The sequence below is a fragment of the Centroberyx gerrardi genome, chromosome 13, assembly GCF_048128805.1.
Source record: "Centroberyx gerrardi isolate f3 chromosome 13, fCenGer3.hap1.cur.20231027, whole genome shotgun sequence".
NCBI lineage: Eukaryota > Metazoa > Chordata > Actinopteri > Beryciformes > Berycidae > Centroberyx > Centroberyx gerrardi.
In genome coordinates this window covers 3,748,434-3,820,522 of record NC_136009.1, presented here as the reverse complement: position 1 = coordinate 3,820,522, position 72,089 = coordinate 3,748,434, and the positions used below count along the sequence as shown (strand labels likewise).

At 39.5% G+C, this 72,089-nt stretch overlaps 2 protein-coding genes across 2 annotated transcripts; both read left to right on the top strand.

Annotated features, from left to right (window-relative positions):
* Nucleotides 1-2,036: 2,036 nt before the first annotated feature.
* LOC139918205 (proenkephalin-A-like) lies at nt 2,037-7,017 on the top strand. Its single transcript, XM_071907507.2, has 2 exons — nt 2,037-2,180; nt 6,409-7,017. The coding sequence occupies exons 1-2, from the start codon at nt 2,037-2,039 to the stop codon at nt 7,015-7,017; spliced, it is 753 nt and encodes a 250-aa protein (XP_071763608.1).
* A 22,466-nt stretch (nt 7,018-29,483) lies between these two features.
* On the top strand, nt 29,484-65,494 carry LOC139918204 (epidermal retinol dehydrogenase 2-like). Its single transcript, XM_071907506.2, has 6 exons — nt 29,484-29,804; nt 37,395-37,526; nt 39,237-39,336; nt 40,948-41,092; nt 46,986-47,111; nt 64,307-65,494. Exons 1-6 carry the CDS (start codon nt 29,484-29,486, stop codon nt 64,401-64,403), a joined length of 921 nt encoding a protein of 306 aa, XP_071763607.1. The 3' UTR covers nt 64,404-65,494.
* The last annotated feature ends 6,595 nt before the right edge of the window (nt 65,495-72,089 follow it).

The window sequence follows — 72,089 nt, the reverse complement described above, 5'->3', positions numbered from 1 at the left end:
ACATAAATGCTAATATGAAATATAATTCCCATACAGAACCTGCATGGTAGACTGCCATTCAATATCTATAGTAAAGACTTTCTGGGAAGCCATGAAACAGATGACTGGAGAGAGAGCATTATTAACACACACACACTTTCATTACAATACACAATTTTAATCTCTCAATATCTTGAAACCCTACATATTTGACTTTTTCTTCCTTTCTTTGAATGTTACTGGATATATTGCATATAAAATATAAATGTATGGAAATATATACTTCATATTGGACCCCTAGTTTACTGATACTCAGCTGAATATGCAGCAACCCAGATCCTTTCCTTTCCTTTCATTCATCCTTTCCTTTCCTCTCCTTTTCTTCGCTCCCTTCCTTTACTCTCCGTTCCTTCTTTCCTTTCCTTTCCTCTCCCCCCTTTCCCCTCCCAGATCTCTCCCTCTCTCTCTCTCACTCACACACACACACACACACACACGTATACACACAGCGCAGGGAATGTAATGTTAAATTGATATTTATCTTGATGCTTTGGAAACATTGTTAGAGAACTTTCAAGCCAGTAAAACACATTGAAATTGAAATTGTGTCTAGGAGTGTCTGTGTGAGAGAAAGATATAGAGAGTGAGGGTGTGCGCGTATGAGTGTGTGTGTGCGTGAGAGGGAGAGAGAGAGGGAGAGAACAAATAGCATGTGTGTGTGTGTGTGTGCGTGCGTGCGTGCGTGCGTGTGTCACGTCACTTCATCAGCTTATTGGGCCCCCTTCACCCCTTCACCCCACCCCCCTCCGCCGTTATCCCCGGTGACGTCAGCCACGCACACACTATAAACCACACGCCGAGTCCCGTTTGCAGCACTATCGACCAGTTTCACCGGACGACTCCGAACAGCCCGCCGGTGTTGCACGTTTCCGTTTACCCGGTGAACCGCTCGGTCCGTTATTTTATTTTTCTTTCCACCAAACCGGAGCGACCTCGGATTAGGAGGGTCTTGAGACACACACAGAGAGAGAGAGAGAGAGCGCAGTGTGTTTGTGTGTGTGCGTGCGTGCGTGCTGATTGGCTGAACCGTGACCAGTTCGTCCCGCCGTGTGCCAAATTGGGACCCCGCGTGCAGAGATATATTAAGTGCGACAGACTCGCGCTCCCTCAACAGTTTCCTCCTCCGCCAGTACCCCCGAGGGCACGCGCGGACGCGGAAAACACCATAGGCCTATATCAGAAAGAATAATTAACAAAAAAATACAGAGGTAAGAGAATTACTTTTTTTCTTTTTTCTTTTTTTTTTTACAAAGTAATAATAATTAATGAATTAATTGCTTTACTTCATTCACATTTTCCATATAATAATCACAAATCTACAGAACTTTCTTTCCCATAATCTGTAGCTTTCTCGTTTTTTTTTCCTTAACACATTTTAAATCTTTTGAATTCACTTGTAATGAGTTTTTCTTTCTTTCTTTGTTTTATCTATATGAAAAATGTTAAAAATTAACATGTTACATCTTATTTCTAGCCGTTTTCTTCCCTCCTATTTCAACCTGAGAGTTTGGAATTGAATTTCAATTTGAATTTTGAATGCTGGATAATATTTGTGAAGTTGAAATATTTGTGAGCTGAAAAGGAGAGTTGGCTGTCCTTCCTTGCTCAATACTACTACTACTACAAATAATACTAACTGGAATATTATTATTATTATTATCATTATTATTATTGTTATTATTATCATTATCATTATTATGCAGTATGTATGGCATGTTTACATATTTATTGTAGAATTTATAAATTTTACACTTGTTGTCAATGGAAAGCCCCTATAACCTGAATTGATTCTAATGCCATTTGGATTGAAATTACATACAAATATGCATTAATATGTATTACTAATTGAATTATCATTATAATTATTATTATTAAACCAAGCATGACATCCACCCATTCAGTTGTAAGGTTTTAATGTTATGCTAAACAGCATAAAGTGCACATTAAACATTGCGAAGTTCTACCATTATTTCTTTTTCTTTATCTGCTTTCAGTCGATGGCTGCCACCGCGCACGCAAGCTGCGTGTGGATGTTGGTGCTGGGCGCGTGCGTTTCGCTCGCGGTGGGAACGGATTGCGGGAAGGAATGCGCGCTCTGCGTCTACCGTCTACTGGGACAGCAGTCTGGTTTCTCCTCCCTGGTAATGCCACTGTTATTTTCTATATGAAGTAGGCTACATGTAGATATTAACTCATAAATAATACTGACTAGGCTATTGGACAGCAGTCTGGTTTCTCCTCTATTATTAGTCTGTTATGATAACTTGTTATTAAGTGTAATACAGAAGAGACTAACTCATAGTAACTAGTAGTAAGTAATGCTACTGGGACAGCAGTCTGGTTTCTCCTCCCTATGAAGTCTATATAACTTAGTAACTAAAATATGTATAGAGGCATGTAGAAACTAACTAGGAATTGGGTTTGTCTTAAATTTTAGGGATTTTTTTCTGGGGGTTTTCCTTTCCTTTCCTCTCCTTACCTTTCCCTCTCTCCTTTCCTTTCCTCTGCTTTCCTTCGCTCCTTTCCTTTCCTTTCGTCTGCTTTCCTTTGCTCCCTTCCTTTACTCTTCCTTTACTCTCCTTTCCTCCTTTCCTTTCCTTTCCTTTCCTCTCTCCCTTTTCCCCTCCTCTCCTTTCATTCATCCTTTCCTTTCCTCTCCTCTCCTCCCTTCCTTTACTCTCCGTTCCTTCTTTCCTTTCCTCTTCTCTTCCCCCTTTCCCCTCCTCTCCTTTCCTTTCATTCATCCTTTCCTTTCCTCCCCTTACCTTTCCCTCTCTCCTTTGCTTTCCTCTGCTTTCCTTCACTCCCTTCCTTTACTCTCCTTTCCTTGCTTCTTTCTTTTCCATTAATTCCCTTTGTTTTCTCTCATTTTCTTCTCTTCTTTCCTTTCCTTCCTTCTTTCTGTTCCATTCATTTCCTTTTCTTTCCTTCGGTACATTCCTTTCCTCCTCTTTTCTTTCCCTTTCCTTTCATTTTTCCTTTACTCCTCCCCTCCTCTCCTTACCCTTCCCTCTCTCCTTTCCTTTCCTCTGCTTTCCTTCGCTCCCTTCCTTTACTCTCCTTTCCTTCTTTCCTTTCCTTGCCTTTGTTTTCTCTCATTTAATTTCCTTCCTTATGTTCCATTCATTTCCTTTTCTTTCCTTCTGTACGTTACTTTCCTTTCGTCCTCTTTTCTTTTCCTTTCCTTTCTTTTTTCCTTTACTCCCACTCCTTTCTCCTTTCCTTTTATTCTTTCCATTCTTTTCCTCTTCTCTCCCCCTTTCCTCTCCTTCCCTTCCTTTCCTCCTCTTTTCTATTCCTTTCCTTATTGTTTCCTTCACTGCCCTCTCCTTTCCTTCTATTCTTTCCATTCCTTTCAATTCCTTCTCCCTCTCCTTTCCCCCTCTCCTCTCTTCTCTCCTTCTGTGCATTCCTTTCCTCCACTCCTCCTCTCCTCACCTCTCCTTCTCTACTTTCTCTTGCTTTGCTTTCCTCTCCTTTGCTCTCTTCTCATTTGTATCACACCATCCTTAGGTTTTAGATGACAGTAATAATGCTAATATCACTCTGTAAACATCAAAGGGAAAAAGCAAAAACACAAATTTATGATTCAGACGTTGCTGCATCAAACTTGTTTGTAAGCGAGGAACCTGCTGTTTTGAGTTTATATTTCGGATACTTTACATTGTAGCTCATCATTGATTTTTTATTGTTTTTTTGCATGATGTTATGTAATCTTAAGTTATAAAGATTTCTCCCTCTCTCTCAGTCGCTCCCTTTCTCTCTCATTCTTTCTCCTCCATTCACTCACGCACAGCCACCTCCCACGCTCCCTCCATGCACGCACACACACACACACACACACACACACACTTGAGAAAATCATTTTCCCATATTCTGTACGCTTATTTAATGAGCAGTAACTGATTAAAAGGACGGAAATGTTCTATTATTGTGAAAATTGAATGTTGACTATACTCATATTCAGACAGAACTATACTCATAGTCTTATAGAAATAGAGGTAATAGAGAGTAGATCCAACCTAGAAACAAAGGGAAGGAAGGAGGGTTTTAATGAAAAGACAAGTGGATTTTAATGGTGATGATAAAATTCCATGACTTTTCCATGACTTTCCATAAGTCAAGTCTTCCGTGACTAAAGGGGCAATGCGTCTAGTTTCCATTTGTAAAATTCACTGCTATTCCTCAACTTTCCCCAGAGAATGTATCAAATTCCCTGAATTTTTTACACTTATCACAATTTTATGATATTTTATGACCAGTGGGAAGGCTGTTATTGTCAGGAATGAGCGAAAAGTGATGACATTGTCGGGAAAAAGAGACACAAATGGTCAATTTTAAGGGGAATCTCCTTCTTCCCTGTCGCATCCTTATACCCTGTACTTGTATCTGTACACAATCTGGAATTGTATACTTGCCCATCCATGGCCACCAGAGGACGTTGCTGTTAACACACACACACACACACACACACACCCCAGGCACCAATATGTCCTTGATTCAATTTTCCTGCTCATTAATTCTATCATCATAAGCCTGCGGCGCTGAAAGCTCAGCAAGAACCCCCTCCCCTGTGTTATCAAATAGGAATTTCCAATGGCCCCCGAATAAGTGAAATCCAATGACAGATATGAGGTTGGGAGCAGATTTTATTGGCCCCCCGGGGCAAATAGATGCCTCTAGTCAAGTCATACCCCCAGCCAGTGGGGTTAGATAGACTCACATGGCTTAAAGATGGCTTGGATGAGTGGAACAGATAGCTTTTACAGGGCTGAGCGGGCTTGTTCCATTAGGTGTACTGTGGTAAGAAACAGTGGGACAGATGTTCTAAAGGGGGACTTGGTGTTTTTCACGGGCGCAGAGGGAATAAATGAGGGATGCAGTTGATGTTTGAAATGGGCTTTTCTGTTCTCCCCAAACCATCTGTTGACTGTTGTAATCTCTCCTCTTTTACTACATTTTGTCTTGTGTAGTCTTTGTAATCCTCACTGTCAGTTCTATGGAAGCCTGTTAAAAAAAACAGAAATTTTCAAATATCTCCTAACTATGAGATAAGTCATAATATTGAGAAACAAATCTCACTTGATGAGAAAAAAAAAAATGTGCCAGGTGGCAGAAATGGGCTTCCATACAGTTCTCTGAACCTTAAGCTATGGTGAGGTTCCTGCATCCATTATCATTTACCACCAACACTTCTAAGACCTCTTATATCCACTGAAGTACTGACTGATAGATAAATTATTTGGCATAGGTCACCAATTCCTCTTGTGAGATTACACAATCTGCCTGTCCTATGGCCAAAAGAGAAGATAGACATGGCAGATTGAGTTTCTGGTAATAGAATTGGTCCTTAAAATCTCTCTCTCTCTCTCTCTCTCTCTCTCTCTCTCTCTCTCTCTCTCTCTCTCTCTCTCTCATCTCAATTTAAGTTACGATTCAAAGACCTTTATTGGTTCAATATAAATGAACATGGCTAGCACAGACAAGCAAGACAATAATAACAATAACTATAACAACAGATGACCCATGGAATAAGTCCCATCGGCAAAAGATGTGTTTGACAGTGAAAAAACACTTAGAATTTGATTTCTCCTTATTTAGAACGATATGGGAGGATCAGACCTTGGACATAAAAGGCAAAAAATTAAAAAAACGTGTCCCCAGCACACAAATATGTATAGCCTTAATGTTTGTTAAAATATCCATATGAGTTTTATGTTAGTATGATACAAACCACGATGATTTATTTGATTTGTTTTGGGGTGCACCCACTCTGGTTCTTAAGGAATTTGTTGGAAAATAACCTTTTTTTCTCAACCCATCATACCTCAAAATACATGTAAACAAACCTTCTACAGCCTCAAAATCCATGTAATCCTCATGCTTAGCTGTCACATACCAGCCACTTATCCAAAAGCACTTATCCAAAAGCTCAGATAATTTGTAGAGTGAAGTTTGAAAGAAATCCTTTATCCAGCGAATCACTATGTACACAAAGCCAGAAGTGGGGCGTAGGGTGAGACACGTATATCAGACAGGCCTTTTATTGAAAATTAGATATTGGCCAGACATTAGTGTTGTTATTATTCTTATTATGATTATCCTGGGTTTCAGTGGAGAATTTTAGTGTCCCATGGTCAAAATGCTGTTTCAGAGGCTTTTCCACTCTGACAAGAATACAATTCTGGGGAAACATTGAATACTTGGAATTCTTTGGGAATTTTTTGGTGTGAAAGTAGTCACATTTAAAGATAGCAAATATTGAGACAAAATATCAGCTATTGGCAGCTTCAATCAGAAAATATTGGTATCGATATTGGCATGATGATGTTGGCAGTAATAATGTCATAATCATTTTTATTTTTCCAGACATGCTCGCTGGAGTGCGAGGGCGGGTTGGACAGCCGGAAACTCCGCCTCTGCCGGGACGTCCTACTGGACGAGGAAAACCACATCGCCCTTGACAACGACCTCGGACAACAGCAGGAACAGGAAGTGGCAGGGGGCGTGGCCGCCGCCGCCGATGAAGCGACCTCACCGGAGCACCAGCTGGCTAAGAAGTACGGCGGCTTCATGAAGCGCTACGGCGGCTTCATGTCCCGCCGCTCTTCTTCCTCCTCCTCCCCGCAGGGGGCGCTAGAGGATTCTGGGAACCAGGAAGAGGAGGAAAACGTTCGCCTGGAGATCTTAAAGATCCTCAACGCCGAGGCCGAGCACGGGGGCGAGGGCGGCGGTCCGGTAGGCGAGGCGGCGAAGCGGTATGGAGGCTTCATGCGTCGGGCCGGAGGGGAGGCGCAGGCTGACCTGCTGGAGGCGGTGCTGGGCCGGGGGCTGAAGAAGCGCTACGGGGGGTTCATGAGGCGCGTGGGCCGGCCCGAGTGGCTGGTGGACGACGGCAAGAGCGGTGGGGGGGTCCTGAAACGAGCCTGGGAGGACGGCAGCGAGCTACAGAAGAGGTATGGGGGGTTCATGGACTAGGTTACCGCCGTTGCGACCCTTTACCCCTCCCTTCCCTCCGCCCACCTCCCCGCTCCCCAGCCAATCACCTCGTAGTCTGGACTCGTCGGTGTTTTCAACAACGCCCCGCCTCCCCCCTCCGCCAATCACATTCTGTCATCTGGCTTTGTATAACGTGCTGCTGGCTACTTCATTGGTTCAATTGGTCCTGTAATGATATAAAAGATAAAAATATGTCATTCAGATCTTGAGGAATAATCGTTTTTGTTTTGGGTTTTTTTGGCTGAAATTTTTGGTCTGTTTCCTTGGTTTTCATGATGGTATTATTTATTAAAAGAATCTGTTGATCGAGGTATGTCGGGGAGAGTGTATGATTTTACTGAAACAATGCTACACCTCTGGGTGTGTGTGTGTATTTATCAAGCATCTCAGAATCACTCCAAGGCATCACGCTGAAAGTTTGACCAGGACTAAAAAAGGGCATCTGCAAGACATATCCAAATAAATTTAAGACAATTTTAATGCCAGTTAGAATGAAATACAAGAGCAATTTTGATCACCTATAAGAATATGGGTCTGCATGACTGGGCTAATAAAAAATCACAAATTTTTTAAGACAAAATTGCCAAAAATGTAATTTCATTTGTAAAATGCTATATTCAACTGCATTTAAGACCTTTCAAGTTTGAAACCTTTGAACCTAGAGTTTAGATAATATAATTGAAGACATTTTAAGACTTTTTCAGGACCTGCAGACTCTGTAAAAATAGCCACAAATTGAAATTATGATGACGTCATGTAGTTCTTGATAACTTGCTAAGGATTCAACACATTGAAGGAGCTATCTAGATAATTTGATGCAGAAAAAATCAAAATACAGAAAACAGCACCACTAATAAGTATATATAACAAACTAAGAATCTATAGGCAAAAGAATGTATTTCCAAAACTGATAAATATGTCGCAAAATGACAAACCTATTAATCGACCTATAGGCCTACATAAATCATAGTTCATCTGTTTTTTGTAAATGGCAATTGAGGTCGGTTGAGGTTGCTCTTTGTGTAGTCTGTAGGCCTATCTATTTTTCCCCTATACATTTAGTCCCTATACATTGAGTGTGACTATGACTAGGCTATAATAATTTAGGCCCACACTTTGGCAGCACTTTTGGTCTCAGTTTGACTAGCAAAATAGTCAAAATAGTCAACATTAGCCAACTGCTCACGATTCATCAAACTTTCCCCATCAGTTTGAGAGTAGGAAATTGGGCTCAGCTGCACCTCATGACAACCTACTCAGACTTATCCAATCACCATCAAGCATATTTGTAGCCCTACAGAGATGTGACGACAATTAGGCCTACACTGGGTTGAAAAAAAGTCACATGGAAACCAAAGTGGAGGTTGTACAAAATAAAGATATACTCAAAAGATTTTTTAGCCCAACCCTTACCAGCTAAATCGTACCCCTGAAGACAGTGAGAAGCGCTGGTATGCAGTCGGGACTGATTGGCGTACAGAGATAGCGGCCTTCAGTAAAGAAACAGAACAGGTAAGCACATTTAGGCAATACATTTTCTAAACATTGGTTTGAAATTACTGTGTGTAATGGATTTTTCTTTATGCAAGCGGTGGCTCTCCACCCAAACCACTTAGTGTGCTGGCTGAGTGCATTCATGAATTATTGGGGTGTACCAATGCCACCATTTCAGGTGTATGGACCACGATGCAGCACTTTTGCAAATGATGGAGAAAAATAAAGGTGCAAACTGGAACTGAAAATGGTTCTTCAGAGTGATGCCATAGAACCTTTTAGACCAAGCTTCTTTAAAGAACAATCAAAGAACCACCAAAAAATGGTTCTTTGAAGCACCATTTCTGTTTTTTTTAAGAACTTTAACAAAACATAGTTCTTGTTTTTCAAAATAGTTCTTGGTGCACCCAACTGGTTCAATAAAGAACCCCTTTCAAATGGTTCTTCAGCTAAAAATGGTTCTTCAAGTAATAAATGTTTTTTTGAGTACTTAACATTGCAATATTGTGTACAGTGGAGAAATACATGAAAATAGCAGTTAATTCTCATTTCATTTATTCAGAAATTGAAGCATATCAATCCAAAAACAGCATATTTAAAATACTATATACTGTTAAAAAATACAGATGAAACTGAATTCAGCTACAAAAAGTACAGCCCCAAAAGTCAGTTTAAAGAACATTCACCAGATTAAGCCAAATACTGCTGTTGTCATGTGAAAACCCTTTAACTCCAATTTTGGCATCTTACATGTTTTATCTTCAATTGAAGGATTACGTGGTCTTCTGTGGGTTGTGAAAATTCTACCACTCTTGGTCTCATGAAACCCTTTAAAGTCCAATTAGATAAGGGATTAAAACAAAACATAACATCTTAAGATATTACCAGACAACAACACAACATGCTTTTTATAGGCTGCTATAAAATGGCCTACTTCATCATGGGTGGGAAAACAGGCTAACAGGCTTCCCAGGTCCACCAAAGCTTCAGAGGCAACCCTTTTGAAGTCCTGTTGGAGGGCCCATCCACTTGCTCCACGAGTCTGGATTTGATGAGCCAAGACTGATGGTCAACTGATCTTGAAGAGAGAAAATGAGATTGCAGATGAAGGTTAAACGATTACATGAAGATTATTGCACCCTAAAAATAAAGAAATTCCATTAATGAAGTGGCATCAGTCTATTTGTAAAGCTGCCAATATCTCATAGATGGAAGTAACCTCCACAGTGGTAAGCCTCAGATCTACAGCAATTCCAAAGGAGTGACATGGCTTCACAGTGGACAGTTCAATCCAAATTGGTACTGAAGATCTATAGGGTTGAGCTATACCTAAAAGGAAGGTTGGGCGCAAAAGAAACCCCCACAAGAGCGTCATCCTCATCTTCATCAGGGTCTGATTCTTCCTTACTGGGAGGCAGAGGGATTTGTCGTAGCTTGCATATGTTGTGCAATATTGCATGTGCAGCCATGATAATGCAGGCTCTCTATAGGCTAGCATACCTCTCCATGTAGAAAATTGAATCTTCTTTTCCACTGTCCAGTTCCCCTTTTAACGACGGTTCTTTTTGTGTGCTAGATAGGACCAAAACCAATAAATAAAAGAATCTACAGTATTTGTATTAGATTTTACCTGTAGTAGCTGAGCTGAGCACCAGAAACAGGCCTTGTCCTTGGTTGTGTACAAGTGCTAGCAAAATAGTAGCTAAGGGAAGCCATTTCCAAACAAATGCATTGTAGTGTTTTAAAGAAAGGGACTGAATGTGCAATACATGTCCCTGATATTTGTCCCTGATTTAGTCCAAATCCTCTTGGAATTTATCCATTTCTGTTAGTAGACAGGATAGTTACCAGCTACCAGCTAATGAGCTAGCCAGTTAGCTGTTGTTGCTGGGGGGCTCCAACAGTGTGACACACAAGAAAATCAGAGGACAGGGAGTTGCTAATACTTCCTGTCTCCCAGACTAAGGTTATTGCTATGGGTTAAGGTTAGGGTTAGGGGTTAGGGAATGAATGCAGTCATTGGAAGGGCCGCACAAAATGAGGACATGGAAAAATACATATGGGCAAACACATGCATTTACAGTACAATGCATGTGTTTGCCCATATGTATTTTTCCATGTCCTCATTTTGGCACTTACTCCAGTAAATCCTTTAGGGTGTCTTGAAGGCAATCCTCATAAGTATTTTGGTGGCATCTGAATCTTTTTTTTTTTTTTAAAGCAGATGAATCAAACCCAGCTAAACCCTCCTCTGAACAGAGCAGCTGATTGACCCGTCAAATGCAAACAGGCCCATTACTTCAGCCATAGAATTGCAGTAATCCACAACAGCGTCTATTGAATCCCAAATCACCCCCATCTCTCAACCAAAGGAGGCACTTATGTATCTCTAAAATAATTGGATACATAAAATCCATGCTGTGAGCAATAACAGTGAATGCCCATTCACGCTGAAAAGGTGAAGCAAGTTAAAGTCAAATGGGAAGTGCCTTGTAAATCAATGCAACCAATTATATCTCAGTATTTTCCCCAGGCTATTTTTCTGGGTTAGGCAGAGAGGCCTCTCAAACAGCATTTTAACCATCTGATGCTAAAACTCTCCATTCACTGTAATACTGATGAAATTCTTTTAGCAACTCTTCGTAGGGTTGCCCATCTCAACTGATAAATTGCATCAATTAATCAATCAATCAGTTCCATTTGCATTTACCTGAATACATTTCCAGTCATCACAGTGTCGATCTAAAAAAAAAAAAAAAAAAAGGAAAAAAAGGGGGGCCTTCTTCAAAAGTTCTTTGGTCAGTTTAGTGATAATATATGAAACTCTACCATATACATGAAACTGCATTATATATGAAACTGCACCATATAGTTTCTGTATAGAATTATTTGAGCATGATTCTATAGAGACCTTTTCTAAAATAGTTCTTTACAGCACCAAAATGGATCTGCCTTAAAGGATAAGTTCAGTGATTTTGGACCTATATATCATTTGTCTCTTACATACCTGTAGTACTTGGACCTGCAGACAATATTGACTCCAGAGTCAGCTGGTTGAAATGGCAAGCTCCATTGCTTGGCCTCTTGCTCCCAACAATGAGTCCAAACCAAGTGGCCAAAACCACAGGTGAATTTTGAAGCCAATAAGGAAGTGGTGGCAGGCGGCAATTCCTCTAACGTCCACTTGGGGCTGGCTCCAAAATGACTCCAAACCACTCAACTCCATGCAAGACAATGGGACCACAACCTCAGAACTTCTCACTCCAAATATAAAGTAAGTAAAAAATTTCGAAATAATTGTGTCATTAACGGGATATAATGGATATAAAACAGGGTTGTGATTGACAGGTCGTCTGACCAGTGATCGACAGCTTGCAGATTATGGGACAATAGTGGCTGAAAAAATGTCAACATGGTGGCAATCTTAACCCAATCTCCAGGCCCTTCAGTAACCTATGGGTGACGACACACTCACTACGTCATCTTCTTTTACTGTCTATGGTCCAAACGGGGTTTGTCAAAATATCTCCAAAAAAGCCAGTCTGTGAAAACGATATGGAGACCAACCAACATATTTATCTCCAAAGCCTGGAAAGCAGCAGCATTTCCACTCAGTGGATCATCTTCTACCAAACTCTACTGGTTACAATCTGACCTGACCGTCCAAAACTAGATCACTCTGCCAGTGACAACCTTTCACCACACAGTAGTCTGTGCTTTTTCTCCAGGTTGAATATAAATCAAAGGAAATTCTTAGATACAGACTCAATATATGGAGTGCTTATGGCTGCTCTGGCCAACAGCAGAAGACTGTGGTTGTATTTAACAGCTGCTAGGTATGAATGTTGGCTATATGACTGTATGAATGTGAAGCAGGGCAGTGCTAAACAAGAGCTTGTATGCTTGGAAAACCCCTGGATAAATAAAGGTTAAAAACACAGACCAAGATACAGTTGAATTCATGTAGATATGTTCGAGACCTGTAACAAAGATGCCATTTTTTCACTTACTGATTGTTTGGGTTAATACAGCTGAGTATTGGCAGAATAGCTGTGAAAATAGATGTAAACACCATATGGCCAAGGGGTAACAAATATACTGAGAATGGCCCAAGAATTGAGCCTTGAGCTAGACCACACATAATCAATGAAGCAGGAGAAACCTAATCACCAATAAAGACTAAAAATGTTCTTATTGGACAGAGGAGATGAGAACCAGTCCAGTTCAATTCCAGAGATACCAACCCAGTTTCTAAATCAACCAAGCAGAAGAGCTTGATCAATAATGTCAATGGTCAAGCAACAACACTGAGCACTTGCCTGAATCTACATTCATCAGGAGATCTTTTGTAAGGAGAGTTACGGCCGTGCTCCATTACAGCCATTGGGCATCAGCCATCAAAGTAATGATTCTTTTAAAAGCACTGAAAGATGCTCCACTGCTCGTGTTGCGTTGTGTCCAATGGCTGCATCCAAGCTATAAAATTGACATGGTTTAATTCTCGATGGCTGACGCACACGTTCTCCCTCATTGAAATAAAGAAATAAAGTTAATATTGGTTGTTTTCTGGTGTATCCATTCACATATATATCATTTGAAAAAAACATTTTGTGGACTTTTTTTTTACTTGGACTTCTATAATCTGACATTTTGATCAAAATGAATAGCCTGTCATTACATGTGGTGGGTTAGACATTTATTATATAAATTCTCTATGGCGTTCATCTTAATATAAATCAATGAAATAAAGACAAATAAAGTTGATACTGGATGTTTTCTGGTGTGTTTACTCACTAATTAAATCATTAAATAAATTATTATGACGTTAAAGCACATTTTTCAAAGTGACAAACATAATGTTACCCCCAAAAAACAGATAATTATAACCTACTCATGTAATTACGAGTGTATGCTCCATTAGCAACACTTGAGTGCTTGCCAAAAATACCAAAGCAATAGGCCGACCCATATCAGTGAATATGGCACTTGTATAATCACAGTTGAACGTGCTCTGTGGAGCAGGTAGAGCATCACAATGAGGTGCAATGGCAACGCAACACAACACAAGCAGTGGGGTTCTGCCGTTATAGTGCAGATTGGAGGGTTTTTTTTTTAAACAATATAACTTTTGAGGATTCAAAAACAGAAGATCTTAGGTGGACGGAGCTAGCTTGAGGTGTGTTTGTTTTTCTGGTACTGTTCTGTTCTCTTCTGGGTGCTGTGCAGCAACGGAGGCTACGTTTACCCACAGCTAACGCTGGATTGGACAAACATTGCTGGAATGTTACAGTAGGTTGCTGGAGACATGATTTTGGACAGTTTTATTACATACACTAAATTATGTCTTAGTAACAGTATAGGCTTATCATTAATACTTATATGTTGTGATATAAGATGGCAAAATATAAGTTTCATTAAAAGTTATGAGTTGCCACCACTTTTTGGCAGAGGAAAATATTTGGCTGTCGTATTTTAAAATTTTTGATCAATTGCGCATAATAAGTCTTTCACCTGTGAGTAATGGGCATGAAGCATGGTGGTTTGCCGCTTTGGCTCAGTTCCTCTGCATTCCTTTTAAAGGCGGTGGATGTTGCCATTTATCTAGGGGGATGATCTAAAGGACCAGAGGTCTTAACAGCCAGGATGGGCTCGAGCCTCCTCTTGAGCCCATCCTGGCTGTTAAGGCCTCTGGTCCTTTAGATCATCCCCCTAGATAAATGGCAACACCACAGTAAACAGTTGCCTCTGACACAGAGGCAACTTTTCCAAAAATAAAGTGTGCTGGGAAAAACAGAATGAAACTCCAGTGATTTCTCTGTTTGTGTTGCTGTTGCTACACCGAACATCAGATAGAGAAAGAGGACTTTCAATTATAGATCACAATTATCCCTCTCTCGCTCTCTTCTCTCCCCACTTCTCTTTCTATCTAACTCTCTCAATCTTTTTTTTCTCTCTCCTCCATTTCTCTCTCCAGCTGTTGATTTAGCTTTTAGCTGTGAAATGGAGATAATTCTGTCCTGTCTGGATGGGAACACAACAGCATTTTGCTTCAATTAGTCTGAACAAAAACACAATAAACCCTGGAGAGAGCACAGCATGACTCTGATCACTAGGTGTGTGTGTGTGTGTGTGTGTGTGTGTGTGCGCATGTAGGTATGAGTATGCATGTTGTTTGTGCATTACAAATGGAGAGTGGATGTTATGTGTGGGGTTTTTTTCTGGTAAAAAATACATTATAATATATGTATGTGTGTGTGCTCATATGTATCTACACAAGTATGCATGTATGTGTATGAATGGTATAGTGCATACTGAGTTTGGGTACACATACACACACCCAATCACATGCATAAACATACACTCAGACAGTATGCACGGTCACACACACTCCACCAGTAGCAAAACTCCTGGGAACTTGCATATTGGAATTTATGTGCAAGTCAATATTTGAATGAATGGAATAGAAGCTGCAAAACTTGAAATATGATATTTGCGCAAATGTATTTTTTTTCTTGAATGCATTTTTCAAGTAGAAGTAGCCGACAACTTACAACTTCTCAAATCTGCTTTTGCAACCTCTCAGATGCCGGCGTCACAAATGCCGAATCTGCATGCTCACGCTTGTGATACAAATTTTGCAGGGAACTTGTTTCAAAAGTGATTTGCGTACCTGTGGCTTCAAGACACTGCAAGGAGAGAGCTGGGAGGATGCGTTCGCGTAAGAACCTCTCCTTTATTTCATGCTCTTGTATGTTTTGTTATGAACATTAATTGCCTCACTGTCAAAACTGATAATACACCCACACCACAGATAAAAATCAAAATCAAATTATGTTGCTAACGCCAACCTTGGTAACCATTTCACAATTTGAGCAAATGTCATAAGTTGGCAGCCTCTATTCCATTCATTCAAATACTGACTTGCATATACTGTACGCAAATCCTTTCTGTGAATTCAAATTTAGGACACAGGTGTATGAATATTTTCTGAGTGTAAATTCCAGCATGCAAGTTCTCAGGTGTTTTACTAACACCTTCATACCACTCTTCATACACACATTGAGTATACACTCTTTCTTTTCACATACCCCCCCCCCCCACACACACACACACACACACACACACACACACTCACATATCTGTACACATACATGAATTCTCCCTCACACAAACACTCATGCCCACACAATGTACACACTATTAACTCTCTCTCTCTCTCTCTCTCTCTCACACACACACACACACACACATACATGTATGTATGCATCTACCACACACACACACACACACACACACACACACACACACACACACACAAAATAGGACACTCTCCTACACTTATACACACCTGCATGTATGTGCACCAATACCCATGTAAACATCTCACTCATACATGTTTGGTCATGTATGACCAAACATGTATATTTGGTCATAACACATGTTTGCTCTTATACACCCACACACACACACACTAGAGTAGATAAAGCAACCACAGATAGCATGGTTTTCTGTTGGAACAAGTCAGAAATCTCATTTCACTCTTATCGTCGCCTCTCTCCTGTTCTGTTATGAGTCCAAATAATGTTTGAGTTTCTGTTCTATCACTTATCAGACACCAGATAACTTTTTTTTATAATCCCACCTATCACTTTTATGATTTAGAACCGCCTTTCACCCTCTCTCAATCTCTCCCCCCTCCTGTTTCTCTCTCCGTCTGCTCTTTTTCTCCTTCTATCTCTATACGATTACAGTAAAAGAAAATGAACATTGACCCGCTAAAAAGATGATCTTACCCAGATGGCACAGTTTCAAGAAGATATCAAACATAAAACATAAATTAGAACTAACATGCATTTGCTTGGTTCAATACCAACTACACTGAAACAGATAAAACATTCTTAAGATGTCTGACTGTTATTGGATCTACGTAACCAGATAATGTGTAGTTTAATTATTTCAGTTTGATGGAAATGTATCATTTAGACAAAACACATTTGTACATTCAATTAATTTTAGCTCCAAGTCAATTGATGTATGAATACTTTATTTCATGCAGTTTCATGAATGAATAGGAACTATCTTTTGGTAGGTAAAACATCAAAGCATCTGTCAATTCTTACCAGCATATTTCATTTAACTATGAAACTAACTATGAGATAACTCCTTTGGAATGTTAAAAAGTCTTACTCTTTCTCTTATACTCCCCCATTCTCTCTGTTTCGCTCTCATTCTTTGCCTCTACCTGTCTCAATTTGTCTCTCGAAGCATTTTATGAGTCAAATAATGTATATTTTTCTAAACAAGATGTTGCTGAGAGGGGATACCAGATTGTGTCCTTGCTTTACGCCTCACCAAACCATGAGTCCATTTGCAAAAACATTGGAGTCAAAGGTAAAACGTGATGAAAAGAATCCTAGGCTCTCTTTTTTGTGTGTGCAAAAGTCTAAAAAAAAAAGGCTTCATTTTTCTATGGTGACCCTATGTGTTTCAGGACACAGTTACACACAGAAAAATAAAGGCTTTCTTGACAAGTGCCTTGGCTTCCTTTTTTTCAAGACGCTCTATTATTTTGAAATATCACTCTTCACTCTGGGTAACATTCCTCGGCCCTGTGTTGCTCTTGTAAAATGTGATCACTTCATCATTTTTATGACTTTGCGGGAAACTTTTGAAAGCGCGCTCACTTCAAAATTTATTTTAGATAGGAAAGCACAGCAGGGAGGTAGCAGATGGGGGTTATTAGCCATAGAGACGTGAATTCATTTTGAGCCATTTTATGAAAATTACTATCTTGTTGCTGTATTAATATGATACGCCGCTCATTCTGCCAGTGTCTGCACACACACACACACACACACACACACACACACAGGGGTTCGACCGGAATGGGTTTTTCTTAAAATTTGACCATTTTCATGCCAAAAAATTCAAAAAATGACAAGATTTTGAAGATTATCACTTTAACCTAACTGGGGCCAACCCTAACTTTAAATCCTAAACTTTTTCTTAATGAATGAGGTGAATAATTAAATTTCAGGTTTTCCACTCTTGTAGGGGCACACACACACACACACACACACACACACCCCTCTCCTCCTCCCCCTCTCACGTCTCCAGATAAAATCTGAACCTCTTTCATAAATCAAATGGTAAGCTAACTCTTCATAACATCTGGAGGTTGAGCCAAGCTTCTCATAAAGATTAATCATCATCATTAATAAAAGAATGTTAATTCCATATCTTGCCATCAAATCTGGATGAGGATAGATGATATCAGCCACCACCAGTAATATTTTGGCTGTAACTTTATATGAACAGTTCAATCAAAAGACATGAGTTATAAGGTAAGTTGATGTAGTAACACGTAATGTGATTCAAACTCTCTGTTAAAACCAATATGGTTCAAGTGTGAGTAGTATGAAAATAATAATATATGCTTCATTGAAATTGGCTACTGGCTGTTCACTTGCTTACATTGATGTATAAGATATGTGTGACTAGCAAATGCATGAACCAGACATACATAGACCTAAATGTGACCGAGCCGTGGGGACGGTTCAACTAGATCTTAGTTATATGCCAAAAGGGTTGACTACGCCACCTTGGGACTTTCACCCAAAGAACTAGCTGGTTGAATTAACTTGTAACCAACACAGAGGGTTTCCACATACACAGATTAATTCTGCAGAATTGAGGACAGAGACGTGAGTTTCACAATAACAACAGTTTATTTTACGTCTTGATCAACCACAATTAAAAGTAGTAATATCCTAGTTCTCTTAAAACAGTTATGATCATTAAAATAACTTTAGCAGTTACCAAACCATTCAATTGAGACAATGGAGGGCTGCAGGCCGACTGCAGTGGGGGGTATCACTTGTATTAAATGGCACTCTGGCTAACACCACTTGTGTCGGAAACACCACACACTGCAAAGGAAAAAGAAGTCATAAATTAACACTATCACTACAGGAAAGCATGCAATAGGAAGGAGCTGCTATACTGAGCACCACCCCAGAGCGAGTACGACTGCAACCACTCACTAGAGGAGCAAACAATTACAAATGTTACAGACAGGGGTTAAAGTGGGATTTGGCAGGTGGGGGAACCCTGTTTCCTGCATTTCTACACCACCTAACCTCTTGGATTAAGTCAAGAAACAGCAACCCTGTATACCAAAAATGTAAAATTATGTTATATTACTAGATTTCAGCATTGAGGTGCTTACATTCATGATTTTGCATAGGCATACTAACCTAAAAACCTATTATTGGGAATCGCGAGAAAGTTTCAGAGCGACAGACACAGAGCGTCCCCGTAACCATAGTAACTCACTCTCACTCCTGCCTGCGTGCGCACGGCGCAAGAGGAGAGGGAGAGACGCAGAAGAGCCGCGGACTGACATTACTCTGAGCACCATGCATGGGAATAAATTACAATATAATAGATTTGTGTATATTTCTCGCTATTCAGATGGTCTGAATAACTCTCTGCTGCACGGTGCTGCTCTGTCTCGTCTGTCCGTGCGCTGTCAGCGTCTCTTTTCGCGCCGCGACGTCATCAGTTATGAATTTGTTTTTCACTGCGTGAGAAAATGGACTTGTGGCGTGAGAGCGTGTGAAAAATGTCAATTGCGTGAGTCTCACGGTCAATGCGTGAGAGTTGGCAGCCCTGTGAACTCGCTTGACATTATGTATTAAACTGCCAATCAGATTTATTTACTTATTAATCGAAGGTGCTGGAACGCCGTTCCGGCCCACTTTAACCCCTGGTTACAGAGGTAGTGAATTAGAGCCGTGGGATCACTCTGAAATCTTTGTGACCACCACACACACACGCACACGCACACACACACACACACACAGTATACTGAGAAGTGGGATAAACTAATGTGGAGGTTACCTCAGTGGACACAAACACTCCCACAGTTGCTGTGTCTCCTACCAACCATGGATCTTCCCGCAACCTGTGGTGGAAGGCCAAGTGCAGCAGTGCTGGAACCTCTGAAACAGCAGTGTAAAAATCACTAAAAAAATAAACTGTTGCAGGAAACAAGACTACACAGTAAAACATACCTCTCAATGAGGAGCATCAGAGCACAACACCAAATGCAAAAGGAGGGAGCATTCTGGTAGTGCTTCTACCTGGGAGGTATATATCTGTACCACACACCTACTAATTGAATGATTGGCAGCACTCGCACTAGCCAACACCACCCACACTAGTAATGGTGCATTCCATTGGAAGTTGGAGGTCAGTAGCTCAGAGTTGGAATTACCAACTTCCGATCTAAATGCGTTCCAGTGTGTCTCCTCGAGAAAACATGGACGCAACAGCCTTTGCCCATTAACGTTAACGGTGGCTATTAATGCTCTAGTAATACTAGCAAAGACTTCTATCTACTAATGAAGCACAAGTCAACTGAATGACGTGATGATGGAAACTTGTTGTTGTTACAACACGTTTTCCTAAAGGCCCTGACACACCAAACCGACATCAAAGAACCAGCGGCGACGAAGGCCGACTGTTGCGTCGCCTCACGTCGCCTGTGTCTGGTCCAAAAAGTTGCACTTGAACACACCGCCAAGACTACAGCCAACGGCCAACTAGCACGTACGTTCTGCGCCTGCGTGAGGGGAAATAACTCTCCATACCATATGTCTGATAAGAAGTTGCAAATGGCACTGGCGTTGTCAGCCCTTGGTCTTTTGGTTGTGGAAGAAGAAAGGAAGAGGCGGAGGCGAAAAATAAGGAGAAACCGCACTAAATGGGTGAAATCATGGATACTCCAGCGACAGGCTCAAGGGGCTTTCCCGGGACAAATGGTCTTTCGGTCCAATATGTACGGTGGCCCTGAGGGTCAAAACACAACAACATTTCACAAAACACAACAACATTCAGAAAACACATTGACATTTCACAAAACACAACAACATTTCAAAAAACAAATTAACATTTCACAAAACACAACATTTCAAAAAACAAATTAACATTTCACAAAACAAATTAACATTTCAGAAAACACAACATTTCACAAAACAAATTAACATTTCACAAAACACAACAACATTTCACAAAACAAAACATTTCACAAAATACAACATTTCAGAAAACACGACATTTCAGAAAACAACAACATTTCACAAAACACAACAACATTTCACAAAACACAATAACATTTCACAAAACAAATGAACATTTCACAAAACACAACAACATTTCACAAAACAAATTAACATTTCACAAAACACAACAACATTTCACAAAACAAATTAACATTTCACAAAACACAACAACATTTCACAAAACACAACGGCAAAAGAGAAAACAATTCAACATTTCACAGAAAATGGAAAAGGTAGGTCCTTTCTTTGTTGTTACTGACTGGATGTATTCGTTGTCACTCAAGGTAACAGGAAGTGGGACCAGAGCAATGGCTCTGAGAGATGTGTTCCGCTGGTTCAAATTAACAGAAAATAACGCTCCCGGCGTTTAGCCTTCAAAATAAAAGCGCGATATTTTAAACATGTATAAATACTGTTTTAATACTTTGTATTTAATCATCAAATTCAATAAGTGAACACCCATATTAATGTTTGATGTCAAAATAATAATGAAAAATGGCATATTATGTGCCATTGTTAACTATAAATGCTGCATGTATTACGCTTTTTGATATTTCTGACTGGACACTGTACAGTTTAGAGTAACTGCACAAGTTCTATGTCAAAACACTGCAGATGTGTACTTTCACTACACACCAACATTTAGGCCCAAGCTGTTAAAGAAAAGTCATGACAGGCCCTCAAAGTCAGCCATACTGTAAAACTGTGACGGTGTTCCCTTATTGAATTTGATGATTAAATACAAAGTAATTGGTTTAAAACAGTATTTATACATGTTTAAAATATTGCGCTTTTATTTTGAAGGCTAAACGCCAGAAGCGTTATTTTCTGTTAATATGAACCAGCAGAACACATCTCTCAGAGCAAGGAGGTATATTAACTGGAGGATGAACGGGAAAATGGCCGCCCATTCATTTGAACGTAAGCTGCTCACCCAGCGCATACGCCAAAAAAGTTTTTTTCTTTCTGGTTTACTTCCAGGAAACTTACTTGATGTGCGGCCCACGGACCATGCGCAGTAGTGTCTGCTTACGTATTCCCGCCAGGAGTAGCGCGCCCACGAGTGAGCTAGCGAGCCCAGTCGCGCTCTCGTCATCAAGTGAGCAGGTCGGGAGCGAGCAGCTGCAGCTGGGAGTGTGAACGGACAGTTTGGTGGGGGAGGGGCGAGCAGAGCAGAGAGAGAAGGAATCTCCTAAAATTAAAATCTAAAACGTTTTAGATGTCAACTTTTGATTACTCACCAGTCAATATTATATTAAATATTATAATATTAATACATATTTATATTAATACAATTAATATTTATATTAATATTAATACAATTAATATTTATAATAATATTATAATTAATTATATTTATATATTAATTACATTTATTATATAATTATATTAATATTTATATTAATACATATTAGTAAGTATTCAGCCAGTAGTTGCTAGAAGTCATTTGCTTGCAACTCTAATTTCCATGTCACTATTCCATTGTGAGAAGTTGTCTTAAGTTTGTATTAAAGATAAAGATGTCATCACTTTTGTTATTACTAGGCAGGTTTCCCCAAGCATATCTGCTCATTCAATCTTATAATGTTTACATTTCTCCCAAGCTTGACTGAAGCCGCACAGCATGGACCAACTTCATGAGTATGCATGTTGTGTTGCCTGATGTTCACACAGTCCTAACTATAGCTGTCTGCTGGATACAGCCTGCAGAACCAATGGACTAAAGTACACAAGATCAAACCCATGTCATGCTTGATGAATTTGACTTTACATTCTGACATTTAAATGCAGCTTCAGTTCCTTGCTATTTTTATTTGAGTTACTTAGAAGAACCAGGTAATGAAAATCATGAGTTGGCCCTGTATCCTTTGCCCTGTAGCATTTACAGTACTTTGCTGTGGTAGTTTGACAAGATGTCATCATACAGTCAGAGTTTATCATTAGTCTGTCAAAGCTAAGTCAACCTGGTTCACTTCCCTACACAGCAGCCACACACTTCTGTTTAGAAACACAGTGTAACTGACTGGCAGCTAGACTCACAGTCACTACCATGCAGGCAGGTTAACCACACAGCACCATACAATACTGTCATGAAATTGAATTAGAAACCGCGTACAGGGCAAGTTATTTAAAATCGTTTATTTAAAAAAATTAAAAGAACATAAAGTTAATTCACAACGAAATACAAAAGTGATGAATAGCATGACTAGTTGGATTCGCCAGACAGACCTGTGGAATACATGTCAAGTAGGCTAAAAACAAGGCTAATATAGTTAGCTTGCTGTCTACATCTCCATGTCATGAACAAGCACAGAAACACAGCTAATCCCAAACCTCCGTTTTCGGTGATCAGTTCTTATCTGTACATATTAAATACCGGTGGGCTACTCATGTAAAATACTTCATATTTTAATAAAAGTGAAGCTGGACTGTACGAACACAGCTGACAGACGGAGCAGCAGCGGAAGCAGGAGGCATGCAGAGCTCAGAGGCGCGTGCTTTGCTCGTACCCTGAGGTGACGTCACACACAAAAAACAGTGTTTTATACGGCTCTGAGTGATTTTTAAAAAAATCGGCCTTCATGGTTAAAAAATACATGATTGAAAGAGTGTTTTAAGGTCTTGTGTGGTGTTGTAGGTATCTTCTGAACAGTTTTAGAGGACTGTCTTTTACAATGGCCGTCTATGGGAAAAAAGCTTTTTGGGCCGCAGGTGAATTTTAGGCTGCAGTACCACCGTTGGCCACCATGTCAAATTGGAAGCAAGGCTGAGACCTGACGCCTGGGGGCTGTCTCAGAGCCATTGCTCTGGTCCCACTTCCTGTTACCTTGAGTGACAACGAATACATCCAATCAGTAACAACAAAGAAAGGACCTACCTTTTCCGTTTTCTGTGAAATGTTGAATTGTTTTCTCTTTTGCCATTGTGTTTTGTGAAATGTTAATTTGTTTTGTGAAATGTTGTGTTTTGTGAAATGTTAATTTGTTTTGTGAAATGTTGTGTTTTGTGAAATGTTAATTTGTTTTTTGAAATGTTGTGTTTTGTGAAATGTTAATTTGTTTTGTGAAATGTTGTTGTGTTTTGTGAAATGTTGTTGTGTTTTGACCCTCAGGGCCACCGTACATATTGGACCGAAAGACCATTTGTCCCGGGAAAGCCCCTTGAGCCTGTCGCTGGAGTATCCATGATTTCACCCATTTAGTGCGGTTTCTCCTTATTTTTCGCCTCCACCTCTTCCTTTCTTTTTCCACAACCAAAAGTGTTCATTTGTTTTGTGAAATGTTATTGTGTTTTGTGAAATGTCGTTGTGTTTTCTGAATGTCGTTGTGTTTTGTGAAATGTTGTTGTGTTTTGACCCTCAGGGCCACCGTAAATATGGGACATTTTTTGGACTATTGGGGTTTCAGAATAATGGGCTGTCGGAACAATGGGCAGTCCCCGGCGGAACTGTGTCATGTTTACTCTCAACTCCCCTGTGGAGCCGACAAATGGCTTTTTTGGAGACCATTTGTTCTTGATGACCATTTGGGCTCATTGTTAGCAGCAAGAGACAACGGAGCTCGCCGTTTCAACCAACAGCTGACTCTGGAGTCAATATTCTCTGCAGGTCTACAGGTATGTAAGAGACAATTATATATAGGTCCAAAATCAACAAACTTATCCTTTAACTACTTGTATGAAGTGGACAAAATAATGGAAACAGCTAACGTAGGCTATGTATGAAAATCTAATAAGGAGCAGGGCCACTGTTTGCCTTGACAGCTTCAGTCCTCCTTGTCATGCTGTCACCCTGCATCCTGATATTGGACCTTTCTTCAAGAAGGAAAGCCTCCAGTTCTTTGAGGAATGAAGGAGGTGGAAATCTACTTCCCAAAAAAGTTCAATGATGTTTAGATTTGTTGACTGGGGAGGCCATGTGACTTCATCCTTTATGAAACCTTTCGCTATTATGGTAGCGGGAAAAGTGCATGGGTGGAGCTTAAAAAATAAACCAAACCATGCGACACACTGCAGCTAAGAACTACAGTATGGGATGGAAAGTTACAGTTTTTCCACAACTGCTTACACACTTTGATACTCCATTTTCCCAATATAAACTCCACAGAAAAAAGCCAAACCTTATACTTCTAAGACAAAACCAAACACTCTAGTCAAAACATGTTATCTTCTGTTTCTAATCAAATGTTTCCTTCAGATCACACTGAAAAACCATCAAATAAATCAGTACTGAATACAAAAAACTCTGGTGAGATAAATTGGAAACACTAATGGAAAAGTTGTTAATCAGAACAACCAACCTCTATACATTTTGCACTTGCACTTGCACTTTGCACTGTAACATGCAACTGTAATTATACAGAAATGATGTAAGCATGCAAGAGTGTCTAGATAATTGCTCAAGTAAAACAGTAGGCCACTATAGTCTGTGCACATTAGCACGTACAACACTACATTAGGGTTAGATCAGGATATTGTCCATTGATCAATACTAAACTGGTTGTCTGTGGGAAGCCCTTTGTTTCCATCTGAGAGGAAGAAGAAGCAGAGTGAAGAGGAAGAAGAAGCGGAGTGTTTCTGAGAGAAAGAATAAGTAGAGAGTTCACATCTGACAGAGAGAAAAAGCAAAGAGCTTTCACTTGAGAGGAAGAAAAGGCAAAGATTTTTCCACTTGAGAGAAATTAAAAGCAAAGTGTTTTTACTTGAGGCAAGGCAAGGCAGCTTTATTTGTATAGCACATTTCATACACTGAGGCAATTCAAAGTGCTTTACAGAGTAATAAAAAATACAGCAAAGGTAAAACATTTACAATTAGAAAGTGCAAAAGTACAGACAAGAGATCCACAAGATAAAAGACTTAAAAAGTAAACTAGTGCAGTTCAAATCAAGTGAAATAGAAAGATAAAAGAAAAGACAGTGCAAGAGGATTAGAAAAGTGAAAAGTGCATTAAAACATTTAAAAGAAAATAAAAAAGATAGAAATAAATAAATATTACAGTGCAGATGAGTGTTGCCCTAGATTTCTTAAAAAGCCCTGGCGAACAGAAACGTTTTAAGCCCTGATTTAAAAGATTGTAAAGTGGAGGCAGACCTCAGATTTTCTGGAAGTTTGTTCCAGGCATGAGGAGCATAAAAACTAAAAGCTGCTTCTCCATGCTTTGTTCTGACCCTGGGAACAGTAAGCAGACCAGCACCTGAAGACCTGAGGGGTGTGGTGAGTTCATAACATTGAAGGAGATCAGAAATGTATTTTGGTCCTAAACCATTAAGTGCTTTATAAACATGCAACCGAATTTTAAACTCAATTCTTTGGCACACAGGAAGCCAATGCAGTGATCTCAGCACTGGAGTGATGTGGTCCATTTTCTTAGTCCTGGTTCGAACCCTGGCAGCAGCATTCTGGATGAGCTGCAGTTGTCTAATAGCTTTTTTAGAGAGACCTGTAAAGACACTGTTACAGTAGTCAAGCCTACTAAAAATAAATGCATGAACAAGTTTTTCAAGGTCCTGCTTGGACATGAATTCTTTAATTCTTGCGATATTTTTAAGGTGATAGTAGGCAGATTTTGTAATTGTCTTGATGTGGCTGTTGAAGTTTAGGTCAGAGTCCATAACTACACCAAGATTTTTGACTTGGTTTTTAGTCTCCAGTGAGAGGGATTCAAGGTGAGCAGTGACTTTAAGTCTCTCCTCTTTGGCACCAAAAACAATTATTTCAGTTTTATCTTTATTTAGTTGAAGAAAAAAAAAGCAGAGCTTCCATATCATAAAACATCTAAGGTTTGGAAAAAAAAAAAACTATACTACTGATGTCATAAAAGCATAATCCAGGACCAGGCACAATAATTTTGAATTTATTGTAGTGTAATGCTCTCTGGTATGCACATACATATGCTTGATATGTATTCAGTTGTATTTCAATTGTTTTGAAAAATACAAGCATTGACGTGTTTTTGTAATGTAAAGACGATGATGATTTAAATAAACGGTTTGTCTTCTAAATGTAGACGGACTTTGATCCAACGTACTCCAAGTCCCACAATGCCTAGCGTGGAATTGGAGATGTGCAGGGCGGGGATTGGTTGAGCGCTTATCACGTGCCACCTCCAGGTTCTTTAATAGGTGACATCCTACTTGCTCATCCAGGCTAGCAGCAACGGGCAAGTTTGTAGTTGTGACAGTGTAGCCAAAGAGACGCCGTTATCCTCCTCAAACAAACATTACGGTACGTTCAACGTCTACGGTAGCATCTATGCTCCTTTTCTCATCTTCATGGTTTGTTTTAGCACCTCCTGCGTGTCGTAACGTTAGCTTATCTGGAGCGCAAAGGTCTCTGTTTAAAGAGCTGATTCGCTGACTGAAGTAACAAGAGAGGGATAACGTTGTTTTTGAAAACACACTCGGCTAAGTTAGCTAAAACGGATTTATATCGAGGTAAGTGGATTCATTTGGATTTAAACGGATACCTGATCGAGTTGAACCGGTGAATAACTATTCTGCTGCTTTCTCCTTCACTAATTTCCCCTATCTCGTACTTTTCAGCGTTGTTTGTCTCCTTTATCGCTCAGTGATAACTGTTTGGCTCATTGGTAGCCTCAGGTGACATTTAATTAAGGGTGTGGACTCCAGACCTAACTTCAAAGTGAGTTGCCAAATGAACCCCTCATTAAATACCGACAAGGTTGAGATTTGGAGTAAAGTTAATAATATTGGTGTCTGAAAATGTGGATCCTATAGGGACTTAATAAGAATAAAATGCACCTTTTTAAAATATAAGGTAAATGTCACTCTCTGTCAATCCAGGCAAGACGTTTTTATTCATTGATTTACAATGAAGTTAGTATACTGTTCTCACTGGAAATCGATTTGGAGAGCATCAGCTAAATGCTTAAAATTGAATGTTGATGAATATGACCTTCAGTCCCTTTTTAACCATAAATTATAAAAAAAAACGAAACAAAAAAAACTTGTAAGCCATAACTCTCTGTTTTACTCATTCAGAACTGTTATGAATCATTCTGATGTTTTTAATAATGCAACTCCCATAGATTTCTAATAGAGCCTTTTCCACCAATGATTTCCTGCATTGTTTGACCTGCTAGTTTGTTTGTGTTGTCCTTGTCCAGGGGCCAGTCTCATGAAGTAAGTTCAACATAGTCAGTCTGTTTGAGCGTTAGTTGGCCTTTGTCAACCCAGTGACCTATCCAGCTATGAGGGCGTTCACATGAAAGGGGCGGGGTTTGTAACAAACAGCCAATCACATGTAACGTGGACAGATCCAGAGCAGGGGATTTAATTGCATAAATAAAATAATCAAACAATAAACTATAAATGTGGGATTATGTAGCCTGCATATGCTGCCAACCATTTCAACATGTCAAGTCGATTGTAAAAGTGGGTGTGGGAAAGAGATTGATAACATTTGTGTCCTTCTCTCAATTAATCTCTCAATGTTGCTGCTGCCAAGGCTAGAGAGCATTGCAAATAGTGTAAATGCATAACTTCTTATCACTGCCTGTCAGCAAGACACAGTGTTCGTTCTTGATTGATACAATATTGTCACATTGGCTGTGAAAAGATATTCACAAGTTGGCATTTTGCAGAGGGCTGTGGTGATGGAATGAGTGCAGTCTATTACGTTATTATTGTCATTGTCGGGAATCCTGTGACAGAATGTCTGCGCACTTAGCAATAGTAGGCCTACTTTCATTCATTATTGATAACTATGGTCAACTAATGTAAGCTGCCTGCTATTTGTCGAAGCCCTCTTTTATAGCCAGAGAGTGCCAGTGGCCTGGAAACGCTACAAACATTTATAGGCCTATATCTGATGCAGCGTAATAATTGCAGCCCAGTGATTTTTCTATATCTCTGATATAATAATTCATCATGGAAAGCAGAGTGGTTCTACCGGTCTGTAAATACGATACAACTTAATTGTCAGTTTACACTGAAATTCGTTTTGCATCCTTAGGCAATTCCGTTCAAGTTAAATGCAGTCACCCTGGTAACAGTCCTTCTTACTATTTGTCAATTCAATAGTTTTTCCCTGTATGGTTCTTTTATTACTTGAATGAAATATTTTTGTTCATATCGGGATCCTGTAGGAATGGTGACTCCATTTTTCCAGGGAGCTGATTGGTGAGGAGGCAGACCCTTTTATACATTTCTGTGGAAGTTATTCCAATGAAGCATCTCTTGACACATGCCAGTGTTTTGAATCATATGCAAGGTTTTAGAAGACATTTTAGTTACATTGACAAGGACTGTGTTTACTTCACTTTTTAATGCAATCAATTCAAGAACTGTTCAACATTCAACTATTCATTCAACACTCCTGCCAACTTGAAGTTCTTTCTCTAAACTATTAGTGGTGATCCTCCAATTCCATTTTTTGTCCAGTACTGTGACGTCTTTTTTCCTTAGATTTTCTGTTGAAGTTTGAGTTTCTGTAGGTGTGGCTTTTTTTTTGGTCTGTTCAGCTATTTTGGCTATTGCAATAACTACCCAGTTCTTCTATTATTTCCAATAAACTAGAAACATAAGATGCATCACTTCCTCTATGCCACAGTACACCCTGTTTATAACAATGTAATAGCTTTTATTCACAGGGTATAGGTTGAATCACTATTTGTGTTATCAATTGGTGACAAAGTAGCAAAATAAACATTTATTTATAAATGTCAAGGCTTATTACTTTGAGCCCTACTGGGCCATCCTGTCTCACTCCACTGTAATCCATCTAATAAACCACAAATTACATGGAAAAAGTAAAAAATAGTTCTCTCTTTTTCTCTTCACATCCTAGATCTCTGTCCATCAGCTGCCATGAATTTCTTCCTGGAAACTCTCCAAGTCCTACTCCTCTCCCTCTGGTACAATGTGGAGGCCTTTGTCCACCTCTTCATCCCTGCCTCCAGGAAGAACGTGGCCGGTGAGGTGGTCCTGATCACGGGGGCGGGCAGCGGGATCGGACGCCTCATGGCCCTGGAGTTTGCGGGTCTTGGTACGGCGCTGGTGTTGTGGGATATTAACCAGGAGGGGATGAAGGAGACCGCTAGACTGGCTAAAGAGAGGGGAGCCATCCGGGTCCACTACTATCTCTGTGACTGTAGCGATAAGACCGAGGTGTACAGAGTGGCTGACCAGGTAAGGATTAGAGTAGAACTGTGTATCTGTGTGTACTGCCATTGTACGGTGTATCAAAAATGCTATGTTTTCTAAAACTATGCTGTGGAAAATGGTTAAGTAGAATTACCTGACTAATAAGACTAAGTCAATATTCCACTGAAAAATAATGTGACTGAAGACTATGGTTGTCCTGAGAGGCTCCCAGGTGTGAATATATGTAACTCAAAGTAAAGCAGGGTGTTGCTGGGACAAGGCCATGCATGCGTGTTTGCCTAGAGGAGGATGTATTTGGACACATTTACCACTAATACACTGATGAAAGCTCTATGCCGCAAACAGAAACTCACTCAAGTGAATGTTTTTCTTGAGTTGAATCCAGCAGCGTGTGAGTGTGTGTCACACCCTGGAGGCAGGGAGGGAGTCATTAATGTTGTGTAAACTGATGCTTAGGTGGCTTGGGGCACTAATGATGTTGGTAGTTACAAAATATTGCCAGTGTCATGCGGAAACTTATCTCCCAACTATTTTTGGTAGTAATTTGGCAGCTGCCACACATGGAATGGTTCATCACGCCAGAGGGCTATACTACAAAGTTTGTTTATGGGGTTAGCAAGGTAACTTCAGGTTTAATTTGGAGTGTGTGATGTCAGGAATGTGGTTCACTTTTAAAGCAACATTCCACTTAGTTTTAACATAGGGGTTATTCGGCACTTGACCACCATGAAAACCAGAATATAAACTAATCACCAAGATCAGATGCAGCTGGACGAGTTTGTAGCATTCAGATTTTTACTTCCCATTCGTTTGAATTAGGCCAAGCTAATAGCCTGCAAACTGAGGGATACCATTTAGGAGAGCGAGTTCCTGTTTGGGAGAGCGGATCTACTTTTATTGTTAAATACTAATTTTAGTGTAAACCAAGAACAGAAATGCAAAATGACGACGAACCCAGGACTGCTTTATTGTCTTAAAAGCGGGATCTATTGTTGAAAATGTTGTTAAATGTCAGTTTTCAGTCTATTTTTGTATTGCACATGCATTCATTATATTGTTCTTCTTGAGAGAACCATAAATGAAGTGAAGCCTGCGAAGCTAGTGTGTGTATACCGCTCTGGAAAAAATTAAGAGACCACTGCAAAATGATCAGTTTCTCTGGTTTTACTATTTATAGGTATGTGTTTGAGTAAAATGAACATTTTTGTTTTATTCTATAAACTACTGACAACATTTCTCCCAAATTCCAAATAAAAATATTGTCATTTAGAGCATTTATTTGCAGAAAATGACAACTGGTCAAAATAACAAAAAAGATGGAGTGTTTTCAGACCTTGAATAATGCAAAGAAAACAAGTTCATATTCATTTTTAAACAACACAATACTAATAAGACACTGATAGCAGTGGCAGTCGCATCGCGTCAAGAGTTTCCCAGGCAACGACACAGAGGTTGACTCACGTTTCGGAACAGCGCCGCACAGAGGCTCCGAAATGCAAATGATTATTGATTTCCGAATGAATGGATATTTGGCGTTATTTTTGGCATTAAAAAAAAATATTGGTAACACTTTCTATGACGCCCATGTCTATAATGCATTATAAACATACTTATAATGTGTTATAATCTGCTTATAGCACTTTATAATTATAGTTATAAGCACTCATAAATATTCATAATGCTTTATAACAATAATCATAACACATTATAAAGAATTTTATAATGACTTATAAGGTCAAGTATCATAATACTTAATAATTGCTGGTCACTCACTGACATTTTTTTTTTTGCAAGGATCATAGTGTATTATAATTCTCATAGTTGTAATACACTGTTATAATGCATTATAATGTGATTATAAGTTACTCTAAGTGGTCATTGGGTGCTTTAAGTAAAGTGAAAAAAATATCATTAAATCTATGCAAGAACAACACACAAAACGTTGTAAAATTAATTTATTTGTTTAACGGGTCATAACAGAAATTGAGTACTCCAATTTGACAATAAATTAAATAAGTAAATCTCTCTGAATTAATAAATGGCGGTGCCTCCACTTAGTAGTGTTTAAAGAATTTAAACAATATCTACTAAGAATTTCAATTACTACAATTAACCTGAACTCAATGTCCCCCTTTGAAATATGTGACTGTATAAAATTACCACAACTCAACACCACCAGATACTTTAAATGCAAACCAATTGCCTTTTAGTTATGCAACTAGCAAGATGTGAAATATAAAAACAGAAAATAAAAAACAACAATTATCAAAGCAAATACCCAGATATTCCAATATCAATCTTTTACATTCCACAGAAGCAAAGTGTGTACCTTAAAATTAACTGACCAATCTTACTTTCTTTAGCTTATTCTCAAAATGAAATACAGCAATTGTGGATACACACACACTCAACAACACAATCTTTGGAATAATAGTAGATCTACTAAAATAAATAAAAATGTCCAAATTAAATAATCGTTGCAGGCCTGAGTCATTGCTGGGGTGCATAGAGGCCTTTAAGATGAAGATGATATTGTGTCCACTTCACTTGCTCCGAGCAAGGCAAAAACAAAAATAACGCAGTGCAAGTGCATAGACAGTACTCATGACTTGATGCAGAGTTTGTGATGGGTAGACCTGATGAGGGCGATGCAGGAAAACGGCGAGTGAGGCCGACTGCAGGCGGATCCAAACACAGGCAAACGTTGTACTCCCGGAGCATGTGGAAACAGGGCTTGAACAGTTCTGTTGTACTCCTGGCCCACGGAGGATTTCCTGCTCCTTTCTCTCCCTATGCGGTAACGTTACAACAGTCCAGTTTCTATATGCAGAAAATCCAACTAAAAATCAAGTACATAACACAAGCATGTATCATAATCTATTATTAGCTTACAGGCTATCTGATAGCTCGTTCACATAAACAAATGGCCAAAGCGATTGCTATGCTAATAACGCTAGCCGCGATTAGCATTTCTTTAGGTTTAAACCATAACATTTAGCTACAGTACCACACTTAAAATAATAACGTCATGCTTTACCGTAACAGCATTCACACAGGTCTAACATGTCGTCAACCCAGTTAGGAATATTATGATGGTGTTTTCAGGACAGATAGTCCTTTCTCTGCTGCTTCCATGTTCTCCCCTGCGCTCTACCTAGTTTTTGCAGTCAGCGCCTAAGTCACCCTGGGCTACACCCTCCCCCTTCTAATTGTCTAGATGTCCTCATCTGACTCCTCTCTCTCTCTCTCCTTGGAGAGTACTTTCTAACTTTACAGTTACAGCAAAAGGTTGAAGACTGGGGGTGTGAGGCTGTTTCAGGGTCATCTCCAGGTGTTGAGTTCAGACTGAACTGAATGACCATCCCATGGTGTTGGATAGTGAACGGCTGGTTCGAAGGATTTCCGGGCTCATCATAGCTCAGGCGAACTACTGGCTTCACAGTTCGTCTGGACATGCATCTCTATGACGCCCATGTCTATAATGCATTATAAACATACTTATAATGCACTATGATCCTTGTGAAAAAAATGTCAGTGAGTGACCAGCAATTATGAAGTATTATGATACTTGACCTTATAAGTCATTATAAAATGCTTTATAATGTGTTATGATTATTGTTATAAAGCAAGTGCTTATAACTATAATTATACAGTGCTATAAGCAGATTATAACGCATTATAAGTATGTTTATAATGCATTATAGACATGGGCGTCATAGAAAGTGTTACCAAAATATTTTTTTGGCCTGGCGGGGGTTCTCGTTGGCCTGGCGGCCCGCCAGGCCTGTACAATTATAAGGGAAACACTGTAAACCATATGCTTTGTGCGGATTATGCATATCACATTGTACCTCGTCAATTATTTTGTTTGTCAATGACCAGATTTAATCACTTTTCTGCTAAAAGAGCCCAAAAGTTTGAGTTTTCCTTAAGAGCTACTAGAAAACTAAGTGTGAGTCCTCCAATTTATAGTACTTACTGATGCCACCTATTTGTGTACTTTTATTGAAATTGACAATATTGGCTAGCTACTTTATTGTGTAGAAAACTGTGAGCAAGCTACTTTGACAATGTTGCATTTTAAAGACACTGTGTTAATCTAATTGTAATTCTCCCAATATCTAGTTGTAATTCTCACAATTAGTTTATGTAAGTTATAGATCAATAGAATTTCAGCAACATCAAATGGCTTAGTTGTTGGTATCTCTGGCCTTCACCTCTACTCCACTAACAGCCATCTGTGTTTTACGCCTTTACCACACCCTCAGAGATAACACACACACTCTCCTCCTTCCTCTCCCATATCTCATACCAAGAAGTATATCTATCAGGACTGGAGTGTGGAACATTGGATGAAAGGGCACAGTAGCTGCAAAATCAATCCCTTGTAGTCTATTCGTAACCAAGATTCCGCCCATTACCTTGTTTAACTGTGGTGTAACCAACTTTAATGTTGTTTGCAGTTGGTGCAGCTGTGTCTAGTCTAATGCAGTATTCTGGTTAGTGTAATCCTATTTAATACTGTTGTAAGATGGTTAAAATTGGACTATAAGGTCTACAAATTGGTTCATGCTGTATTAAGTAAGATTTTTATGTAGAAATCCTTATTGGAGCATCCCATCTCCACTAACTGAGACACCATAGATTCACCCTGTTTGTCCAAATTTAAATCTGGTCAGTATGGTCACTGGTGAAAAATCTAAAAGAAGGCTACACCAAGCGTTCTTAATCTATTCTACGAAGGACCTAAACCTACTAAATTTAGTCTCTCCCTGGCTTCACTCCATTCAACTTCCTAAGCTTCTCTGAAAACAGTGCATCACCAAAGATGCTGTATGACTCTCCACAAAAGAGTCTAGATGAGGTTCAGGAGTGGAACAGGGGAATCGGGGAGAGGATGTACAACAGCAGTGTCAATTCACTAAATCCTGAGCTATATTATGACAAAGTCCCTGCATCTGATATTGATTACCAAAACCTCCAAATATACGTAGGTCTGCCCCACGAGTCCCAGGACAGGTCTTGGTGGGTTTTTTTTTCTAAGCTCTGGGCGGGCACGTCTTTGATGTGGTTCAGAGTAAAGTGTCTGCACCTGTCATTCTGTTTGTTTAATGTGGCCCGGCTTCCCTGCGACGTGGAGTTCTCCGTTTTTAAGCACTGTGATTGGCCCCGATTGGCGTCCAAACACCACCCAGCTGGCAAACTTGGGTGTATAAAACAAACCGAGCCAGTAGTGGAAAAGTATTGGTGAGGGCCTACATCATGTATTAAACTGAACTGCACAAAGAGCAGCAGGAGTAGTCAGACAGGAGGAGACAGACCTCTACTTTCAAACCCTCTCATATCCGCTAAATGTCTGGGGATAAAGTGAGCAATGACTTATGACTGATCAGATATGATTTTGTCAATAGGATGTAGAACACCAAACCATTAGCTTAGAGGGGGTATTGGTTCTGAATGCTCCCCAGAGGTGAGTTTTATTTTTAGATATGGCTTCCAAAAAGATTTCTGGCATTTTTTGGTTGATCTTTCCTCTCCTTTTTACAGTAGGGTTCAAAACACGATCAAATTTGCACTCACTTAAGCTGAGGTGTGGCAGGTGCTTTGCATGAACTGCTTGTACCCAACAGAAACAGGTTTATGACCCATATTTCATTCCCAAATGATGGTGTAAAAAGTGTGATCATATGGTGCTTCAAGGGAATGTAGGCTGTCATACACTTTTCAACTGAACCTTAAAAACCACAACAAAACTTTCAGCAACATTTTACGGTAAAAAGTGGAATAGCAAGTCATCTGTGTTCTAAGATAAAGAAGGAAAATGTAGAAAAGTATTTGAGCGAATCACAAGGTTGTCCGATAGTTGTATGTAAGGACTGTTTGGCTAATGACCTTTTGAAACCATTTGTCTCGTCTTCATTCAGGCCAAGGTTGTTAATATCATGTTAAAGGGGAAATGCCATTGACTATGCTAAGTATTAAACAGAGTGGTATGGCCCTGATCACTTAAAGTCTTGGCCAAGCTTTTCTCTAAACTGGATCACAGCATAAACTACATCAGTGACTGTTATGTTAAATATAGTATGCTGACCAAGCCCTATACCTTTTACATATCACTGTCTCTCTGGTGGAATATTTGTTTGCTTTACATTGGAGGTGTGATTTCTCAGATTTTCGGTAACTGAGGTAAATGACAAAAAACAGAAGGAAAAACAAGGCAGCAGGTGGAAGGAGTGGGGACTCTGTAATTTCACAGCATTTCGCCCAGATTACATCAAGGGGCATATTTTTGTCAAGCATGCTGGTGCATGCTTCAGCAAGCCCGCACAAGGCCGTTAGCAGAATCCAGTGTCCTAGAACATAAACAACTGGTATATGGAAAATCAAATATTTATATAATGGCATAGGGGTTCCTTTCAAGTTTTCAATGTAAAAATGTCTAAATTATTGTGGGAGTGAAACACTCTTTCCCTGTCACACAGGTAGGCTACCCGATACGCTCAGTTTTCTCTCATATGGATAGACACACTAAACTTTGTTCAAAAATCTGGCACTGGCCGATTTGTAGCTTGCTTATCGACAAAGGTACATACCCCATAAAAAAATGATTCAGTACCGTATCTGAATCTTTAGAAGCCACTCCACAGTTCGGCATGCATGTAATCCACCAAGCAGCACAATAAAATTTGAGAATTGGTTCACCTGTTATTCCCACAATCTTCTTCCAGCCAAAATGCACCATGGAGGGCGGGTAGTGAGCGTGAAAATTGGGACTCCTCTTTGCAACAGCAAGCAATGAGGTTATGGGAAATGTTCTCTTAATTTTAAGAAGAGTGTGGTAGAGGCTCCCAATCGTTTCAACCATGTTGTTATTTGTTTATGGTAATTTTACCAAGGTATTACAATTAATCTGACAATATCTTGATGTTTAAAAATGATACAAGTAGGACCTTTTTAGCTTTAAGATTAAATCAGTGCAGATAGTGGCTGCTTTTAGATTCCAAGAAAACCTCTTTGGCATGAGAGGGATGTCACATCCAACTTATCGAATGGAATCATTCTATCATTAGCAAACAAATTGCGCTTTCTGTTTACATTTGGAATTGACTCATTTGAAAGGGATTTGGCTCCAGGGCTTGCCATTTGTTTTCTCCATCTGTGTTTTTCAAGACCAAAATGATTTTTTAGTGTATGATGTCATAGTCATGTCATATTACCTTTCACTTTTTTAAAAAGGGTAGGGGAGCACTAGAATACATGTTATTCCCATGATGGGCAGATCAATTGTAGTCTCTTTTTGTGTAGAAGATAATGCATGATCTTTGACCCAAACCCAAGCCATTCATTGTATAAGGTGTAAACATACATGGGAGTCAATGAGAAGAATCAATTGGTTTTCCTCAATTCCTGGAAAGGTAACTTCCTCATAGTGTCCATGGATCCTGGAGAAAGTCTTAAATTATCTCAATTTAAGGGCTTAATTAAAATGTATGTTTGTTTTACTACAAACAGAACCACTACTGTTCCCAAGCGTTACCATGGCTGTTCTTTTTGTATTTGATAAACCCTTTTTTGCTTACATTCTATATGACATTTGCCCTTTGCCCCATGTAGGTGAAGCGGGAGGTCGGAGATGTCAGCATCCTGGTGAACAACGCTGGCATCGTGACAGGGAAGAAGTTTATGGATGCTCCCGATTCTCTGATTGAGAAGACCATGGAGGTCAACACCATGGCTCACTTCTGGGTCAGTCAGACAGACACACTGTCAGATTTGCTATGCTATAATTTAATGTCAATTTTTGTTTTAGTTCCACACTCGTCCCTGTTTCAGCCCTCATTTATGGTTCTAATCCAGGTTGCAATTCTTGCATTACTTTAGTAAACACATTAGTTTTAAATATTAAGACTACACTTTAATTTCATATTTTCTGCAGCAGTTGTCATGGAGGCAGACATGAATACAGAGGAAACACTGCATTCATAGTACATACAACACTGCCTCAGTGTCTCTGTGGAAGCTTTACATGTATTCCTTCTGGTTTGTGCCCGCAGAGATAAAAGGCCTCTCCAACGTGACATTGTAACCAATACTAAGCTTGATGTAAATGGGTTCCGAAAAAACCCAAAGCCCAGATTCACTACAGGTTTGCACAGGGAAGAGTGTGCACTATATCACCAAAATGACCAAATCAGAATGCCATGCTATTCACTAACCATGCACAATGAGTGGAAAGCTGTCTAATAGTACTGATAAGGAAAAAAGCATCATTGTCCTGCATATATAAATTGTATGTAAATCTCAATATTTTTCACTCATAACTATTTGTTGGCAAGGCCATACAAATCAACATTGCAACCAGTTCACTCACACTTCCCAATACCAACTCCCCCAAATTATTGTAGCACATGTAAGATCCTTTGTGCAAACTCTTTACACCACCTTTCAAATAGTTTGTCCATTCAGAATGGCTGATCAATACTGCAAGACGCAGGCATTGTTGCCAGCAAGTCAGGAAGCAAGAGAGAGGGTTTTCCATCCTCAAGTCTCAGATCCGATCAATGAATGCTCCAATTAGAAAGGGGCTCTAGGGCGCAAAGGTGGATTAGACTTAACAGCTGAAGCAATAGGCACTTGGAGTTGCTGATCAAGGGGACTATTTGCTTGCGCAGTGCTCTTTCCAGGGCTTGTTTGTGTCATGACTTGATTTGCATGAATTTCTTGGTGAATAAGACAAATACAAATACTGTTCTTGGCTCGCTCTTAGCTCAAGCAACTGAGGCGCGAAGTTGCTTGCGACGTAATCTTAGTGCACTAAGGGAGGAAAACATTTAGAACCACTTTCACACATCAATATGTAATATTGATTAACTTTCCAGGCAACAGCAACAGACCTGGTTCCTGTTTTGTTTCTTTTTTTTTTAATTCTTTTTTTTTAATCCGGATATTGTGTTTAGGTAGGCACCTGATGGATAGACTATGTCACTTGTTGTTATTATTGTCCTTGAAAGATTATCAGGTGAAGAAGTTTGATCTATTGCTGAATATGAACTTGTAGCACTTGTATTTCATGAGCTCTTGGAGCTCATGTTTTGGGCCTTATACAAACGGATGTAAAACATAAAGGATTCCCGCCAAAAATGTAGCAGTTGGTTCATTCCAAAAAGTGTTTTTCATCTGAGCATTGAAATGCCATGCCTGCTGGATCTAATAATGTAATGACTTTGTTCTCATATGTGTTGATATGAGGCTTGTTCTGAAATGTCGCTTTGCCTTGGCATGACAAAAGGCTTGAGCTGAATTCTTTTTTTTTTTTTTTTTTTCTCATAAAGTTCTGTAGATTTATGGAAAAGAATGCATGTGAAAAGAGTTTTTCGTATTTTCTATTTTATGCTTTTCTGTTCTTGTTCTCAGTTTCACATTTTTTTTGTTGTTTTTTTTTGTTTCTCTTCTCAGACCTACAAGGCATTCCTGCCAGCCATGATGGCCAACAACCACGGCCACCTGGTCAGCATTGCCAGCACTGCTGGACTCATAGGAGTCAATGGGTTGGCAGGTGTGTGCCTGTGTGAATGATGTCAAATATTTTTCCACAGGTCCCAATCATATCAAATGCAAAATTTCTGTGGAAAAAAGTATTCAACTCCCATTTTGATATTTAAGTTTGCATGTTTGATCTTTTGATCTCTTAGACTCTGTATAAACTACTGCACCTCCTATCTGATCACAATCTTAGCCTCTTAAACTCTATGCCAACATTATAGCCATTACCAAACAGCCTGTGCTATTGTGAACTCTGCTCTGCTCTAACTGTGGAGCAACTGATGCATTTCCTAACTGTGCATCAGATAGAGAAAAGTCTATTTCGCAACCCTGGGTTTGTGTTAATGAAGCCAGTTTGCGGTCTTTGATCAATGGACAAAGTCAAGCTGCAGTCACCAGTGATGCTATTGTAATACAGACTGCAACTGGATTATTCACCTACTGGAAAGTAGTCCAGCTGTTTCAGTGGGTTAACTGTAAGTGCCAGAAAACCACAATGATTTTTAAGTCTCCAGTTCTACAATGTCCCTATTTTTCCACTTTTCTATCCAATTTTAAGTTGAAAATTTGAAGGCATTCTCAAAGAGCTGATTTAAAAACGCAAAAAATATGAAAGGAGAGCTGAAGCTACTAAATTTTGTATTGTTTGCTCGATTGTTTTAAAAACTCATGACATTTGCTTCATTAGGTTGTTTCTTTTTGTAATGCAAATTGGAGTTTCAAATAATTTCAAAATAATCAAGAAATTTTACTGTCTGAAATTTTGGGAGGGGGCTTCTGTCTAGATGTTTTGCACATTTTTAAAGGGGTCTTGAACCTTTTTAAGGGTTTTTTTTTCTGACCAAGCTGCAAAGCTGGAAGCTTGCCATTGTTTTCACCTAAAAGTTGATTGTAAACCTAACCCTAGTCTCAAATCAAGCTTTATCTTCCTTATGCTAAAACCTAATGGTAAATAGAGATGGGGGGGAAAAACAAAGTTTTGTGTATCGATTGTGGACTTGTTTTTGTCTAGAAAGTGAAAAGCCCATTTTGCTTATAGTGATCTAGTTCTTGTTTCCTAACTGGAATTTATTGTGTTTTCTGGCAACAGTAGCTAATAGAACTGGGAACTTATGGGCCTCCAGTTCATTGGCAGAACTATTAGATGGCCTTGACTAGAGAAGATTAAAATTTAATGGGTCTTGACTCTGCAGGACTCAGCTGCCCTTTCACCCATATTTGGCAGATGAATTTATTGCCCTGTCTACGCCTTTTAACCTAGTCTGGGTCAGCTTATGTAAAAAGGTTTGTCCTGGGCACAAAATCAAACTCATCCTCTAACAGCCCTATGAGGAAATTATATGGCATGACATGAAATGAATTTGCATGCTCTTTGGCAATCAGGAAGTACTGTAGCTCGACTGGTATCCTAACTAGTCGAGCTAACCTAAATGAGATGAGGAAATTGCATAGCATGACATGAAATGAATTTGCATGCTCTTTGGCAATCGGGAAGTAGCTAAAAAGGTGAAAAAGTCCTTTTGATTTCAGTGCGACTTAACAGATAAAGAAAGGCACGAACTGCCATCCATTACACCTTGTAACTTAATTTATTTTCCTATGCCTTTAACCCCACCCCTTGCAGACTACTGTGCCAGTAAGTTTGCGGCAGTAGGTTTTGCTGAGTCAGTGGGTCTGGAGATGTTGGCAAGCGGGAAAGATGGAGTCAAGACCACCATTGTCTGCCCATACTTCATCAACACTGGCATGTTCGATGGATGTCAAACCAAGTAGGTTCCTGATGATTCCATGATTTTCAGATTTTACTTTTACTTAATTTTAGGCATGTAGCTGGCATTCTATCAAGTCACTTCCCTAAGTGGAAACACTAGAGTAACACGATATATATAAATCATGGCAATAAAACCATTGATTAAACAAAATGGCATGGACAATAGTATCGTTTGAAGAACTTATTGTTTAAGTTAAAATGAGTCAGAGGCTGAGGTCAGTGCTGATCTCCACTGATATACTGTTTTTTGACATTACTTCGTCAATCCCAGTAACATCTGACAGATGACAAATTAAGTAGTTGCTGATTGTGACTGACTGGCATGGGTGCCTAAACATTAAAGAACTGGAAAGTTAGCCAGTCTAAGCCTACTCTCTCACAAAAAAAAAAAACAGGTTACATAACTTTTTTTCACTTATGGTGGTTTTTACTAAAGTATTAGATTTAAATATTAGATTTTTATTACATTTTGACTTTTAAAAGGGGTGAAAAGTAGAGGGGCAAAAAGACAATTCTCCCTCCTAATTTACAAGTGGAGGGCCACCTGCCTTACTTGCCTAATGGTGTAGGTGCCACTGCTGACTGGTGGTATAAAGGCTTTTTTATCTAATACCATTGATGTGACACTGACAGTGGATGAAACTCATAAATTGAACCAGTGTAAGGGAGGTATAGCTCACTAGGCTAGTGGGTTGAAGATTTAAAACACTGTTACTTTGGGATGGCACATCCTGTGTTACTTTTCAATGCAACATCTTGTGTATGACCCACTAACCTACTTAAAGGGATCTAGCTCCAAGCAGGTGTTTTGCCTTTGACAGCTGCTGAAAAACATCTGCTTTGACATCACTGATTGGGCTATGGCCAGCAGTGCAACATGCTTGAACGTTTCAACCCATAGAGAGCAGGGCAACAACTATTTTCTGCCTTATGTGACTTGGTGTTGGATTTGCTCAACCAAACCCACTATTTCTGAAGAGTTCTAGCCATTTGGTCATCGGTCTTTGAGCCAGCACTAATCACATCTCAGAAGACTCCATAGACTATGATGATGTTGCCTCTTTGATCATAAAGTGAATAAATCTGTTTTTGGATTGCTATGATGTCTCCTAACGATTGGCTATTATCACCTTGGCTTCACTTCAAATGAACCAATCACATGAGCCGCTCTGATGGAGACGTATTGCCTCCATCTCTTTTCACATTATTTTCTCCATTGTCTCTCTCTCTCTCTCTCTCTCTCTCTCTCTCTCTCTCTCTCTCTCTCTCTCTCTCTCTCTCTCTCTCTCTCTCTCTCTCTCTCTCTCTCTCTCTCTCTCTCTCTCTCTCTCTCTCTCCCATCTGTTTTTTTTTTTTTTGTTTCTCTTTCTCACCCTCTCTCCTCTCTCTTTGTACAGCTCTGACTCATTTCACTGTTTCTTCCATTGACCACGTTTACATGCACATAAAAATTGCAGTTGTTATGAAAAAAGTCCATCCTCAGATTACTGGATATCATCAATCTGTGGTGATTCACATAACCTACGGCGAGCTGGTTAGCGCACCACCATGTCAGCCTTCTCCAAAACAAGTGGCCGGGAATTGGTTCTTTAGTCCCAAAAAGGACAAATAATGAACATAAAATTGCTTCTAAACAGCTTGACCAGCATAATCCAAGTGTTCTGAAGCCAAGCGATTGCACTGTGAGTCCAAAAGTCCAGTATTACCTCATTATCTCCTAGATTTCCCTCACTGACAAAGACGCTGACAACTCGCCAACAGTCACCCTACAGTAGCAAGCAGATGTTGCCTTCAAAATGCTCTCAGAAATATTGTAATTGCAGGTACAGCGGGCTTGAATGACCTGGCAGTGGTAAATACAAATGGGGAAAGTCAAATTTTACATGATACCGAAGATGCCAAGATGTGACATTCTCACTCTTTGTTTAGCTTTCAGGTGTCGTGTATATACAACAACTTTTAGTCAGTAAATTCAATTCAAATATCAATTGCATAACTGATGCAAATATTCTCCTCTTCGTTTTGCCGTTGCAGCACAGAGAAGCTCTGTACCACTTGGTTTCTAAAATAGACACCAAAAAAGCTATTTTTGTTTCAAGTGCCATTTTGTTATTTCTGACTAAAGTACTTGAATACACAACGAGTTGTATAACTTTCAACCTCAGAAGTAGGAGCTTACAAGGAGCACATGAAGGCAGTAAGACTCTCCCATCAGATCGCTGTAGGGTGACCAGAATTGTGAGTGGGGTAAATTTAGGAGCTATTGAGGTAAATATTAGACTTTAAGACCCACAATGCAGTCGTTTGGCTACAAAACACTACTATGCTACACAAACTGTTTGAAGTCATTTTATGGTCATTTGTTGCCCTTTTTGGAACTCTAAAGAACCAGTTCCCAGCCACTTAAGTTGTTTTGGAGAAGGCTGACATGGAGCTGCGATTGCTAACTTGCTGTGTGTTATGTGGAAATACAAACTTAACTGGTGTTTCAACTGACATGAGAGTGAGTACATAATGAGTGATTTTCATTTTGGGGACTGACTGGTCTCCTTTAATATAAATGTGGGAAAATGGTGAATGAATACATTTATTTGTAAATATGCACATTTACCATCAGGCCAGAAAAGGAAAACGTTTCCCAAGGTAAATCTGGCAAATGTGTACATTTTACATTTTGATGTGAGTGGAAAACACCAGTAACACTACTGCAAGGCTCATTCACAGTCCCACGTTTTATAGTTGGTACGATGTACCATGCCAAAATACCTCTTCGGATTGGCTTCTGTAGTAAACTGAAATCTGTGAGGTGCAGGAGAGTTGTGTAACATTAGAACATCACAAAATTGGCAAAGGCAGACCCTGCATTTTGGAAAGTTTTCATACATGCCGTGTTGGCTGGAATGAGAATGGAGCACATCCGAGGCCTTTTTTAAATATATATATATATATATATATATATATATATATATATATATATATATATATATATATATATATATATATATATATATATATATATATATATATATATACTTTTTTTTTATTTTATTATTATTTTTTTTTTCCGCCAAACTGGTGCGCATTGGCATGTGTGCCTCTTTACTTTTGGTAGGCAGATAAGACGTTGCTGTGTTGATAGCCTGTGTATTCACTATAGATGTAGTTTGGCCAAGAAATTGATGCCTGATTGATTTTGTATTTTAGTCCAATAGTGGACATACTAGCCTACACAGCTCATGTCCATCCATGTGTAAAAAGATGTGAACGCACAAAGCATGCTGGCCTTTCAAATGCTTTAATTGTGATTAAAAAGAATGTACTGTGAGGCCAGTAACCTGTTAATAAGGCAGTACTGCACCCAATACTTTCTGGTCGATTTCCTAATCTGATTAAATTCATCAAAAGACCCTGAGGTGCAGAACTGTAGTGCTGGAATGTCATCGGAGAGCCTTGCGCTACTGTGATTAGTGTTTTCCACCCACTTTAAATGGGAAATGTACACATTTACAGTATTTACCTTGGGAAATGTGTACATTTACAAACTCGGGGAAATGTGCACATTTATAATTTTCCCACATTTACTGTGACACAAACACCATCACATCTTTAGGTGTTCAAGTTGCATATGTGTAGCTGGAAAAGCTAGTGTTGTTTTGTCAGGTTTGTCATTTCCATTTGTATACTCCAATAACCACGTTACATGTACACCAGATTATTGGGGGATGTGTCACTTTGTAGAATCGTGTAAATGGCTAAATCACACTATTGTCTTAATCGGAATATTGGCAATAGTTGCATTCTTGTGTAAATGTAAACCAGTCTTTTTTTCTCTCTCTCTCTCTCTCTCTCTCTCTCTCTCTCTCTCTCTCTCTCTCTCTCTCTCTCTCTCTCTCTCTCTCTCTCTCTCTCTCTCTCTCTCTCTGTGTCTGACATTATCTCTCTACTTTCTTATTGAGCCATCATTCCTCTTAAGTGCTTTTCGCATCATCTTTATCTGTCTTTGCCTTTGTTAATAGATTATGATATCGCATGGCCTCTGTTAATAGATTCCTATAGATTTTCTTGTCATGGATTTATGGAGGGGGGTGAGTGCGTTTCTCTCTCGGTGTAACAGTCCATACAGAAAGGCCATTAAGCTGTGTTAGCTGGTGGGTTTTATAGCCTTGCTGTGATGGCCAATATACAAAGACTGTTTAAGATTGACTGACTTGTCATACCAGAAGAAAGGAGGAGGTGAACGAGGGGAAACGGGGAGTATAGAGCAGGGGTGAGGAGCAGAGTTTATGTAACTAGGCAAGTCGATTAAGAACAAAAGTCCTATTTATAATGACGGCCTAGCAATCCAAAGACCTTGAAGGGAAGATGGGATGAAAATGAATCAAGGAGAGTAAAAGATACAGGATGAAAAAGGAGACTGTCTGAGAGAAAAGGGGAGAGTGATTGTGTGTAGATAAAGAGTTGAGCTTTATGGACCGTGAAATGGAGCAGTGGGATTAATACAGAAAGATGGATAGACTGATGGATGGACAGGTAGAGAGAGAAGCCACTAACTACATTCAACAAAAACGCATACAAAACAGTACCTGAGGCCTGTGTGTTGATGTTTAGGTCAGTAGACATTAGATTGACAATCTCTCTTTCTTACACACAGACACACACACACACACACACACACACACACACACACACACATATACAGGTGCATTGTGGTACGCTCCTGAATGTCCTGGGGTCAGGTTGTAGAAGTGTTAGGAGACTTATGTCCATCTATCCGTCTGTCTCCATCTGTTCATCCCTCCTTTCCTTCCATCCATCCATCCATCGGTCCCCTCAAGCCACCATGCCACATCTTTCAGGCCATCATCCAAACACCTGGCCTGTCACTTTCTATTGGACGGACGGACACACACACACACACACACACACACACACACCAAGGTATTCACAGGTCTTGAAAAAGTCTTAAAATAATCAAAATAGTATTAAAATCTTGAATCCAGTTATTAGAAGTCTTGTTTTTATAATGATAATGGTCTACTATCACTCAACGTAGTGTATCCTTAAAGCTGGAATCCGGGACTTTTTCCAGTAATAAATAGTTATTTTATCCATCTGGACCGTGGAGACAAGTTACACAATACCAATTGGCAGTATTACCATGGTTGGAGACGCTCTCCATAGACCACTATTGAAATTTTGACTGGAAAGGACAAAAGTCTGCTAACTATCCAGCTAACGTTAGCCAACACAGGTTACCTGCGCTGGGTAGCCGAGTGCCGCTAGCTAGTTAGCATACTAGCCTACCCAAAGGGCATACATTGAAAATAATTTTTGCTCACCCTGACTGATATGTTAGCGGCACACCACTGCATGCTGCTAATCTTATTACAAATGTTACAATCATTGAAAGGGTAGACTTTTTTTACTGGCAAGCTGATGGCACACAAGCAACACTGGCTGCCATACCTCCTTTGATAATGTAATTGATAATATAATACTAAGTTGTGCATTGTTGTTTTTTTTTTGGGTTGTAGCGCAGATATGCAAGTCTCTGGTTGTAGCCTGAACATCATTTCAATGATGATTTCAATGATGAGACAAAGTGGAGAAATCTGGGAAAGTCTGGATTTCAGCTTTACGTGTTAGCATGGTGCCTCCTATCACTCAACACAGTGTATGCTTAAGTGTTAGCATGGAGCTCCGGAGCTAGCTACCGGGGACACCTGATGATTTTGATATCTATGTTTTTATTACATAACCGATAGGTTGACCAACCGAAAAACTTTGTGTATTCTTCTAATAATGTCTTTCCCTCTATCAAATAGGGGGGGGGGGGGGGGAAGAGAGTCATCTATTTTATCTTTATCTCTCAATCCTTCTCTCTCTATCAGATGGCCAAGGCTGATGCCAATCCTGAATCCAGACTATGTGGTGAAGAAGATCATCCAGGCCATTCTTACAGACCAGGTCTACCTACTGATGCCCAAGAGCATGTACCTCATTACTGGACTCAAGAAGTTAGTATCTGTCTCTTTCTCTCTCCCCAGGTCATTTACCAGATCACTGCCCTTAAATTACACCCTCCTATCCACCTGCTGAAATATCTGCCAATGAGTGGTCCATGCCTACTGATGCCCAATAACACAGACATCGCAGAACTGCAGAAGTTCATACAGTATTTGTCTTTTATACACTCCTCTGTTTCAGTCTTCTACCCTCATGTCAACCCTTTTCAGTCTCTTTCTTAAGGCATGGAAACATTTTACTGCGTTCACTTTTGGTTTTCAACCTATGTGAAACTCAGGAAGCGTTATTGATACATTTTGATGTCAACAGACAACATGGAAGCCAGCAGTACTTACTATTGCCAGTGGTTTTCAATCCTGGTTCACTGGACCCAGAGACATTATTGTTTTCATTGTAGTCATAGGAACTTTTTTCCCACCTGGGTTGCAAAATGAATGTAATTAACTGCATTTAACTACCTGGTAGGATACAAAACCAGTGTTTGAAAACCACTTGCTATTGCAATCATCATTTGTTTTCTGTATATTAGAAGCCGTGTATTAGGATAAACATATATCAGTTGGAATGTAAAAGATAAAAAGGACAACACACTACAGAACATGGGAACATGCAGTGAACACTCCTAACCAAGTGGGTGGAGTGGGTACGTGGGTAACTTGAAAGTACTTTAACTATTAAAAGTAGCTAATTAAAGTAACTAGTTACTGTTTATGGCAAGTAACAAAGTAAAGTAACTTTCCCCAGCACTAATTTATTGCTCAGGGAGGGAGGGCGAACATTCTGTGAACTGGTTTGTTCATGACAACAGCGAGACTCAATCACACGGTATCGAAGGTTCATGGAAACGGATTAACCCAAATAGCCGGATTACTCTGAAAACACTGGCCACATTTACTTGCACAAATATCTGTATCCCTTCTTCCATCCCTCTATTCGTCCACATTCCCCTACTTCGTCTAAGCATGGACTAAGCTTGTGACCAGATCAGGGACAAGGGTCAGAGGTCAGCCTGGGTGAGACAGCTGGGAGAGAAATCCTCTCTGGCAATATGAGAATGAAATCCCATGTAGCCTTCTGCTTGTACCCCATCTTCACAGCTTTGATATTCAAAGATGGGAAGTGTGGATGCTTGGGGTACATGCTTTTTCCAAAAAAGGCCCCAGCCGTTGACTCACTTCCAGTATATTTGGCCATTATTCCTGACTTTCACTCATCACTTACATACTATATCAATCCCGCAGGGCTGGAAAATGCTAGTGTAAGAGGGCCCTTATACTAGCATTAAGAGGGCCTCAGAGGGCCCTTAGTGTCTGTGTTGAACTTTGACCCCTCTGGCTGGTGACCCCCTGGGTTGTAACCCCTACTGCTTTATGGCTCTGCAGCCCTAAAAAAAGAAATGCACACCCAAACAGTTTAGAGGGCAAATGGCAGTTGTCCTCCAGGTGACTTGTACACTTTGCATAGGAATTAGAATCCCAGTTTTTCTCAGAGGCTCTCTCGAAAATGAGTGTGTAATGGCAAATTAATGAAAAGCAAGACCCTGTGTCTATACAGTGTTTTAGGATAGTGTTGACCTATTGTAGTTTGAATTGCTTGACTGACTGGCTAATTCTTGGTGAGGCAAATGAGCGAGATGAGCACTCCCCTCTAAGCAACTGCAGTCGAGATGCTCTTGAGCAAGGCACTTGACCCCCAACCTCTCTCTTCTGAACTTTTTTGTCTTAAAATACTAACACCAGTTTCATCATTTTTATTTCTCAATTCTGATGGTTTTATTATAAAAGGAAACACCCTACAGCATGCAAAAGTAGGCAAAACAAAGTGGAAATAAGTAGTTTTATGATGTGTTAGAATAGAATTAGAATAAATTCGGTGCTCATCTCCTGTCATGAAATGCATGGAATTTGCTCTTGCATGCACACACTTATCATATTATTATTTCAGTGTACACTTCAGAGGTTCAGATTCAGAGGTCTGGGTGAGCAAATCCCACAGAAAAGTCAGTTGCACTTTGTGGAATTTTCCTTACCCTTATTCCTTATGCATTTGGTCACCAGACTGTCTTTCCCTCCTGGGATTGATGGTGCGTAAAGAGAAGGTAATGCCTTGATGGCTGTGGCTGCATCCTTGCCCTTCATGTGATGTCTTTTTTTTCCAGGTGGCACCCATACAGGGTCCATAATAATGTCTCTCCTGTTCTGTCTTGCTGCAGCATTGTTTGAATAAAATGTGCGCAATGATGGCAGCCGGGCAATCAGCCAGCGATGAGTCGCTGCTTTTGTTGTCTAGATCCTCGTCATTTAGTTATACACATCTACACAGATCTAGAACCCATCATGAAAAATAACAAATGTCAGTGCTTGTTTGCCTGATTTTACCATAACCTAGTCTAATCACCCTACTTGAAATTGTGTCTGAGGCTTTATCTCAGATGAGTTGCATAGCCTGTCATTCCTAATAATTGGATACAGCGACATCTATTCATCCCTGCACTAAACTTTTTATCATCATCACACTATTGTTCTGGTAGCATGAGTAATCATATATGTGAAATTTGTTTTGATAGAGTTTTGATAGAGATTTGAGGGTGCTCACCGTGTCAATGGATAAATGCAACAGCCATTCATTTGTTGAATGGCGACTGCAGGAGGATAGGAAGAGACCTTCACACTTGGGTACTAACGCCTTGTATCCCACTGTCTAGCCCCAACTAATGTATTTTGTGCAGGGAAAACTGCGATAAACTGTCTGCATTCAGAGTTGCACCAGGCAAGATTTCAATGTAGAAGTGCACCCTTCTTGTCAGCCAAAATCACAAAATGGGGCCTAGATTCACGTCATTTGCCCAAATAAAATTCTGGTGTCAGCATGATCTCTGGTGGGAAATCATCTCCACACAGGAAGTGACAAATCGAATCTTGAGAGTTCGCCATGAAGCGTCTCCGAAACAGCAGTGAGCGTGTTCTCCGTCCAGAGAAAGCTAGACTCATCAATGACGGCTGAACCTCTTCACCACCTCCATCCCCAAAAGACACTAAGACGCTACTGAACCAAAGTTACTTTATTTCCATTCCATACGAAGAATGCAAAAAGAGGAGGTGCTTTAGGAACTACATGGTGCCAGACCCCCCCGGTCTGTTTGACGGTCACGTCTGGCCCATGTATGTAAAACACAAGAACATCCTGTACGCTGTCAGCGTACAGGATTTCTGGATATTGAAGTCCTCAAAAATCTATTTCCTCTCGCTGACGTTTGTGCCCACCAATGTCTGAAATTGCCTAGTGCAGCTTTAAAATGCAGACATATAACAGTTAAAGTGCAAATATTGTGGTAGAGTCATGGAAGGATTATAACAGAATTTCAGTGGCCCGGTGTCATGCACAAGCTTTTCTAGTGTTCAAAGGGATCAGGGACATTGATTGTTGTTGCTGTTTTAATGTGCTGTATGCTGTGACAGCAGTGCATTAGGTCATAGCTGGCTGTGGTTTGTCTAATGGAGGGTAGGTCAGAGACTAGCTTGTTGTCAATATGTACATCAACTTGTGATGGTTCTGGGTTGAAACCAAATACTACTCTTTTGTCCAATACAGTTGTAACCAGGCCTTACTCCTTATTATCCTCTTTTTTTCACTACAGGGTGAACCAGTGCTTACTCATTAGCCCATTTTTTTCCCCCACTTAGCTCTGCTCCTCTGTGTATTTATAAATGGCCTTGGTCTCCTTAAAGGATAAGGCTGGTGTTTTTTAATGCGTTGCTTACCGTCAACAAATCCTATGAAAATAACAAAATCAGCAATGATTTTGTTTTGCCAACAAGTCTCGTCCATGTAGCCGGAGACCAATGAAGCCATATATCCCAGCAGCCATAGAACTCCATTATATTAAAAAAACGATTAAAAACACGTCAAAGAGCCATGCCGTTGCTATGGGCAGCACATTTCATCATCGCGATGCACCGGGCCAGCCGACTTTTTCCTCAAACAACTTAATAAGCCGGCTGTAAACACGTTTGCGATCTCAGGAAAGTAGTTCCGTAGTGCCGAAAATAGTCCCCGGCATAATGAAGGATTTGTTCCCATTTGATTTGGTAATAACTACAACAGCCTGACTTTTCATGGTAACAGTTAGCGATTTTTAAAATTGAAACTATGTCTTTGTGAGCTGTATTTCAAGGTTTTTAGCTTACAATTGGAGCCAATGACTTCTGGGTTGACGGCTAAAAACGGTACGTGGGAAGTCAGAAAGTAACAGGAGTAGAGCAAACGCATTGTTGATTTTGTTATTTTCATAGGATTTGTTGACGGTAAGCAATGCATTAAAAAACACCAGCCTTATCCTTTAATAGGTGATAGATTAAATCATATGCTAGTTCCAGTTGTGTGGACTGCATGCTGGATCTAGTGGTATGTTCTGTGTTGTTCAAGACTTAATTATTCTTAATGGCAAAATTGGTTTGCAGTAAGGTAATGCATATAAAAAATGCACACAAAGAAAGTACAGCACATGACACATTAAATGAAAATGGCAGGAGACCAGGAGAGTGGGGGGCATGGAGTGGAGAGTCTCTCTGTTACAGTTAAGCAGATTTTGATCATGGTCAAATAAATTAGATGAACTGCAGCTTTAAAAACCATCACATGTTCTTGAAATTATGACGAGTCTTTTTGCTTACTCCAGTGTTTCCAAATGTCAAATGGAAACAAACCTCTACGATTTTTTTATTTTTACGCCACTGGACCGCATAACAGGCTTATAAACTGGTTAAAAAAAGTAGATGCACTTTAAATACATTTGTTTAATGTGTAAATAGATTCAAAGAAAGAGGGAAGTCTGCACTACCAAATGAATTACAAATGTTTATTATAACGCACAGTAGCACACTCTTTTTGTCTGCTGCTGTGCATTATAATAAACATTTGTAATTAATTTGGTAGTGCTTTTTTTAATCTGTATGCACAAGAGTCTGCACCCTGAGGGCATCAAGAAGAGTTTTGAGTTGAGCGAGCAAGTTCTTTATTCTTTATTAATGTGTAAATAAACATCAATCAACGTAACTGTAGCAGTCATTAAAATAAAGTGAACTTGTTAACATTCATGCAACATTCACACTGTTGTAGAGCACTATAGATATTTTGATAAACATCAAACTTTTGTTTGTACAGATTTGAATAATTTCAATAGATAAATAGGCCTAACAGAAATTAAACGGGGTATGTTGCTGTGTTCATGTACCTCACCCTCCCCAGCAGTCTAAAAGCTAGCAATTGACCAGCAGTATTGACGGCAGCTCTTTGACCTGATTATGTTGACAGGCCCTTCTACTCTAATGTAAGGGGGTTTGGAGCCTCTGTACTCATCTGCTGATGCATTGATGGGAAGTCGGTGCGCTTTGTGTCTGGGTGTGTTTGTGTATGTGGTTTTTTTTTTATGTGTGTGTTTTTTTTTTTTTTTTAAAGGGAGTTAAAAAGAAAATCAACATATTACTTTTTGAGTCATTTCCTTTGTCAGCTCTCTGTTTTACCATCCACAGGCCATTTCTCATTGCATGGCTCTGTTAGGATTTGGTGCATTATCCCTTTAATTAAAACATATCTTGCTGACCATTACAGGACAGCAGAAATGTAAAAAAAAAAAAAAAAAGGTAAAAAATGGAAATGACATAGTGACATATTGATGTTAAAAATGCTAAATATCTAAACTTTTTGTAATTAATTGTACAAGAACCAAAGCAAAATGGAATGTTTTTGGTTACTTAATTGTCTGTTGAATATTGGTGTGCATGGTAGAAATTTCCTGCCCTCTTCCTCTCCCTCCCATCATCCTCTGTAGCGCTCTAAACTGGAAGCTGACCTCCCTCCTTGGCAGTTACCTGGGACTCTCCGACAAAGTAGACTGTTACCATGCAGACCTCAGTCTGCACCCCAAACTGCACTAGCACACAGCCCTTGCACATGTGAATTCAAAGCACGTTTTTTGGACACATTGGTTGTCATATGTGAACATGTGAAATGTCCCAATTGAATATGGCCTTTTTTTTATTTATTTTTTTTTTACCTGTGAATCGTGTCTTTGCATCTGAAATTAAGTTTTTACATGTTTGTTAAGGGGCAGATGAGACTAAAGGAAAGATGCATTAGGTTCTGGTGTTCACCAGGCAACTATTAGACTAGCAGTGCTGAACAGATGCTTTGGGAAAGCATTGGTTGGATCTCTTTTTTTTGCTAATCAACTCTTGAAAACTAGTTAGAAATGTGGTGCGTGGTTGTTTTTTTTTGGTAATATTTTTTTTTTTTTTAACTTTTAGGAGCATGCAACAGTACATCCTTTCCATTTGGAAAATAATAAGAAAGCAAACCTAGAATTGTAAAGATTCCTGGTGGACATGTAACCTGTCTTTAGCTGTGCTTTGTAGCTTGCAGTGTATAGTGTCACCTGTGGATGGCACTGTTTGGGTGGTGGGTGTGGTGTTGGCATAAGGCACTTCCACAGCCTGGGGACAGTTTTCCACAAGCACCTTATCACCAAGATCATTGTTCTCCATTGATTTGATAGGGATGGTGCACTCAAAAATGGAGCTGACAGTATGGTTCCCCTTTTGATCTTAGACAGTTCAGTCTACATTTTACATTACATTTAGAAGAAAAGAAACTCTTGCCCATAGCAAGAAACAAGAGTCAACACTCTTTGTAATGTCATCAGGAGACAAATACTGCAGCTATTCCATTGAGAATGAATGCAACTCAGGACAAACTGACCATACATTTTCCAGGCTACTACTGCTAATGCCCTATTTCTTTGGTTTGGCAGAGGCTTGTTCATTCATTTGACTGTCTAAGACCATAGGAATAATAATAATAATAATAAAGTGAATTCTTTTTCATGGTGGGTTTTTCCGTTTAACTTGAGTAACTTCAACAAAGCTAAGATTTTTGCACTAAGATGTGTGTGGGGAAACCCCTTGTCTATTTATTCTGCCTTGTTTTGTAGCCTGTCAACAGAATATGAAGACATTGAAAATGAGTTAAATAAAAATTGTGTTGTTTTTTTTTTCCAAATCTGAATGCTGTGTGTGTTTATAATGAACAGTTGGTGCCATCACATTCGCCACAATCAGTGCTACTATTACTGAGAGATAGGATGGGTGTGTTGAACAGGGCATTTGAATTGGAAATGAACTTCCCTGCCACTATCTGCAGCTGTACTTGTACCTGTAATGGTGCAATGATATATTCATTCAAACCGGTGTCACCTTAGTCGGGTGGCAGTACTGGGATTGTGACAAGCCCAGCTGAATGTTTGGACTGGCTGGGGAAGTTTTCACAGGGTAAGTAAATGTGTTACCCTCCCCTCCCCTCAACAACTACTCTTGAGGGACCCTTGACCAAAGCACTGAACCTCCAACTGCTCCAGTGAAGCTGCTTGGTGGCCGACTGGCCTCACACATTCAGTGTGAATGCGTACTGTAAGACTATGGAGCTGGGCAGTTGTGAAAAAGCGTGCATACATGTATTTGAAGCCAAATTGTAGCACTTATTCAATGAAATGGTACTGTTTTCTAATGCAGTCATGCTCAAAGGTTTGTCTAAACCTTGATGATTCTTCAATCATTTCGTTGAGCTACAAATTTTTGTTTTAACATGCAATTATTTGGGATGTCTATATTCTATCAAAGTGAAATAAACACGTAATTCATGATAGGCTTGGGAAAACCAGCATGCATGAAACAACAGAAGTGCTAAATTGACTCACTCAGTTGATTAGAACCTGCAATCTCTGGCTTGGCAAACCTATGCTTTACCAACCAAGCCTAAGTCAAAGTGATGCAGCAAGTCAGTAGTATAAGGTGGCTTTAACACCTACATGGTTTGGTTCAAGCTCAAGTTTATTTATATAGCACAATTCGTACACAGGGGGCAACTCAAAGTGCTTTACATGATTAAAAGAGAGAGATAAAAACAGAGATGGATAAGATAAAAGTAAGAAAATTAAAAACAAGAAAAGAGTTTCTGAACACTGAAAGTTAGAATAAGGGCAACATTATATAATCAGTAAGAATGTTACAGTATAAAGTCTAAGTTCTGTCGATACAAGTAAATATGTACATAAACCGCGCGCACATATTTACATACATTTGGAGTTAAAGTGCTAAGAGTTTAATTATAGGTGATGGAGAACATAAAAGTTTTAAGCCTAGTTTTAAAAGTGGTTACAGTTGGAGCATGTCTAAGATCATTTGGAAGTCTGTTCCAGTTGTATGTGGCATAGTAAGTGAATGCTGCCTCACCATGTTTTGTTCTGACTCTTGGAACGGTTAATAGTCCAGACCCAGCTGACCTAAGTGTTCTGGAGGGCTCATGGGGTGCAAGCAGGTCAGAAATGTATGCTGGTCCTAGGCCATTTAGTGATTTGTAGGCAAGCAGTAATATTTTAAAAGTCAATTCTTTGCTTAATTGGGAGCCAGTGCAGGGACCTGAGAATTGGGGTAATGTGTTCAGATTTTTTTGTTCTAGTCAGAACTCTAGCGGCAGCATTTTGAATGAGTTGTAGCCGCTTAATAGTATTTTTTGGCAGACCAGAGAAGATGCTGTTACAATAGTCTAATCTACTAGTTATAAAAGCATGTATAAGCTTTTCCAAGTCTTGATTTGACATAAAGCTTCTGATTCTAGTTATGTTTTTAAGATGATAATATGCTGACCTGGTAATCGATTTGATGTGGCTGTTAAAATTTCGATCTGAATCCAACATTACGCCCAGATTTCTGGCCTGGCTTTTAGTCTGTATGGACAGGGAGTCAAAATAGGCACTGAGCTTCTGCCTTTCTTCCCGAGGACCAAAGACAATTACTTCTGTTTTGTCCCTGTTGAGCGGCAGGAAGTTGTGGGACATCCAGATATTGATTTGTTCTATGCAGAGACATAGTGAGTCTATGGGTCCATAATCACCCGGTGAGAGCGCTATATAGATTTGGGTGTCATCTGCATAGTTATGGTAGGCAATATTGTTATTTTGTGTAATTTGGCCTAGTGGGAGCATGTATAGGCTAAACAAGAGTGGGCCAAGGACTGAACCTTGCGGCACCCCAAATATCATATCAGTTCGCTCTGATTGGAAGTTGCCAATGGAAACGAAGTAATTCCTGTCCTGTAAATAGGACCTGAACCACTCAAGGACAGTGCCAGAGAGTCCAATCCAATTTTTCAGCCTATCTAACAGTATTGCATGGTCTAAAGTATCAAAAGCGGCACTGAGGTCTAGTAATACAAGGACTGAGGTTTTATTGGAGTCAGTGTTTAAGTGGATATCATTCAGGACCTTAATAAGGGCAGTCTCAGTACTGTGGTGGGGGCGAAATCCAGATTGGAATTTGTCAAGGCGGCCATTTGCGGTTAGGAAGTTATTAAGTTGCTGATACACAACTTTTTCAATCATTTTACCAATGAAAGGTAGGTTGGAAATTGGTCTGTAATTATTAAGTACAGATGCATTTAGGCTGCGTTTTTTAAGCAAGGGCCTAATAATGGCTGTTTTTAGTGCACTTGGAAAAATCCCTGAGCTAAGGGAGGTGTTAACCACAAGTAGTAGTTCAGCTGCCAGGCAGCTAAAGACCTTTTTAAAAAGGCTTGTGGGCAGAGCATCAAGGCAACAGGTAGAGGGTTTCAGATGCAATACAATTTCCTCAAGAGCTTTTTGATCAGTGGTATTAAACTGTGTCATGTTTGCTAAGTTATTTACTGAGTGTGGCGGAAGCGCAATTATTTTGTTTGGATTGGAGAAGTTGATGGCTTGCCTAATGGTTTGAATTTTATCACTGAAAAAGGTGGTGAACTCATTGCATTTAATGTCAGAAAGAAGTTCAGGGGATATTTGTGCTGGGGGGTTGGTTAGTCTATCAATTGTAGCAAATAAGATGGTGCAGACTTGACTTTTTGCTAAGCCGTGTGGACTTGGGTGTGGACCAAAACATTGCAAAAGCTTCACCACAAATTGGTGGCCTATGTCCTCTTCCATTCAGATCATGGTGCGGATCATTTCTGGTGTGAAAACAATTTCGATAAAGTCCAACCCAAAGAGAGCAAATGACAATACATGCACAATGTTTTGTTGGTTCACGGCTAGTTGTTTGGGTTGTTTTTAGCCAAGAGTTTGCTGAACCGAGCTGTAATCGCCTAGCCAGTAGCGACTGTAAAGTCATTGAAGCTATTCTTTTCTCTAATTTAGCCCCGCGACAAGCGGTGCTCTAAGGATTGCAGTGTCGGTCGGTCAGTCTGTCGGTCGCTCTGTCGGTCGCTCTGTCGGTCGCTCTGTTCACCGCTTTTGGTCACGTGGGTGAAAGTGTGCCGCAGGGAGTTAGATTGCAGACCCTCAATCGGGAGACCCGTGTTCGAATCCCGACATGGATGCTCCCACAAAATTCAACATACATTTAATATGCTATACACAAAATTGTTAGAATTATTCTGTCCTATGTCATCTTGCAATAATATTCTTTTATCTTGACTCATGACTGAAGCCTGATGTGATTCTTTGACTGACAAAGGAATGTAACATTTTCCATTCATTTAGGAAGCTTCTGTATAAGGGAACCGTGTACATGGGAACCGTGTGTGAGAGAGTGAGATACAGTCCGCTGTTGCCACTCACTGTAGTGGTTGTTGACCATATACCTATTCTGTTTAGGGAAGTGGTTGTACAAAGATAGGCCATAAACATGTTCATTGTGAACAAACATGAGCTTGGCAGACATTTGTAAATCAAATTACACAAGCATAGTGACAAATAAGTGGTTCAAGTAGGAATTTTCATCAGAGTTCCATTGTACCCTCCCTCTACTTATTTTTTTATTTTATTGTTTATTTTTACACGGACAATGCATAATTTAAAAGAAATTGCACCAGAATATATATATATATATCCTACTATAAATTAGGAAAACTCTGTCCGTCTGTCCACATCCATTTTGCTCCTCAACGGGTTGGCCAATCAATCTCAAACTGCACATGGGCATTGAGCATTGGCATAGGCAGGGACTGATGGAGCTGATTTTTCCATTTTCACAAATTTACGCAGTTTATGCACCTTTTTGGCAAGTCTGCGCGGAGTTGTGGCGCGCGCATCCCCGGGTAGGGACTAGTGTGTATGACTAGGGTCTCAAAGGTGACATCTCATGGTTTGACCTTATCTTTTTTATAGTGTAATGAATATGCAGTGATTTACCTAACTATGTCAGGGTAGCAGAGACCGTTTCAATTTTAAAATCATTTGAGAATAAATTCCCTTTTTAGTTTTTTCTTCTCTCCATAAATTCCCTTTTTCTTTGTACGGTGTTGCTAAAGTGTCTTTGCTGACTTTCTGCTGCTGTAAGGTGTGATGTGACATTTCTCTAAAACAAACTTTAAACTGAATAAATGTGAAACACTCTGGACAGTTAACAGCCCATCAGGTTGGTACCATCAGTATCAGTCACATACTGCCAGATTTGGCTGTGGCAGCACGCAATTGTATCCACTCTTCTACCCATTTTGGCATCTAAACAACCAGTGTTCTGATGTTTTTTGTTTTTTTTTAAGCTTTCAGCTAATGGCAGCAATGGAGGAAAAATTTAATTCCTCACCCTGCATGCTGTCCACGCATTGAAAGATGTATTGATGGATGGATGAATCGAGTGATGGAAAAATGGGTGGATGGATGGGGGATGAAAAACGTTGCACACAGGTACAAAGCTAAGGCATTAAAGTGAATCTACTTGTCTTCCAAAAGCAGTCCTTGGTGGAATACCAACTCGACAAGATAAAAGGCCAGCAGAAACAACAACCTGTAACATAATAATAGAAATAAATCAGCCGGCTCCTCTGTGTCTACCGAATGTTTTCACCTTCAGTAGAACCAAACTGAGGCCTCAAGCATGCTTTTGTACAGCTATGACACCAAAGACCATCAGTTTTATGGAGACACCTGGTGCAGTGGGCACAAGTGTCTTTCTGGCTAGATGCAACTTATGGAGCATGATAATGTTAGTTCTATCAGGAGCTGGGTTTTTTTTATTTTTTTTTAAGCTTATTTAGCTCAAAGCACTAACAAGCACATGGCACTTACAATGGTGGGATTCCTACTGGGGCCACCCATGCTAAAAATTAATGCAGTCATGGTGCTGTTGCTTTGGATGCTTTGTCTATCGCACATAAATTAGGAATAGCATTAAAACGCAAATCCATCCTAAAATGAGAGTCGGGGTTGATTCATAGAATGTGTTGTTCAGCATTTACACCCTATTGAGCTCTTACTGCTAATTCTGATCCAGAAATGTAGCATTGTCCCTGGAAATTCACCCTGGGGAGAGTCATAGCCATTCCTCATCAATGGAGCAGCTTCAGGTTTGGGCTCTTAAGCTTTATACACACTTACAGCCAGATAGTCTGACAAGTAGATTACAGCATTAGACACGTCTAACTATGCTGTTGGGATCGGAGGCTGGGGAATAAGACGATCCCAGAGACATTTTTTTTTTCATGTCAGCTTTGGAAGTTCACCTTTCTATTGGTGATGCAAGCAACTGACACTGCATCCATGCGGTTATGGCGCATGATAGTGCATGACAGTGATGGCACCAGCTGTAGTGGAACTGGAAGACATGAATGCACACTTCAGCGCATAAAATTATTCGCCACCTGTTGACAGCCAGGTTGCAAAGATCACAGTATTTAATACAAGCCTTGCTTTGTATCCACTATCGGAAATGATGATATCATCATCTCATACTTAATCATATCCCTCAACAGGAAAGGCAAATGCATCCCTGTAATGATATCAGAAGTTGTCATCTCATACTTAATTATACCCATTAACAGGCAAGGTAAAGACAGTGTAAGTGTATTTTGATTGTTTTTTTTTTATGCATAACCTAACTAGAAATGTAAAAGTTAGAAAGGAGTTAAGGAGCCTTAGGTTTGAGCCCTGCAAAAGTCCAAAGCCAATCTCTCTGTAGCCCAGGCTTATCCCTGGACAAACAGCACTGTCTTGCCTCATTGTGCCCCCCTTGAGTGCCACTGTGAACAAGAGGCAACTTGATTGCTTGAGAACCTATTACAAAGCGCCATTTTACACCTTTTGAGCACCTGAATGACAGCCGCTGATTGGCGATCAGCTATTACTCTTTTCCTCCTCTCCTCTCGTCACATCTCTATCGTGTCTCTTTTTTTCCCCTCCCCTCCTCTTTTTCTTTTCATCTCCTCTACTCATCTCTTTTCTCTCCTCATCTCTGCTGGTCTCCTCACTGCCCTTTCTCCTTTCCTCTCTTTGCCACTTCTCCTTTCTTCATCATTCCTCCTCTCCTCTCCTTATCATCCTTCCTTTCCTCTCCTTTCATCGTTCCTCTTTTCCTCTCCTTTGCTCATCTTAACTTCTTTCCTCATTTCCTCATCATTGCTCTTTTCCTCTTCTTTCATCATCTTTCCTCCTCTCGTTTCCTCATCTTTCCTGATTTCCCTTCCTCATTCCTCTTTTCCTCCTTTCCTCATCATTCCCCCTTTCATCTCCTTTCTTGATTATTCATCCTTTCGTACTCCTCTACTCGGATCCCTTCTTTGCCTCTTTTGAATCAATAATAAGACAACAATATTGCGATCTTGTCAACATGTCATTGTAATATATCACAGCAGATGCCTCATTAAGTGAAAATTAACAATTTATTCATTAAAGTCATTAACTAATTCTAGTCCATTTGCTGGTTGTTGAATCAGGAAAATATACTTATTATGAATATGCGTATTGAAGCAATTTCTACCCTTGTAAGACTCCTACAGACTACATTGGTTCCAGTGGAGGGGGACAATGTGAATCTTGGAAGTTGATGGAGTTGACGGATCACCTCACTTGACCCAAGTGATGGAAAAAAATGAATATCTTAGCAGCAAGATTGACAGTGGAAATAAGAATGGAAATTTACTATCTGATAATTGTGCTTTAGATAGCTAAAATCCTTATTACTTACGCTGAGTTACTTTGCCCTTTACCTCCGATAAGAGAGCATTATCAAGACGTCTTGTTCTCACTTCTTTTTTTCTTTTTCTTTTTTTTTCCCTCTGGTCCATTCGTCTGAGGACAGACCCATTATTCTCTATTAGAAAGCTTTTTGTCTCCGGAACACATCTTATACAAATGGAGATAGTGCCTCGCCTGTCACCTCTGTAGATATTTCATAAAAGCCATTGTATTCAGGCTTTTAATAATATGTTGTTGTATTATTCCAGCTTTGTCTCTCTTTGCCTTTTGAAGACAGTCATTGTTAGTCAGAGGATTGTTAGTCATCCAAAAGCTGGTAACCATGGGGTGATTTGAGAGGAGATGGAGAATGGCAGCACTCGAGTTAGAACAAATTATTTAATAGATCCCAAATACATAACCATGGATGCATTTTCTGTAAGCACGAGTGGTTACATGCGTTTTCATTGACACAAATTGTTACACTATTTCCCATAAATTTTAAATGTCACATACAACTGAATGCACTGATTGTACCAGCTGTTAAATACAGTCCCATTCTCATCACTATACGTTTACACTGTTAGAAGAAATTGTTAAATGCCTTTACACTTGTTAGTACAAATTGTTAATTTCATCCCCATTGCTTGCTTCACCAGTTAATTAAGCCTTTGTTAACTATAGATTTTAGGGAAAATATTTTTTTCCCGATATTTTATTATAAACCATGAACAATGGTAGAATGTGTGCTTGTAAACGACACCCTATCAGCTTCCACAATTAGCCCTGAATGGTTGTTGAAATACCCCGTGTTCAGCTGTTACCTATTCAGTTTCTCATTCAGTTTGGTAAGTTTTGCCACAAAAATAGGAATAGTGCACAGCAACAAATCTAAAGACCCCCACCTTATTATTATCTGTCTCAAAGATGAGGATATTGCTTTGAGGCATTCATTGGTATTATGAATTGAAGAAAATTTGTCACAGGATAAGAAATGATGGCGATCGTATTAAAGGTAAGGTCTGAAGTGTGTAAATCGTCACCATCAAGCTCCAGAAAAGCAGCATGAGCTCTAAATACACTTTTTAGCAGCAGTCCCAAAACAGTCATTACATCATTATGCATGAACATAAAGCACCAAAATGAAAGCAATTTTGTTCTAGGCACAAATGCTAATTCATTGTGGTGAAGCAGCTTAGTCGCAAATGTTACATTTCCCACAGATTGTTCAGGCATAATCATTGGAACACCTGATCATAGTCATCATATATCATATTAAATTACTCTCAGATATTCTATAGCTTATGTGACAGTCAGGGTTTAGGTCAACAGGCCAGGCTAACAATAAATGATTGTCTTAATTTTTGTTTATTCCAGAGGCTTACTGAATGTTTTTTTTAACATAAGATGTACGTGAACGTATTGTGCACTGAAGTACCATGTGTATTTCCAACTATCATCACCATAAAACTGTATTTGAACATGTTGATAATTACCAATAATAATAATTACCACTCTAATTTGGATCATTATTAAGCCTACAGTTGAGTTATAAGACGGGTGCATTGTATACATTTTTAATAGTCCTCCTCCATTGACTTTACCAACAACTGGAAATGTTTTAATAGGCATTTCAAGCAATTTGTCCCCCACTTTGTGAAGAACTAACTATAAAACTGTAGGAACTATAAAGATGTAGTGATGAGGCTTTCAATGTCTGCATGTCTACTAAAACAACTTTTTATTCTCCTCCTGTCTTAAGAAACGCAGCTTTTAACGTCATAACATATGGTGAACACTTTCATCCAAAGTGCCACACAGCGGAGAACCTACATTTTTAATATGGGTGGCTCTAGTGGGACTCAGTCCCCTAACCATAGCAGTGTTAATGAACATTCTCTACCCATTGAGCTTCACATGAAGCTTTTACTGTTTGCTTGTCTTCAGTAAAACAGATTTTAATCTCTACATTACTTTAATAAAACAGCTTTTAATGTCCCACTCCAGTGACCTCATAAACAGTCTGAAATTTGTTGTGCACTTGTTTCCCTGGTTGACAAGGAAAAATGTAAGTAACTACTAATTCTTCCCAAATGAAACCAGCATAGTTTAACTGTGCTTCTTTGTGGTGTTTTTTTCTCCATCACCCTGCCAGTGAATCTGGGCGTCTTACTTGGGCTGAGAGAAAAAGGCACACAAATGTTTAATGTTTTTTTTTAATCCACTGAAATGTTAAAATATTAACAAAAATAATTAAATATAGCCACGAGTGGTCATTAGTGGGGTCCAAGCCCATGGGGCAGATTATTTGCCAGTGAGAATATAATCTTGATTCATCATTTAGGTCAAAGTCATGCAACTGCAGGTGAAATGCCATACATATTACATATTGCCATTTGAAAAATTGCCAATGTTTGGCCTTATGGTAAAGCTATAGAGCGCAACCCAATGTGGTCTTGCACACTTTTAGGCCTTCGCAAACATTTATGTGAAGTTTGGATGCTTGAACATTTGGGGGCGTTAAAGGATTATGTGTTCCTTCCTGTAAGTGTGTCGCCATCATAAAATTCAAAATGGGGGGAAAAAACTAGGGTGTATCTGTTTAGTTGTAATGTCCCCAGTCTTGAAAAGTCTGAAATCTGTGAGCCTCTAACAGCACGTCCTTGAACAATGTCCAAGGCTGCCAACACTCAGGGCATCAGCTTACAAAATGTTCCCCCTCTGATATTCTGATATGCACAGCAAAAACCTGATACTGGGTAATGAGAAGGCTTGTTCCCTATAAAGGTCAAATTGGCAACCTCTCTCAAGGTTAATCACTCTGCTCTTTATTGACAAAATAACATCAGGGGTGTTGGGAATTTTGGGAGCACTATCTTGAGTGAAAGTACTCCTTATCCTATGCTATCCCTACCACTGAATGCAATCATCTAACTCCTAGCCCTCACCACTATGCCTAACTTTAACCCTTATTCTAACCTAAACCTACTACTAATTCTAATCTTAATCCAAAACCCAAATTCTGACCATAAACTGAGGACCAGCCAAAAGGACTTCACTGCATGAAAATGTCCTCACTCCAATGTATGTTGTAAAGCTCAAACTGGTTCTCACAAGGATCGCGACGCGAGAACAAGCACACAAACAAGCCCATACAGATTCCCCTCGCTAACCATCTTCCCCTCTGTGTGTTTATTTCCACAGCATCCTCCCCATGAAGCAGGGAATTCTGCTGGGCCAGTACCTGGGAGCCTTCAACCTCATGGACTCATTCAAAGGACGCTCCAAAAAGCAGGAGTAGAGGAGGAGGGAGGAAAAGTGAAGGAAGCGCTGGAAAGAAGGGAGACATGGACGTGCTAAAAAGCTCCACCACTAGACCTCAAGGAAACCGTAACGATTTGTTTTTATAGATTCTTTGTTATCCACTCGGTCACCTTCAGCTTTTACACAGAGCAAAATCCATCTGTCTATTAATCAGGCAAAATACAAGATAATAGATCCAGTTAAATACTGGTGCCTTAAAGGGATTCCTTGATATATTGATTGTTTCTTATTTCCCCTTTATCAGCTACTCGTCACATAAAGGGTAATACGGTTTTACATTTGTTGCCGAGCTGTCCAAGAAACAGCTTGTTCAAAATTTTCATTCATATCAAATTGAACTGCTAGCCATAAGCAAGTTCATTTGCAGCAGTTCTGTCTGGTGAAGAATACCCTCATTGCCAACACACCATTTTTTCACTTTATTGAAGTGCCATTAGAAGGTTTTCCCTTCAGTGTAACTAGTTGCTGGTGAAGGAAGATAACAGAAAAAAAACATTCAAAATGGTAAGTTAGTTTTTAATGTATTTCATTTAAATGGCTTAGATTTCCCAGTGTATTTAGTATAGGGCTGGCCAGTTATAAGTGCCTGTTAGTCTGTTTTTCTGTAACTTACATAGTTGTTTGTAAGTGTTAATATCCTAAATCCTTATTTTTATTTGATCAATAATGTCATGAAGTACAGGTGATTTTATGAATAATTTTTGTTTGTATTTGTAGAGAAATATCTATGTTACCATAGAATGAGAATGGATAGAAGGAGCCCTCCCTGCTGTATCATGAGAATTCCCTTTGGCTATATTCAAAATGGCTCAAGTATAAGTTTGATATCATAAAAATGAAAATATCATTGGTCCAGGAGATCAGTGGAATTCAAATGATCACTTGGTTAATGAGCAAATGTGAGTCGAAACAAAAAAAATATGTTTCTGGATTCAGGCCACTTTCTATCCTTTCAAATTCTATGGGAATGTCCTTTCTATACATTGTAATTTCATGTATGTGCTCTATGAAATGTCCTTCCATAGCAAATACTAATCATGACTTTGTATGGTCCAAACCAAAGAAACTAACACTGCAACAACAAATAACAGTAGACCAAAATAGGTCAATTTAAAAAAAAAAAGACAGATCTATTTAGCAGGGATGTGATTTTTCAGTGTTGTCCAGATTTTCAAAGCTCTTATTTATTTCTAATGGAGCTTGTTGTCGCTCCACCGCCACCACCATTATTCCCTGCTCCGTTATATTATCCTGACATGCATAATGTGCTCAGGGGCATAAAAGGTGCGCCGCACTATTTTTATGGTTTCACCTTGGGCGGCTTTTACATATATCAATTGAGATGGAAACTTGAACAGCCTGCTATTTCTCAATCAGGGATAGATGCCACCACTTTCTCTCTATAACAGGATTATAACGCTAAATATGTAAACATCAACATGGCTAACATGACGGGCGTGGTTTGGGTGGGAAGAGGGTGTATCCCACTAGCACTTAGCGTCGCCTCTCTGTGTGCTTCCATAGTGCAAAATTATTGCCATTATTAAGATTAGGTCACCAGAATTATCATCAATTGTATATATTTGGGTTTGTGGCACTGTTCTTATGATTGATAACACACATTTGTTGCTTAGTTTGTTTGTTTTTTGGGAGGGTTTTGTTTATGGTTAAGTGTTTTGTGGTCCAAGCCATTTCACAAACCAACCACACTAAAACCAAGTGTCAGGGCCAAGTGGGTAAACTCAGGAATGGTGAACCCTACTGAAAGGGGTTCTAAAATAATCTTATGATAGCGGTCAGGGTCCAGATCACACTGGGGTTTGCCAGCACCATCAACCACTGTAAATGTTTGTTTAAAATGATTGTCCTGCTCACACGTTATCTGTTTTGGTAAAAAAGATACAAAAATAATTCAATCTACATTGGGATTGTGTTAAGTCCTGTAGTGGAAGCCAAGCCATTGAGACAAAAACGGGTTAACATCACGCACTGGTCTGGAGAAATCTGCTTGGTCAGAAAGGAAGAGTTGGACTCAGTTGTGATCTGATGTGTTTGTAATTCTCTTTTAATAAGACAAGCTACTGTTGAAAGAATAGAGTGACTTTTTGCCAAGCAACCAACATTGTGTTGCAGTTTGTGTGCCACTTTGGAAGCAGGCACCATAGTAAACTAGATAAATACTAAGACTCACAGAGGTGAAACTGCTCCCTATCTTCCAGTTGCACACCAATAAGTTGATCCAAAAGCCAAATAAAAACAGTGTCCTAATATTTCCAGTGACAGGCAGAAATGAAGTATGTTTTGCTTTGCTTTAGAGATGTTAGTTTATTGCTGCTGGTGGATGAATGCCTTACATTTCTACAAGGTAAGGAATAACTTGGAAGAAAAACACTTGTTTTCTGAACAACAGCCATACCTTTCTGAATTTTTGAACAGGTTTTATTGGCCCCAGGGTCACGAATCTTACTAAGCACATTAAGTGCCATGTAAAATTGAATTGAATGGAAACATTCCATTGAAGACATTAACCCAGAAAGTTCATCAATCAATCATATCATGAAAAATATATTTTTAACAAACTTTTCTGCATGTATCTTGGCAAACAGATAACTTTTTGTTTTAATTTAACAAAAGATTATTGTTTTAGCATAAGCTTTTAATGTGTAACTGAATGCCATCATCTGAACATTGTTCACTGATAGATATGGTGTTACTGTATGGAGCAGGAGTAAAAGTGAGCCATCTTAATGACTGATGTATCTAATGGACTGTAATGAAGATAATACGCCTGTCGCCTTATGTAAAATATAACTGTTAATGGACAAAAAGAATGTAGAGGATGTAGATTGCTTTGAAAGGAAAGGTGGTGTGAAATCCATTAGAATGTTCAGGGCCAACGCCACAGCATGTGTGACTTCAAATGTAAACTGCCTGGAAATCTGTTATAATTAAATTTCTGCTCAGTAAATTGTCATACTTCCACTGCTGTTATGATTGACTATTATGATTGAGTGTTGGCAGCTAATGCTGGATGACATAAGGCCTGAATCAGTATTCATGAACTGTTTGGGAACTCATGTTCAGGTGGAATGAATGAATGAATGAACAAAATCACAAAATCCACATCTCACAATATCATCGATTGTAAATGTCACATAGATCAGTGATTCTCAACCTTTTTCATATCAAGAACCCCTAATTTAGTCCACATTAGGGCCACGGACCCCCATTTGATGAGATTTTGTCTCTTGGATCCAAATCTGAGAATATTTGTATTGTCAGATATGATTTTGTCCAGAATCCCACGACTATCTATATTGTAGGTAGAGAGATAACAGTGAAACTATGGTCAAAACAGTCATTCTTCTACATTCTCTGATTGTGTTCACTTCTTGTAAATGAAATAATGCTGAAGTTTAACAATTCATCAATTGGGGACCCCCTGGAACCCACTCAAGGACCCCTGGTGGTCCCTGGACCCCACGTTGAGAACCAGTGACATAAAGCATTGTACTCGTACTGTCATAGTATACTCACATAGCCTACTGGACAAGAAAATAAAATATGTGGTCTCTTAAGCCAATCTGGTTGAATTTTAAAGGGATTATACTCACATTTTTCTTCATTTTATTTTCTTTACATTTGAGCTACATCAAGGCAAATCTGACTGCAGGTCACTTGCCACGCTGGTTCAGAACAATTTCCCTTAAAACTGTTAAAATCACATGATTCCACCGGCGGGACCATCATTACAAACGCATGTTGCGCACCCAGGCTTTGTTCAGGTTTCCAAAGATACCAAATGTGTCATGCTGAATTACAGGGACGTGTATAAAATGATACACAAACATCTAGATTTTTTCCATTTGACGTAATGGTGCAGCCATAAAAACATGGCGTCTTATATTTGAATATTTCACTCAATATAAGCAGCTAGAGCTTCAAGAAAGCATTGGAACAGCAGATACAGAATATGGATGTGACGTTGTTGTATAGTTAGGAAGAAAAAAAAATCTAACTTTGAAGCTACTTAAGGGGAAATTTAAGGGGAAAGTTGGGGTTTAAAGGGTTAACTGTGTCAAAAGTAAGACACTCTAAAGGCCCATTCACATATAGAATGGCAACTATAAACGTAACTATAACAAGAAAAAGATGAAAATCATTCTAAGTAAATAGAATGTCTGTGTTCCCACTACAACAATAAAAACATCCAAACACTAACTTTATTTCTGGTTTGATCTCAGATTTCTTTTATTTTTTGGATGTAGAGACTACGATAAAACATTTTCAGCCAATCAAAGTGAAGTTCTGAGAAAGAAGTGGGCAGGAGAATTGGGTAGCTCCCTGCAGTGACTCAGCATTGCTTGCTGTGAAACTTATCAGACATAATTGTAGTGTGAATGCTCGAGCAACAATCTATCATTATAATTTAAACAAAATATACGACTCATAATTACCTAGAATGTGTAATTGCGTGTAAATAATGAGTTGTACATTTTGTTTATTTTCATTACTTGTTAAACGTGACTATTATATTTATTGTCCTCAAAATGGTTGTTGACTCCATCACAGTGTGGGTGGGTGTGTATACACCCTCCCCTCTTCCTTTGTTGCTGTTGTTGACTCTGAGGAGGAATGAGCGCTCCAGTGTAAGCGCCCATGTAAAATAGCTTTGTGTGCAAATTAATCGATTTGCATAACCGACAAACCCGACCAGGTGCACAGGCAGAGGCGTTCTTAGTGATTTTGGGGCCCTAGGCAAAGGCAAGCATGGGGTACCCCTGAATCCCACCCAACTCTTTCCCTTTATAATCCAGCCTTTCTATACATTACCTTCAAGTTGGGCTGAGCAAAGTAAGTTGGTTTTTCCACCCCACTTGTGTAGCTTTGCTTACTTAAAAAACATGTTTTACAGCTACTGATGCAGTGGCAAGGAAAATGAGCTTAAAGTCAAGTGGCAAAATCCCACTAGAAGTGGAATAGCCCACTATAGCCTGACTGAGTAGGGGGGTGACCAAGACTCAAAATTGAAATCATTTATTGTAACAGAAAGAGCGGTGTTTTTCAATAAGTAACTGTCTTTTAAATTGATTAGAAATAAGCAGGTACTATTATTTATTTAATAAATCACATAAATGATCATTAAAATGATCTACCTTTGATTTTCTCCTCTGTGGGAGATGAAAAAACATACTCTTCTTCCCTCTGCCAAACATTTCATCCTGGCATTTGTGCAACCAGGGACTAGTGTTGGGGACGCGCTACTGTAATCACATTACTTTTTCCTCTAACAGAGTAGAGGAATGTATGTTCTAATTTCAGTAATCGTATTACAATTACTGATCTGACAGACATTTTAACCTCTTTACTGGTATAATGTCTATGAAAGATTCCTCTTGTCTTATCCTCCCTTCAAGTCATGTCCTAAATAATCAGAATTACGACATGATTGAGCCAACGAAGTGGTAAATACTCGCTGCAGTCCCGCGTGTCGGAGCTTCCCCACAGCACATGAACACACCAGAATGCCTATCGACTTTTCAAATCAATGTGCATGTTCAACTAAATTACCACACAAAGTAGCCTAACTGACAAAGATAAACCCGGGCAGGATCTTCACTGATGCACGTTACTGCAAGTTGATTTTCATAGCAATAAGGAAATGAATGGAAACCAATGGCTGCCTGGGAGGTAGAAAAAATACATTCAAACATATGGAAAAGTATGCATGCAGTGTAGTGAATGGGCTAAAACAAAAAACAAAAAACGTTGATATGGTTCTTTTAAAAGAAAGATTTTGTGTCAGAGTGAAATTTTATATGGTAAATATGGACACAAATACAAACATTATGACTTGTATTTATTTTGTTATTAGCATATGCAAGTTAGCTAATGTTTCATAACAAATGCAAATATTTGCATATCAGTGGATAAAGCGGATTTTCCTATTTCATTCTGATGAAGAACTAAATAGTTATTTTACAGCATTGTAAAAAATTATTTACAGTTGTTTCTGATTATTGTTTTGTATATTTTACTAAACTATTGTAGCTGTAGAAGTGAAATATATCTGAAAATTGAGCAGTTCAGACAAAATCATTAATAAGGGTTCAATAAGGGTTAAATAGAAAAAAAATACTAGCCAGCATGGTGACAGAATGTAAAGAAGTGAATGGCTGCTCTGATCAAAGGCTTCGTTCTTGTTCCACCTCTAGACTGTAACATACTGTGTCGGTCTGTCGCTAAATCAAACTGGGAGAACTAGTTTTAGATGCGGTTCCTCAGTCAAAGTTTACTCAAATGAGAGCACCCAACCAAATGTGTATCTGTTTGAGGGGTTTGACATGGAAAAGTGTTAGATCCCCAATCTACAGGTGGCAGATGAGGAGGAACTTTGGCAAGTAAGCACATGAATGGCACCATGCAGGGAAGATGAGACATTTTCACCAGGCTGAAGCTACTGTAATGTCTTAAAACAACGCAGTCATTCTGTTTTTTTGCTGTACTGCTATTGCCATCTTGTGGAAAGTCTTGGCATGACATCCTTTCAGATGAAGACATTTTCCTTTGATCAACCTCAACATAGATGGGGGTGGGGTGGGGGGGTGTCAGTTACTTTCACTCGCTTCATTTTGCAGAGAGAGAGAGAGAGAGAGAGAGAGAGAGAGAGAGAGGGTTTTTTCACATGACACTGTCCTATACAGTATATTGTCTGTACTGCTATTGACATCTTGCGGAAGGTCTTGGCATGACATCCTTTAGATTTCAACATAGACACTCAAAACGGGGGTTCAGGGAGGTTGGGTGTCAGTCACTTTCACACCATTTTGCATCCCAAATTTAATCAAAGTCAACCTTTACAAGAAGGGATGTAACACGACCACTGCAAAATAGGAGCTGTGACATCTAGTGAAATAAATAAGGGAATATGTAGGGGCTCAAGCAGGGACAGATGAGCAATTCTTCATGTTCAACTAATTTTGGAGATTGTATCTCATACAAAATGTTCATCGAGTCCCTTGTATGTAATACCAACGAGACTCCAAAAAAGATGTCATGATACCTGCAGTAGCAGTAGCATTCTGTAGTATTCTAATAGTAGTATTCTGTCTATCATAAACAGCACATTGGCCACTGGGTTTCCAAGCTTCTACCTCTGCCTAAAGAATACTTAACTGATTACAGAAGCACAAATGATTTATTTGACTAAAACAGATCTGGTTACCATTCTAAACATGGTACAGAGACTGCAGTGCAGTGCAGAACCAAAGAGCAGGTGTATTTTAAGAGGTTTGTTGATCTTGAAGAATCAAGAGAGAGAACAAGCCAACCTACAAACAAACAAGCATCAGCCTTCCAGTTAGCCTGTTTTGTACACTTCTCTCCTGTGTTTAGGTTTTCTCTGTCTCTGTCAAGTCTGCCCTCCCAATCCCATCCTGAACACAATCAATGCTTTCCAAGCTGTAGGACTATAGGTCAGAGGTACAGAGGCATTACACATCAGATCGCCTTTTACCCTGCCACCATCCTGATGTCCTGCGATTCTTTGTTCTTTAACTCCAGTTTAGACCTCTTTCCTCTTAAAGGCAAGGTGGGAGGTAGCTGCCTTAGATAGTACAACCTCAACTTTACCCTAACACTGTTGATCACAGCATCTGAATTG

What these genes read in the sequence shown, in the direction of transcription:
- LOC139918204 (XM_071907506.2), top strand. Translation starts at nt 29,484, where the DNA reads ATGAATTTCTTCCTGGAAACTCTCCAAGTCCTACTCCTCTCCCTCTGG. An exon ending in TGTACAGAGTGGCTGACCAG is followed by an intron (nt 29,805 to 37,394) that starts GTAAGGATTAGA and finishes TGCCCCATGTAG; the next exon opens with GTGAAGCGGGAGGTCGGAGA. An exon ending in ACACCATGGCTCACTTCTGG is followed by an intron (nt 37,527 to 39,236) that starts GTCAGTCAGACA and finishes TTCTCTTCTCAG; the next exon opens with ACCTACAAGGCATTCCTGCC.
- LOC139918205 (XM_071907507.2), top strand. Translation starts at nt 2,037, where the DNA reads ATGGCTGCCACCGCGCACGCAAGCTGCGTGTGGATGTTGGTGCTGGGC. An exon ending in AGTCTGGTTTCTCCTCCCTG is followed by an intron (nt 2,181 to 6,408) that starts GTAATGCCACTG and finishes TTATTTTTCCAG; the next exon opens with ACATGCTCGCTGGAGTGCGA.